Source organism: Impatiens glandulifera, chromosome 2, assembly GCF_907164915.1.
Source record: "Impatiens glandulifera chromosome 2, dImpGla2.1, whole genome shotgun sequence".
In the NCBI taxonomy this organism is placed as follows: domain Eukaryota; kingdom Viridiplantae; phylum Streptophyta; class Magnoliopsida; order Ericales; family Balsaminaceae; genus Impatiens; species Impatiens glandulifera.
Window position 1 is genome coordinate 31092392 of NC_061863.1, and position 72089 is coordinate 31164480.

General features: G+C 34.5%; 3 protein-coding genes across 7 annotated transcripts; 2 read left to right on the forward strand and 1 right to left on the reverse strand.

Moving 5' to 3' along the window:
- Positions 1-17211: 17211 nt before the first annotated feature.
- LOC124923655 (synaptotagmin-2-like) lies at positions 17212-21349 on the reverse strand. Of its 2 annotated transcripts, none has more exons than XM_047463618.1 (13): positions 21260-21349; positions 21004-21165; positions 20820-20918; positions 20668-20718; positions 20471-20594; positions 20234-20352; positions 20037-20138; positions 19527-19601; positions 18864-18940; positions 18512-18758; positions 17961-18308; positions 17722-17853; positions 17212-17536 (listed from the first exon to the last, which is right to left on the reverse strand). In XM_047463618.1, the coding sequence occupies exons 2-13, from the start codon at positions 21112-21114 to the stop codon at positions 17405-17407; spliced, it is 1617 nt and encodes a 538-aa protein (XP_047319574.1). In that variant the 5' UTR covers positions 21115-21165; positions 21260-21349; the 3' UTR covers positions 17212-17404. The 2 variants fall into 2 exon arrangements, with proteins under 2 accessions (XP_047319574.1, XP_047319573.1); XM_047463617.1 differs by having other exon boundaries at positions 21256-21321.
- A 6033-nt stretch (positions 21350-27382) lies between these two features.
- Positions 27383-30709, forward strand: LOC124923656 (flavin-containing monooxygenase FMO GS-OX-like 4). Of its 4 annotated transcripts, none has more exons than XR_007098256.1 (7): positions 27383-27984; positions 28224-28294; positions 28374-28526; positions 28725-28807; positions 29192-29573; positions 29705-29990; positions 30655-30709. XR_007098256.1 is itself a non-coding variant. In XM_047463621.1 (7 exons), the coding sequence occupies exons 1-7, from the start codon at positions 27435-27437 to the stop codon at positions 29900-29902; spliced, it is 1365 nt and encodes a 454-aa protein (XP_047319577.1). In that variant the 5' UTR covers positions 27383-27434; the 3' UTR covers positions 29903-30234. The 4 variants fall into 4 exon arrangements, 2 of the variants coding, with proteins under 2 accessions (XP_047319577.1, XP_047319576.1); XR_007098255.1 differs by lacking the exon at positions 30655-30709 and adding an exon at positions 30080-30234; XM_047463621.1 differs by lacking the exon at positions 30655-30709 and having other exon boundaries at positions 29192-29327; positions 29400-29573; positions 29705-30234.
- An 18607-nt stretch (positions 30710-49316) lies between these two features.
- On the forward strand, positions 49317-49991 carry LOC124924566 (keratin, type I cytoskeletal 9-like). Its single transcript, XM_047464585.1, has one exon. The coding sequence runs from the start codon at positions 49317-49319 to the stop codon at positions 49989-49991; it is 675 nt and encodes a 224-aa protein (XP_047320541.1).
- Positions 49992-72089: the final 22098 nt, after the last annotated feature.

Here is a 72089-nt window from a genome sequence, read left to right on the forward strand (position 1 = left end):
TTGGTAAAAATATTTGTTTCACTGAAGAAACATTCGGCATGTTCTTCAGACTCCCAACAGAAAGAATTCATGAGTTTCCTTCTTTCTCAAATGAAATTCTGTCTGAAATGATGCATGTCTTTTCAGATGAAATCTTCGAAAGGGAAATCTTTCCAGTTGAGCTTCACCGGAAGAGCAACTGTCTGAAGGTTGAGTATTCCCTACTCAACGATATCATCTCTAAATCCATCCTTGCAAAAGACTCCTCCTACATCTACTATACGAAAGTCTTTGAAATAATGGTGGCCATCACAAGGGGTGTAGCCATCAACTGGTCGAAATTCCTTTTCAACAATCTGGTCAGAATGATCTTCTCCCGGAAGAAGATCTTCGGTTATGACGTTCCTCTTTGCGCATTCCTTTGTTGTCTTCTTGATGAACCTGGTCATGGGTTTCATGCCAACTCTTCCAAAATCTTGAACAACCAGAAGGTTGTCGACTATGTTCTTCGGGTGAATAGGCTCAGGTCGAAGAAATGAAAAAAGGGATGTCTACAACTCTACTCTAACCTCAGCCCTAGAGTCTTCTATAGATTCCCTTCCCAGATGATGTTAAAAAGGGGGAAAAAGAAAGGAAGAAAGGGAAAAAGATTAGCCTTAGACATAGGGGGAAGGAAGAATCTTTTGATATTATTTTCATCTTTTGATGTTTAAGGGTTGTTGTTTTTGAAAGGTGTTGTTATATTTTCTTTTGAAAAATATTCCTGACATATAATCTGATTATGGCATATGAATAGTCTGTTGCTATCTACTGCATTACTCATATAATCTTTTATTTGTGCAAAGTTTTAACATCATCATCAAAAAAAAGGGGAAATTGTTGGGTCAAATTATTTTGACTAAGGGTCAAAGTATTCTGACTAATGGAATTTTGATGATGAGTTGGTATAAAACTTAAACTAAGTCGTCTAATTGTTTTTGGTGCAGGTGTATCGAAAACATGTTATATTTGACTAAGTCTGAATGAGGTTCATTAGACTGATTGGCTATTAGTGGCATTAAGTTAGACATGTAGTCTAACAGACATAGTTAGACGTGTAGTCTAACAAATATGTAGTTATATGTATAGTCTAACAGATACGTAGTTAGACGTGCAGTCTAACAGAGACGTAGTAAGACGTGCAATTTAACATACGTAGCTAGACATGTAGTCTAATAGATACGTAGTTAGACATGCAGTCTGATAGAGACGTAGTTAAACGTGTAGTCTAACAGACATAGTTAGATGTGCAGTCTAACAGATACGTAGTTAGACGTGCAGTCTAACAGATACGTAGTTAGACGTGCAGTCTAACAGAGACGTAGTTAGACTTGCAGTTTAACAGACGTAGTTAGACGTGCAGTCTAACAGATAAGAGTTAGACGTGCAGTCTAACTCCTTCAAATTAGTTTGAAGGGAAGCGTAGTTAGACGTGCAGTCTAACATATACGTAGTTAGATGTGCAGTCTAATTGATGTAGTTAAACATGCAGTCTAACAGAGACGTAGTTAGACGTGTTGTCTAACAGACGTAGTTAAACGTGCAGTCTAACAGATACGTAGTTAGACGTGTAATCTAACAGATACATAGTTAGACGTGCAGTCTAATAGAGACGTAGTTAGACGTGCAGTCTAATAGACATATTTAGACGTACAGTCTAAAAGATGAGAGTTAGACGTGCAGTCTAACTCCTTCAGATTAGTCTGAAGGGAAGCGTAGTTAGACGTACAGTCTAACAGATGAGAGTTAGACGTACAGTCTAACTCCTTCAGATTAGTCTGAAGGGAAGCGTAGTTAGACTTGTTTGTCTAAGTGAAAAATATCTAATGCCATGCTTAAGTAGTTGCTTGAAGCTAGCATCCAACTACCCACGATCAACTAGTTGTATGCTACACCTGCTCCACTTTTCAGTGTAGAGTAGTACGACAGCCAGTTGAAATCAATTAACTAATGCCACGTAAGCAAATATTTTTCCCACTACTTGTTTCTTGCAGGACAATCCTAGAAGAATATTCGGCGCACTACCAGATTGGTACGGCCATGTTCATGGTGCTCAGAGTCTGTTGTACATGTGTACTATGGAGGCTTTCCAATAGAAGTTCTTCACGTGAGTTATAGAAGATTCAATTGTTGGTACCTGCTCTTTATTTAATGATCTTTAAGGACAACAGAAGAACTGTTGGACACAATTGCGGAACACTGAGAAATACGCATACGAGAGATCTACTGAATTTACAATCTTAAGAACTAATTTCTTTCTTACTGTGTGTACATCAAGAGAGAGATAGAATCAAAGTATTGTCTAGATAAGTGATATTCTTCAATATACTGTAAGTTGAACAGAGTATGTTCTGTTCAATAGTGAGCTAGCCTTGCAACTGTATTTGATTCTAAGATACGTATAGTGAATCCTTCCGGTGGTTGGAAGAAGAGTAACGCAGGAGAGTTTGCTCCGAACATTCATAAACAACTATTTGTGTCATTTATATTCTGTCATCATCTCCTTCTTTGGTTCTTAGCTTCAAACCCAAGCAAACGTTTCTGCACTTGAATCATTCAAGAGTTTGCAAGGGTTTGTGTAGAATAGAAAGCGATATAAATCCCTAACATGATTTCTATCAACTCGTTTATCTGAAGTCGTCATCAATAGCAAGACTCCGTCTCTATTGGTGTTGTTTTTCCTCTCAAATTGATTCAATGAAATTTTGAATGTAAATATTGTGTAATTCATGTGATTATATTATTTGATCCAAAGATTGATAATCAATTGACCGAATTACATAAATACTTATGATGATAAAAATGTAATAATTATAAAGTCATATTTATGTGAATAATTAATCTATTTAAAGATAGATTTTATTATTTTACATGTCTTATTATTAATATTTGATCATTACAACAAAATACTATTAGCATTTAATATGATTGTCCAAAGACTTGATATTAATGTTGTGTTAAGTATTTTGAGATGGAATAAATCATAATTTGAATTTAATTGTTACTTAATACTATAGTCATGAACATGTTATTAATGTAATTTATATTTTGTTTTTATTTATTTATGAGTACAGATGTTACTATTGTATCTGCTAATGCTAATTCGATTTTGTTCCTTAATGGAAGTAATTTTAAGGATTCGAAAGAGAGAATTCTTATTATTCTCGGATGCATGAATATCGACTTTTCGTTTAGAATGGATGAACCCACTCCTACTACGGATGATAGTAACTCTCATGATAAGAGAATATATGAGAAGTGGGAATGTTCTAATCGTTTGAGTCTTATGATCATAAGGCGTGGCATACTTGAGGCTTTTAGGGGTGCGGTATTTGGTGAGATAACCAATGCCAAAGATTTCCTTGCCTAAATCGAAAAGTACTTTGAGAAAAGTGATAAAGCAGAAACTAGCACTCTTTTAAAGAGACTAATTTCAATGAAGTTTAAAGGTAAGGAAAACATAAGGGAGTACATCATGGAGATGTCTAATGTTGCTTCTAAGTTGAAAGCACTCAAACTCGAGATGTCTGAAGACTTACTCGTGAACTTGGTGCTTATATCTCTTCATGTTCAATTCAGTCAATTTAAGGTAAGTTATAACTGTCAAAGGGAGAAATGGTCTCTTAATGAGCTCATTTCATTTTGTGTACAAGAGGAAGAGAGATTGAAGCAAAACAAGATTAAAAGTACTCATTTGGCAAGCACCTCTAAAGAAAAGGATATAAAGAGGAAAAATGAAACGAAAGATAAATTTCCAGCACAAAAGAAACGAACTCAAGCTCAATCTCAAGTTAAAATTGATAAGAGTTGTTTCTTTTGTAAGAAGGATGGACGTCAAAAGAAAGAATTTTCTAAGTACCATATTTGGCGTGCTAAGGAAGGTACATTTCATAATTTAGTTTGTTCTGAAGTTCATTTAGCTTCAGTACCAAGAAACATTTGGTGGTTAGACTCTGGTGCTACTTCTAATATAAGTGTTTCATTGTAGGGTTGCCTGAATTACCGAAGACCAATTAATGTTGAAAGACGCATTTATGTGGGAGATGGGAAATCGGTTGAAGTGGAAGCAATAGGGCATTTTAGATTGTTATTAAGTATTGGTTACTATTTGGATTTAATGGATACTTTTGTTGTACTGTCATTTAGACGTAATTTGATTTATGTTGTTTGTATGGACAAATTGGGATATCATTGTTCATTTGGAAATAAAAATTTAACTTTATCTATTAATTCTAAAATTGTTAGAACCGGTTCACTTATAGCTTATGATAATCTTTATTTGCTTGAAACAATTGCTTCTTATAATGAAACCTTGAATGTGGAATCACATGTTACTAAGCGTAAAATAAATAATGAAAATTCAAGTTCCTTATGGAACAAGCGATTAGGACATATCTCTAGAAATAGAGTTGAAAGACTTGTTTTTGAAGGAATTTTGGATAAAATTGATTTTTCAGACTTTAATGTATGTATTGAATGCATTAAAGGAAAACGGACTAAAATAAAGAAATTGTGTGCAATAAGAGTAATTGACTTCTTAGAGTTGATACATACAGACATTTGTGGGTCATTTCCTACATCTTCTTGGAATGGTCAACAATACTTTGTATCATTTATATATGACTACTCAAGATATGCATACATATTTCTAATATATGAAAAATCACAAGTATTGGATGTGTTCAAATTATTTAAAGTTGAAGTTGAAAACCAACTCAATAAAAGAATAAAGAAAGTCAAATCTGACCGTGGTGGTGAATATTACGGTAGATATGATGGTTCAGGTAAACAACGTCCAAGACCTTTTGCTAGATACCTAGAGGAGTGTGGGATTGTCCCACAATACACCATGCCTGATTCACCGAGAATGAATGGTGTGGCTAAAAGACGTAATCGTACTCTTAAGGACATGGTAAGGAGTATGATTAGTCGTTTGACATTACCAGAATCCTTATGGGGAGAGGCACTAAAGACTGCAGCCTACATTTTAAAAAGAGTACCAAGTAAAGCAACTACAAAAACACCTTATGAGCTTTGGACTAGTCGTAAATCTAGTTTAAAGCATTTTCATGTTTGGGGATGTCCTGCTGAGGCAAGGCCTTATAGGCCGAATGAAAGAAAATTTGATCCCAAAACAGTTAGCAGTTATTTTATTGGGAACTCTAAATGATCAAGGGGATATAAATTTTATGATCCAAAGTTAAAAAAACAATTTTTGAGACGGGAACTGCAATATTTTTTGAGGATATTGAGTTTGAAGGGAGAAATAACTTTGTCTTTGAAAATAATTTGGATTCAACAATTCCTATTGAGGAAGACTTGATTCATATCCCAAATGATTTTGACATTGATATGGATTTTATTTCTATTGATGATCAAGTTCAAAATCAAGAGCAACAAGAAATTTTTGAACAAACTCATGAAGAACAAACTCAACAACCTCAAGATCAAGTGCTTTTAAGACGATCCACTAGAAAAAGGAGAACTGTTATATCAAATGATTATATAGTTTTTCTTTAAGAAAATGAGGATAGTGGTAGTATAATGGAAGATGACCCTATCAGCTTCCAACAAGCTATGAAGGATACTAATTCTGAAAAGTGGATTTGTGCAATGAACGAAGAGTATAAATCTATGCAAGACAATAAAGTTTGGGAACTTGTCACGTTACTAGAAGAAAAGAAACACATTGGTTGTAAATGGATTTTTAAAACCAAACGGTATTCAAAGGGTAATATTGACAAATATAAGGCTCATCAAGATAGCATTTCTCAATGGAGACATTGAAGAAACAATCTATATGGTGCAACCAGAAAACTTTGTGTCGGAAGACTCAAAGCATATGGTATGTAAATTGAGAAAATCCATGTATGGGCTCAAACAAGCTTCTCGTCAATGGTATCAAATTTTTCATCAAATTATTATCTCATTTGGTTTCGAGGTAAATGTCGTTGATGAATGTGTGTATCATAAATTTGTTTGGAGTAAACATATTTTTTGATTTTGTATGTTGATTACATACTACTTGCCACAAATAATTTAAGAATATTGTATGAAACCAGGAGTTTTTTATCAAAGAATTTTGAGATGAAAGATCTTGGCGAAGCTTCTTTTGTATTAGGAATCCAAATACATTGAGATTGTTCTCGAGGTATCCTTGGGTTATCTCAAAGAAACTATATTGATACAATGTTTAAAAAGTATGGGATGTTTGATAGTAAACCTTTAGATACCCCTGTCGCTAAAGGAGATAAATTTAGTCTCAATCAATGCCCAAAAGGAAATATTCAAATTGAAGAAATGAAATCAATTCCCTATGCTTCGGTTATTGGGAGTTTGATGTATGCTCAAGTATGTACGCGTCCTGACATTGCGTATATTGTTGGAGTTTTAGGCAAATATCTTAGTAATGCGGAATTAGATCATTGAAAAGCAGCCAAAGGATTATGAGATACTTAAAGAAAACAAGAGATTGCATGCTCATATATCAGAGGTCAAATAAGTTTGAGATCATTGGGTATTCTGATTCTGATTTTGTGAGATGCCAAGATAGTAGAAGATCGACTTCAGGCTATGTTTATCTGTTATCTGGAGGAGCTATATCCTAGAAGAGTGCTAAACAAACTCTTGTAGCTTCTTCTACCATGGCAACTGAACTCATAGAATGTTATGAGGCATCAAATCATGATTTATGGCAAAGAATTTTTTTCATAGGGCTGCGTATTATGGAAGGAATTGAAAGACCACTAAAATTGTACTGTGACAACAGATCAGCCGTATTATATTCCAATAACAACAGGATTACAACAAAGTCAAAATTTATTGACATTAAATTCCTTGTTGTTAAAGAAAGGGTACAAAATAGACAATTAAGCATAAAACATATAAGAACAAACTCCATGTTAGTAGATCCTCTTACAAAAGGCTTGGTACCCAAGGTCTTTCATGAGCACACTGCTCACATGGGTATTTTAGTATTTGAGGGTCTTTAGTTTGAGTGGGAGTTTATATTACATTGTTGTTCTATGACTGTAAAGTATTTGTGTATACACTTATGTTTTTTTCAATTGTGATAATGTTTAAGGATATTTTGTACAATAATGTTAAAAGTTTGATCTCACTTAAGTAGGACCAATTGAAAATTGACATGAAAAGATCACCATGAATGGAATTTTCATTCCTCACAATCAAGATATGATTTGTCAGTTAATTGTATTAATTTATGTGATCATTGTTGGGTATAGTTGTGAATAAATACAACGACGAGATCTTTGGTCCTATATTGATACAGTTAATTGATAAAATTGTTTATACAACATATGAATGAGATAACACAAAACTTCGGGCGCATTATGATTGTTACATTTATTTTTGTAATACGTGATCTAGTGGGAGATTGTTAGAATTTATGGGTCACTATTATAATAAATAATTGTACAAATATCATCTTTTAATTAAGTCAAAATAATGTGATCTAATGTGAAATCAAGTTTATAGGCTTATAGGGTGTATTTGTCATGAATATAAAGTGAGGATACCTAAGTGAACTTTTTAATTATATGAAAGGGCTAAATTAGAAATGTTCAAACCAAAATAACTAACATTATGATTATTTTGTAACGGTATGGTCCCCAATTGATGTACAATTCATTTTTCTCTTTGTGTCCTCATCAACAGAGAGAGAAAACAAATTTGACTTACTCATCAATTGGAAGATCCATTCCACTTCTAAAGGAAGAGAAGATTAAAGAATCTTTCAAATATAAGGAAAGAGAAGATGAGTACAGGTACGCTTTTGCTAATCGTTAATCGTAGTACTATTTTCTCACATATATTATTAGGATTTAATTCAGATAATTCTAACCGCATCAAGAGTTCAAATTCTGCGTCAATTTCCCCAAGCCAAGAAGGATACTGATAGGTTTGGCTCATGGTATCTTGACTTTGAAGAATTTTCTACATATTATTGGAGATTCTTAATGCCTATTGTCTAGCTAGTTTCTGCTCAAATGAGGAGTTTATGTTGTGATATAAGCCATGTAAGATTCGTATCAACACTCTTGATACATATTAAATCCATAGACAATGAAGTGAGCTTGTTTGTTGTGTTGGGTTAGTTTGAAAATTTATTGAGTCTTTTTTTTAAATATTTGTTTGATAAAAAAATATTTCATAATAATTTATTTTTTTTTGAGTATAAGTATACTTACACTAGGATAATTTAAAGTGACAATTATGTTGGGGATCCGAGATTTTGAGCAGTACTAAATGAATAAAACTAATATTTTTTATTTTTTTTTGTAAATACAAAGGTTTTTAAACAGTTAGTGAGGTAAAGTTAAACCTCTTTAATTTTTTTAAGTAGATGCATGACCATGCCATCTTTCTATTTAAAATATATATTTCATTAATATTTAATATTAGATCACTAAAAAATATTTGAGAATTCTTTTAGAGTTATTTTTTATTATTTAAATAAATATTAATTTATTTAAAAAATATTGAGTTTGATATTTTGAAGAGGTGAGTAGTTTTTGGTAAAAATATTTAAACTATATTAATTTATAATGATAATTTTAATTTTAATTTCTGTAAATAAATAATATTTTAGTGTTTTATTAATGAATTAGATAATTTAGGTGATGAAAGTGAATTAAATTAAGTTTGATTATGATTTAGTTTAAGAGATAAATTATTCGAACAAATTCTAAGAACAATAATTAATAGTTTTCAAAATTATAAGAGTAAAAAAGAAAACTACAATCAAACATACCACATATTTTCATTTAAAATATTTTATTATTAAGTACTATATGATCAATATATATTTTTAATAATATTTTCATTATCTTACTTACTTATATTGAAATCCTTGTTACAAATTCTAAGTTTTGAGCCATTTATGTTTTATTTGTCAATAAGAAACCTATTTCACTTCAGATGATACCAAAAAAACGTATTTTTATGTTCAATAATATTAAATTTTAGATCAACTAAAATCTCAAAAGTTACTATTCTTCGAAGTTAAAGTTGCAGTCTTCGTGGACAAACTTTATTCATACAAACAGAAATTATCACTAAATAGAAAGAAAAAAAATCTTAAATACAAACTGTGTTGATCATTCTAAGGTTTATATTAGTTTTTTTTATAAATATTGTTATATCATCAATTGACTATTTCTCACATTTTTTTATTTACGTCTAAATTAGAAGATATTATTTGAAAAATAAGATTATATCAATCTTCCTATAATTTAGATTCATAAATTCATTGATGGTTTTTGGGTTATATTTGGATTTATATTCATGGAAAGGTCACTAAGTTTAATTTATATTGAAATTATTGATACAAAAATAAACAATGTCATGAGAAACTCACTCAATTATCTTAAATTTATTCTTGTTATAATCTATAATCTATTCTTGATTGAAAATTAATGTCAAATATATTTTGATATGGCTAACTAATTCATTACAATTCTCATTATCTCATTATCTCAAGAATGAGGTGAATTGTGGGATAATAAAAAGGTTTGAAGTCTTATTAAACTACTAAATTGTGATGCACGATTGGAAATTAATGTCAAATATATTTTCATATATCTAACTAATTCATTGCATTTATCATTATGCAGTTATTCACCCAACTTGTTCATTCAATCATTTGGGTATAGGTAAGAGATTTATTAATGTTTTTTTATGCATCATTTCAAAGGTAAAGCTGGGAATTTCTATTGGAATTCTTTTGGATACTTGGACAATCTTTAGTGTCTTCGATGGCAACAAGTAAGGACGATGAACTATTAATATAGTTAAATGATTAATGAGTAATTGATAAATATTGTTGTTTTCGTAGATATGAAGAATTGTAGAAATGATTTATAGAAGAAAAAAAAAAAAAAAAAAAAAGAAGGAGGTTCTCATTTAATTATATAAATTAGATCTAATAGTGGCCACTAGCACCTCTTAATACACCCTTATATTTATTTATTTTTTATAAAATTTATTGATATTGATGATGATATGAAGTGATAAACCTTATTTTCTTTTCCAACTGTAATATAGAAAAAAAATTGTATCATTTATTAGAATTAAGTATGTGATTAATCAATTTAAATGTTTTTATATATATTCCCTGATAAAAAATATAACACATATTGAATCTTTTCAAATTTTCAAGTAAAAATAATAAGATAATGTTTAGAGGTGTATAAATTGAATTGGAATTATATTTTCACCTTATAAGAAACTAAATTGGGTCAAAATTTAATTACTTTTACATAATTATAATTTATAAATGAGATAATTTCAATTTATATAATAATAATAATAATAATAATAATATTAACAAAGGATAAAATTAAAACTTTGTGACAAAAAAAACTCTACAACTTAAGGACCAGTTATATTCTCATACAATATAAATTAAATATGAATAAAAATTTATACTATGTGTAAAATTATTCCAAACACCATATAAAAATATTATTAAAACAACTATGTGAAAAATTACCGATAATTTAAGTATAGTGAGAATATTGTACCGCAAAATATCAAAAATATCGATTTTTTCGGTATATCGAAAAAATTGGTAAAGTATGACACCAATACTGAAATTATCATTACGGTGAATGTATAAGATTTTTAAATTTTAGGTATATCGATATATATACTAAAATAATATTTATAATAATTATAAATAAACAATGTCTATTAAAATTATAAATAATTATTAATTTCCTTTTTAGAAATTAGAATAATGCTTCCATTATAAAGTTTTGAGAAAGATCAAACTTTGATTAACGAATCAATTGATTTTAGTAAATTTATTTTAATTTTCGAACATATTTGAGGTTTAATTTTCAAGTCTCTCTAATCTTAATAGTTTTATTTCAATAACTTTTTGTAAATCAAAATATAGTATTTAATATATGCAATCTTTAGATATTTTATTTTATGATATATAAAACTAATTTAATTTAACTATAAATTATTTGTTTTTATTTCAGAATAGACCTAATATAGTCTAATATATTATCAAGTTTATCTCAAATAAAAACATAACGAAAACTAAAACACAAGAGTTCATAGTCTGAAAGAGAGTAAAATAACTTCAAAACTAAAATTTCATGTTATTGTTAAACATGGAATGTATTATCAATTTATAAAAATATTTACATATACAAATGCGATTGAAAGACTATTTTAGATCTCTCGTCTCTACTTTAGTCTAACTTGAAAATTATATTTATGTTTATTCAATGTTAACGCAAGTCTTTATAAATAAATTTAGATTTTAACTTTTATTAGTCTCTAAAATATTAGATTTTTAAAATTAATATTTTAATTTAGTAATAAAAGATTTATTATTGATCTTGTACTCCCATTGATAATGGGAGACTCCGATTAAAATCTTTCTCTTAATGTTTTAACTTAGGGTTGCCTTGAGGATGTAGGTCCAAATACAAATTCAAATTTTGGGATCCTTAAAATAGTAATTTATTTTTTAATAATATAAAATGATATATAATTGGTTAATATATTATAATACGAAAATAAGATATTAAAAAGGACATAAAAAAGTTATATATATATATATATTATATAATATATATTTAATATTATAGGAGAAAAAAAGGAAAATAAGATTAATAGTAATACTATTAAATATTAAAAATGGGAGCTCTATAAAGTTGGGGCGTAGGGCTTATGCAACAGCATAGGTTGCCTTACATTTGTTAGACTCTTAATCGTGTCGTGTTGTGTCGTGTCTCAATCTTATTCGTGTCTTGACCCACTCAAAATATTATGATTCACGGACTATTTCGTGTCATGTTATTCGTGTATACGAGTTTATTCAAGTTGTGTTAACTCGTACTTAAATTCGTATTTCGTGTTATTCCGACTAGATTTTGTCATCGTGTCTTGACTCTTGATGTTAATTATTTATTTATATATATATATTAAATTATATTGTTAGTAAAAATTATAAAATATAATTATTAATTTAATTTAGAAATTTTAAATTAAATTAAGAAGTTAAATGTATTAAATTTATTTAAAAAGTTATTTAATATGTAAAATGTGTAAAAATATAAATTTTAACATATAGTTTCATAAAAATAATTTGAATGTCAATTATTTGAGATGTGTTTTAAAACATAAAAATAATTATCCAAATAAAGTTAGATAAATATAATAAATGTGAAATTTTATAATTTTTAAAATGTTAGATAATAATTTATAATTAATTATTTAATTAGGTATATGATATTTATTATATATAATGAAATGTAATAAAAAAAATTATGATAAAATAAAGTTTAGTTTTTTAAATGTTTTATTAACTTTTAAAATTTTAGAGTGATTTAAATTTTTTTAAATGATTTAGTGAAATACAAATATTAATCAATTATTGCAATAGAATAGTGGATACTTTTTCGAAAAAAATTATTAAAATTGATATGTTATTAATTTTTTATTTAATATAATTAGAAGTAGTTTGAAATTTTTTAAGTTGAAATATAATTTTATAATTATTCACTATTGCATTTTCTTGAATTAATATTAATTTTATAAATTAAAATTTTATTTTATTAATTAAATTTATTTATTTTTTTTAGATTTTTTTTTTGTTTAGTAATGTTTCTTATTAACTAGGAAAATTTTGGAGTAATTTAAGATTTTTTTAAATGATCCGATGATAAACAAATAAATATGTATTGGGAGAGATGATTTAATAATGTTAATGTAAAGATGGATATTTTGAGTAAGAAAATGAGAAAGGTGGGTAGAAATTATAAATATATATTATTATATTATTAAAATTATTATTATATATTTATTTTTTAATATATTAATAATAATTAAAATTATAAATAATTAAAAATTAAAAAATTAATAAGTAATTAATAAAAGTAATATCTAAGAGAATTATTAATAGACTCATATTTCTATTCATATAATTTATTTATTTTTATTTTTTATTTATATTTTGATTTAATTTATATTATTTTATTTTAGTCTATTTAATTTTAATTAAAAAATTATATTTATGAAATTAAATAATTTATTAATTGAATAAAAACGTAATAGGTTAAGAGAATGTTAACTTGAGTAGCTTAGGTCATGTGACTAATTGTGTTTATCTCGTTTTATGTGTATATTTGTGTTCGTGTCGTGTCTATACTTGTGTCATGTTTATACTTGTGTTGTGTCTGTGTCGACTCATAATCATGTTATGATCGTATAAATTCATAATCAAGTTGTGATCGTGTCGTCTCGTGCTTGTATCGTGTCAACACAAGACTCGAGTGAGATAATATTGTATTGCGTCGTTCCGTACAAATATCGTGTTGAATTGTGTCGGTTCGTATTTATCCAACTCATTGTTCAGCTCTAGGAGTTGTACAATCTAATTCGTTGAAAAAATAATATTTTTTCTCTTTTCTCTCTTTCCTCGCCCTTTATCATTTTTTCAACTGATGTAGTGACATATCAATCCCTCTCCAAAATTCTCTCACACTATCACTCCTCAAATGTTTTTATCCTTTTTAAAAGAAACAAACAAAATTTTTAAAATTTTTCTATCCGAGGTTCTATCTATCTCATAATTTTTTTAAAATAAAAAACTTAAAATTTGTAAATCAAAGGTTTTCTCTAAAATATATTTTATATTTTATTTATAGAAGATTATATATTTTAAGTTTCCACTAAAATGAATTCACTTTATGAATCTACCCACTTAATTGAAACCAAAAAGATATCTGATCATCTCCTTCTCGTCTTCTAATATATATATATATATATATATATATATATATATATATATATATATATATATATATATATATATATATATATATATATATATATATATATATATATATCTGATCATCATCGTGAAGAAAATGGCTCTAGGATTATTTCATTTCACAGGAAGAGTAGATAAGCAAATCACCGCAAGAAATCAACGCAAGATATGAACATCTGACCTAAAGTCCACCCAATATTAGAAGAGTTACCCCACCAGTCAATAATGCGCTGCCGGCGGGATGGATGAGTGATAGACAAGGCAGACCTGGTACAATAGGGGGACTTGTACTCCGCCTCTTTCGCCTCTTTCAGTTAATCTTGGCGGCTGTTCCCTCATGTATAATAGCCACCAGCAAAGGTTTCTCGAGTCTTAATACTTTCAGGTGAAAATATTTTATCTTTTTAAGAGCTGACAATTGATTTGATCTCTTCATGATTTTTTTTTTTTTACGGTTTCACCGGTTACTTTGTTGTAGTCCTAGTAGAGTTAGCCATCGTGCATAAATGTTCATATTCGACTCGGGTAAATCGTGTTAGACTATTAATCGTGTCGTGTTGTGTCGTGTTGTGTCGTGTCGTGTCTCAGTCTTATCTATGACGTATCATGTCTTGACCCACTCAAAATATTATGATTCACGGACACTTTCGTGTTATGTTATTCGTGTCTACGAGTTTATTCGTGTCGGGCTAACTCGTGTTTAAATTCGTGTTCGTGTTTTGTGTTATTCCGACTAAATTATGTCATCGTGTCAACACAGTTGCAATCATGTTAATTAATTATTTATTTATATATATTTAATTATATTGTAAATAAAAATTATAAAATATGATTATTAATTTATTTTAATTTAGAAAATTTAAAATAATTTAATAAGTTAATTTAATATGTAAAATGTGTAAATAAAATTTATAGTTTCATTAATAATAATTTGAATGTAGAATATGTTTTAAAACATACAAATAATTATTTGAATAAAATTAATTTATGTGTTGTTATAAAGTTACTAATTTATTTAAAATATATATATATAGTTAAGTATTATAAATGAGAAATTTTATAATTTTAAAATATTAAATAAGAATTTATACCTAATTAAAATTAGGTATATGATATTTATTATTATATATAATTAAAATTAATGTAGATTTTTTTATGATAAAATGAATTTTTTTTTAAAATGTTTTATTATCTTTTAAAATTTTAGAATGATTTAAGATTTTTTAAAATAATTTAGTGATATACACCTATTAATCAATTATTACTGTCATACTTTTTTTTAGACTTTTTTTAGGAAAAATTATTAGAATTGATATATTATTAATTTTTTATTTAATATAATTAAGAGTAGTTTGAGTATTTTTAGATAAAAATATATTTTTATAACTATTCATTATTGCATTTTTTTTAATTAATATTAATTTTATAAATTAAATTTTTTTTAATTTTTTTTTGTTAGATACAGTTTTTTATTAACTTGTAAAAATTTGTAGTGATTTAAGATATTTTAAAATATCTGATGAGTTAAATAGTAATCAAGTGATGTGGTAATGTGATAATATTAATGTAAAGGTGGATAGTTTGAGTAAGAAAATGAGAAAGAAAGTGAGAAAGGTGGTTAGAAATTATAAATATATATTATTATATTATTAAAATTAAAATTATTATCATATATTTATTATTTAATGTATTAACAATAATTGAAATTATAAATAATTAAAAAATTAAAAAAACAATTAATAAATTTAATATGGGAGAGAATTATTAATAACCTCACATTTTAATTCATTTAATTTATTTTATTTAAGTTAATATTTTTAATATTGTATTTTAATATGTTTAATTTTAATTATATATATTATATTTATGAAATTAAATAATTTATTAATTAAATAAAAATTTAATAGGTTTAGAGAATGTTAATGTGAGTAACTTAGGTCAAGTGAATAATTATGTTTATGTCGTGTTTCGTGTATATACTCGTGCTCATGTTGTGCCGATATTTGTGTCGTGTTTATACTCGTGTTGTGTCTGTGTCAACTCGTAACTGTGTTACGATCATATAAACTTGTAACTGTATCGTGATCGTGTCGTCTCTTGCTTGTATCGTGTCAACTAAAGATGGTAATTTAAAATCGCCTCGCGAAAACCGAACCGAATCGTTCCGTTTGGGACAGTTTTTTCCCCGAAACTGAACGAGGATGGGCGGGGATAGTATTTGTGTCCCCCGCCTCGACCCGCCCCGATTTCACCCCGTTTTCACCCCGAATACCATAAACATAATTAAATATATTAAATCACCAATATATTTATTTATTTATTATATTTTATAAGAGTATTAAAATTATTTCTTTATAATAATATAAAATTTTAATATATTACTATATATATATTATATTAAAAAAATTCGTTTATATAATTTTATTGTATAATATTTATTTATTTTTTTTAAATTAAAATTATTAACGGTGCCCCGCGAGATTTTCCGAAACCGAAAAAAACCGAACGGGGCGGGGATGGTATTAAAAAAATACCTCGAAATTAAAACGGGGCGAGAATGGTAATTGCATTCCCCGCCCCGAACCGCCTCATTGTCATCCCTAGTGTCAACCCAATACTCAAGTGAGATAATATCGTATCGTTTCGTTCCGTATGAATATCGTGTTGAATTATATCGGCTCGTATTTATCAAACTCAATTGCCCAGCTCTACCGATGACGAAAGTCCTGATAGTCTTGGTTTTGTTTTTCAAATATAATTAAGTGTTATTTACAAAACTGTTAGATTAAATTTAATTAAATAATAAATAATTTAATAAAATTCAAATTTATAATAAGTCAAGATAAACCGTGATTAACTGAGATTATTCCATATCTATTATTATTTTTTAAATTACTTCCTTATTGTTGAAAGTTAATTTTTTTAATAAATAAATATATAAAAACTGATTTAAGATTTAATCATTTAAAAAAAATACAAAATAACAAAAGAATTAAGATTCATAATAAGAAACTCTACCTTTCATTTTAATTATATATATAGTACATTTCATTTTAATTATATATATATTTATATATATATATATATATATATATATATTTAATGAGTTTGGATAAATGATTATATATATATATATATATATAGTTAATAAGTTTATAGATCAAAATGCACATTAAAATCAGTTTTTTTAACCCCTAAAATGAGCTTCGCCCAAGGTGGCGAAATATGAAATAGCCAATCAATCGATAGTTTGCTTGGAGTAGTGGGAAAGGGGCTCTGATCAGGGTTTGTTTGGTAATGATTTCTAGATAATCACAACTTGTTGAATGAGCTGAGTATCGCTCAATCTGAAGAGAATGAATCAAACAAACAAACAAAAATAGAAGAAACATAATACCACCATCCAAGGACACAATCTACAAGATAACGGATCACTTTGTTGAGTGCACACAACAAAAGGCATCTTCATCATCATGTTAATCAAAAGAAAGGACTCTTATACAACAATAATAGTATATAACTTATTTCACCTTGATAAACTTTTTCTTTCACTGGTACAGGTATGAAGTGTTATTAGGATGAAGTTCTCCACTGCAACTCAATCTGAATTCGGCCATTCTTTGAATCTATGAGATGATACTTCTCATTGATACGTTTATTGCTTACAACATCTGCCAGATTGATATCAACATATCCTAGAGTTTCCTGATGCACGTCATAAAACAGAAGAATATATCATGAATTCTAAATTCACCTCCAACAACTTGCAATGAAGATGGAAGAAGATGTTTTCCCAAAAAAAGAAGATGGAAGAAGATGACCACAATATGCAATCCCACCATCAACTCACACAAACCATTTTATCCAACTAAAAATCTAGGGTTCCAAACCTTGGGGTGTAGTAGTCCAATCCTTGATGAAGTACTAACAACTTCCACATGTATCCTATCATTAATGGGAGCCTCATCAAGTACAAAGTGAAATTCCTCTTCCCATCTTGGATCTCTATTTTTCTTTACATACTGCATAAATATATATATATATATCATATATATTTATTTGCCTGAAAAGTTGCTACAATGATATTCTGTAGAATACTCTTCGACCTGATTGCAATAAAAAAAATTACCTTAGTTTTCTTCTCCTCTCCTCTGAAAATGATTCGTGCGTATGGATTCGTATGATACTTTCCTTCAACATCTAGTGCCTCGTGAACTTTGATCACAAGCATGCCTCCATTAGCCGGAGTACCATCAGGTGCTTTGACTACTTCAGAAGAACCTTCATCTTTTGCCATATCCTCCTCTTTGAAAGCTTTGTAAGTGAGCTCCACCTCAAGCTGGCCCCTAGACTTGTCATTTTGGGCATCTTCAGTATTCATATTTTTCAACAGGTCAAGAGTTAAAACTGTCTTTTCCTCAGGCTTAAGTTCTCTCAATGGGACTACATTCATACCCATCTTGTCATGTTTTCCAACCTGTAACGAGGAATGACAGCTTGAGACATCCATGCACGGAGAGCAAATAGTGAAATTATTTGTGCTTGTTTGAGGCAGGTTTATTTGTTATTGTTGGATGAAAAGGTGGATTTTTTTTAAATGTAAATTAAAGGCTAATTGGTAAATGAATTGATTGATGAATGATGATGGGATAAGGGCTTCATCAAGCATTTAACATCTACCTGCTCCCAATCGTAAACAAGAATTTCCAAAGCTTGGGTATTGGGATTCTTTACAACCATATTAAATTCCTCATTCCATTCCGGGTTCAGATTCCGATGCTTCACAGTAGTTTTCTTTGATGGTAGCTTACTCTCTGTCAGCTTTAACTTACAATAAGGGTCTGAACCACCAAGCAAATCTTTCTTTCTTAGCTTCATGGCTTTCAAAACCTTCACATGGAGAATCCCCACTGGTCTTTGCATGGCTCTGTGAAATCGAAGTAACCATTCAAAGGAAACTCAAAAATCTGGTATGGCTACACAAGAAGGGAAGAGATGTAGAATATATTTTACAAAGTTAGAAAGAACTCACTGATTTGGATCCAAAATTGGTACTTCTAGTGTCCTAGGCCACAGATACATGCTTGAGACCTGGTCTTTGATAAGTTCCTGCACAAATGTGTGTACAGATAAACCAATTTGGAATAATCTAATTAATCCTTATCATAATCAATTAATCCTTATCATAATCTACTAATACTATTCAAATTTGGACCACATGTCAGCTTCGAATTGGCCTGTTCACATTAGAAATATCTTTTTTATGACCCTCCAACTTTAATCCAGGAACTTTCAATGAGAATCTAACCTGGCCTGCTGGTGGTACACCCTAAATCCAAGCCTCTTGTCATCTCAACTACCCTCGGTGTGTGCCCCATGGCTCAAAACTACATTATGCCTTTTCAATATTCTCGTTAAGTAACGATTCTAGTTTTGCATTGCTTCTAAGAAATTATTAGCTGGAATTAACTGGGGCTCATTAATGTTAATTCAGGTAAGTTATCTTTTTAGTATCAAATATTTTAAGATGTTGGCATTAGAAGCACCAATCTCAAAGTAAAAAGGCCAAAGGTATATCTAACATATAAGTGAACCATATATTTCTGCAGCACACCATCTATAAATTCATGAAAATCTAGATCAAACCAATTCCTCTTTTCCAAATGATATCGCTAACGACTAACATCTGTTCTACCTGAACAAATCTGTAGAGTCCAGGTATTGCCATGAGATCAGCTCCAAACAGCTTCAGTCCAAAGTCCACATGTGGCTGCATCAACACAAATTTGACATATGAAACTTAATTAGGGCCTTGTTCGTTTGGGGTTATTCAAATAACTATAGCCCAAAACTATCATACCACTCCTCTCTTCCATCACATCATTCAATTCATTACCCAAAATACTAAAATACCCTCTATTTTAAATTATTATTTTTTATTTCATCATTATATATTAAAACCCTTTATTTTTCATTTCCTCAAAATCATCACTCATCATTATTTTTCAAATAAGCAGGTTATTTTTGGATAACCCCAATCCTAACAACCCCTGGGTAAATATCTTTGATTATATAAAATCAACGAAATATACCATACTAGTAGAGGAGTTTTCAGATAACAAAAAAGACAGGGAAGCTAAAAAGACTCAGGAAAGGGTAAATGAATGAATCGGTCAATTTCTCACAGAAAAGAATTGAGTCGAACCTTTTCCATGAGTGACATATAGATTTTAGAAAAACAAGGAAAGTTTGGAACTAATGGCTTCAGGGTTATACGTGGCACCGTAAAAATTTGCAAATCCACCACCTGGGAATAAGAAGAGAATAGCACGTTTTTAATAAGACATAATTGCATATTAGTATGTGCATTTAGAGCATTAACAACAAAATTCCTTACAACACCTGAATTGTAGCTTTGAGGCCAAATGCTTTGACACCAAGCTTGACATTAGGATTTCCAGCCCATTTCATGGATGGTTCCATTATAAGCTCATGTTCATCAGTAACATAGACCTTCATACCTGAAAATAATGATGATATCTATGGAGTCAAGCCCAACAAAAGAAATGAGATGAATGATTGATATAAACATAGGCTCAATTATGCAAAATCAATGAAAAGAGAGAGGTTCCATTTAACCTTGAAATGTTGGAGGTAGGGAACCCAGAGTAAATGTTTCGAACTCCACAGAATTGATCTTATACTTTGGAATTTCTTCCGCAATAATTGGCTTAGCAATACTAATTGCAGTCTTACATATTGCCTATGAGAAACAAAAAGAATCTAAAGATGTGAAATGAAGGTTAGGTGCCACAATCAAAATTTAGTTCAAGTACCTTGTCCAAATACGGCCACATGTATTCAAGGAACTTGTTTAGCCAGTCAATCTTTGTAAGAACAATGACAGCAAGTAGTAATAAGAGTCAGTAATTAAATTCACTGAAATTCAAATAAAAGCAATTATTGATTGGTACAATGAAATCCATACACGATCATAGTCTGGATTTTTCACCCAAAATGGTATCTCTGGAAGAAGGTCCTGCAATGTTTTGGAATCCTGCTCAACCAAAGGCCGGATAACTGGATCCTGAGCACGAACAACAGAAATCATGATTTCCTTTATTTTTTTCAGATTCAAAATGAGATGTAAGAGACAGGGATATAGGGCAGACCTCGACGTCGGTAGGCTGGAAGTAGATGAAGAAATAGTATCCGATCATAAGTCCGGCAGAGACGCCAACACCGAACCCAGTAAAACCCATTAAGGTGCTAACGAAAGGCATCACTGAGCTGACGAAATCTACTGGGATCTGCTTATAGCTCCAATTCGAGACCTGGCAGGTAGAAATATATATAAGTAATGGAAAGTTGTCAAAGTAATCAAATGGATTGCAGCAAGTTAGAGGGTCGGGAATGAATCACACTTGCTTGATTCTTTGCCAAAGTGATGAAGAAAACTCTGCAAGACGATAACTTTGATGCTTCCGAAGATTAAACAAATTTTGAATTGAGTGATATTGTATTCAAATTTTATTTTTTATTTTTTTCTAACAACAAAAATAATAATCTTACAATAAAATAAACTGCCACTTGGCAACATCACGGTCTATGAACGTATGAAGAAAAATCACACGCATTGACAAGCTGTGAATGACTTATCTTTCACCGCTTGACCTCTTACAGCTCGTTTGTTTGAGTAAATGTTTTTTTTTTTTTTTAAATAATAAGAGTAGCGAAAACAAGACCACGAATCTAACATAACCAACCATTTGAATTCTTTTAATTTTATATTTTGTTTCTATTTTCCTCACATTCTTTCACTCTTCTCTTCGGGTCCCTCTTCGACGTCTCTTCAATTCCCTCTTAGTCTACAGCGAATCATCTACACAGAATCTGCCTTATTTATTCGGCGAAACCTCTAAATCTTATTCAGCATCTTCTTCTTCCTTCTTCGTGAGTTAGCAATTTCGGCGGCGTCTTCCTTAACTTAAAAGTTTGAAATGGCAAGTCTATTCTGCCTACTTTTTGTTTTCGTTTTTTCGTTTCTAAACCTATGTTTCTTCGTCTTTGTTTCAGGAGAAGCTTATTCCTGCATCCACCAAATCATGAAGATGAAATTCTAATATATTGTATGCTTGTTTGATATTTTGATCCCGATATAGTTTATGCTTGCTTGATATTTTGATCCTGATATAAGACCCTGAGTTGGACCAATCGGTCCGGACTAAAATGCCTTAGTCGAGGTGTTAAGGATTCTCTGTCTTTGGCTAAGATTTATCGTTCGGAGTATAAAAATCATTGGTCCGAGGTTAGCCTTGGGTTAAGTTCATCTGTCTTAGGTTTTAGGAATTCTCGACCGGGGTCGGAATTTCTCAGTCCTAGGTTATACCTTTTGGTCGGACCTCTCGGTCCCGGTGAAAGTCATCGGTCCTATGTTTGGAGGTTCTCAGTCCTAAGTATGACTTCTCGGTTCTAGGTGGAAGTCATCGATCCTAGGTTTAAAGGTTCTTAGTCCTTAGTCCTAGGTCTGACTTCTTGGTCCTGTGTGGAAGTCATCACTCCTAGGTTCTGAGGTTCTCGGTCCTAGGTGGAAGTCATCGGTCCTAGGTTTAGAGGTTCTCGGTCCTATGTATAACCTCACGGTCGGACCTCTCGATCCTAGGTGAAAGGCATCGGTCCTAGGTTCGGAGGTTCTCGGTCATAGGTCTGACCTATCGATCAGATGTAAAAATCCTCAACGGACCTCTCGGTCCTAGCTGAAGAACATCGGTTGTATTTCTCGTTCATCGATGAAGAACATCGGTCGGACCTAGGTTAAGTTTTTCGGTCGGACCTCTCGATCATAGGCTAACAAGCCTCGGTCCTCAAGAACATCAAAATTGCAGGTTTTGCAATTTTGATGGGGGCTTGGATTTTTCGATCCAAGGACTTGGGTAGCTTCAAAAACCTCTAAAGAATATTTAGATCATCATCCCAAGGTATCAATCGACATTGACGATGATCAATTTGTTCATAACAGTTTGTAGCCAAAAATCGGGTTTTTAGTTTTAAAGGTTTTTTAGGTGAAATGAGCTAGCCAATAGCTTCCTTATACCTCATATGCTTAATTGGTACTAAAACAAGAACACTGGTTGTTCATTTGGACCAATTAAAGACTCAAAAACTCCAATTATTTTGAATATTTTGATTTTGATCAAACATGATCGAGATGGATCAAACATGATCCAAATAAGTACCTAACATCATTATAATCATGTTGGGAAGCTTTATGAGATGTGATCCATGAGAATTAACCCCAAAACAACATACATTTTTTTAATTTTTTAATTCAAATTTGGATTTTTCTGTTTATGGTTGATTGATTGATTCTAACCTAAACAGATAGCTTAAAAATGATCTTAAGATTAATTTTCAATCCTAAAATTCAACAATCAGACATCATACAAACTTGAAAACTAAAATATAAAAATTTCAAATTCAAACTAGAGGAAAATGAATTAATGGATGATTGGAAGTTTATCAAGGATTGAAGAACACTCCTTAGACCTTAAGGATACTTTTGGGATGCTTGGATCCAATCTTTAGAGCCTTATACATAATTTTTGAAAATCTAGAACCTTTGAGCTTTCATGGAGGATTTTCGAAATTCATTGATTCTAGGTTTGAGATGTTGTCTCTTGGTTTCAGATTTGTTTAGACTTTAGAGAGGCTATTTATATTCTCCCGAAGTCGGTTGAATGACTCAAGTGGATTGAATTAACCAAAAGACATTAATAGTGTTTTTAGTGTTCTTCATCCCACTTGCTGGAATAGGTAGTAATGCCTCAAAAATCCATTTACTCTCACATATATATCCAAATTAAGACACTTTAAAAATTAAGCATCATTATATATATAGATTAGTTAGTTAAAAAGTTCAACTTATATTTTTAAAATGTCCCGCGTTCATTAAATTTGGTGTTAAATTTAAAATATAAAGTGTTATTAGCCTAGTTGGTTAAAGGGTTGTACTTGTTTTGTTAGGTTGCAAGTTTGAACCATACATATAGCATTTTTAATTTTATTTTTAACAGTTTTAAGTTTATGAGCGGGTCAACCCACAATCCGACCCAAATATCCATTTACTCTCACATAAATATCCAAATTAATCACAGTTCTCAACCCGGTAATCCGGACACTTTAAAAATTAAGCATCATTATATATATATATATATTAGTTAGTTAAAAAGTTGAACTCATATTTTTAAAATATCACGCGTTTATCAAATTTGGTGTTGAAATATCCAAATTAATCACAGTTCTCGACCCGGCAATCCAAACACTTTACAAATTAAGCATCATTATATATATATATATATAGATTAGTTAGTTAAAAAGTTGAACTCATTTTTTTAAATGTCCCGCGTTACTCAAATTTGGTGTTGAATTTAAAATGTAAAGTGTTATTAGCCTAGTTGGTTAAAGGATTATACTTGTTTTGTTAGGTTGCAAGTTTGAACCATACTTATAACATTTTTAACTTTATTTTTAACCGTTTTAAGTTTATGGGCGGGTCAACCCACAATCCGACCAAGTATCCATTTACTCTCACATATATATCCAAATTAACCACAGCTCTCGACTCGGCAATCCGAACACTTTAAAAATTAAGCATCATTATATATATAGATTAGTTAGTTAAAAAGTTCAACTTATATTTTTAAAATGTCTCGCGTTCATCAAATTTGGTGTTGAATTTAAAATATAAAGTGTTATTAGTCTAGTTGGTTAAATGGTTGTACTTGTTTTGTTAGGTTGCAAGTTCGAATCATATCTATAGTATTTTTAATTTTATTTTTAACCGTTTTAAGTTTATAAGCGGGTCAACCCTCAATCCGACCCAAGTGTCCATTTACTCTCACATATATATTCAAATTAACCATAGTTCTCGACCCGGCAATCCGGACACTTTTAAAATTAAGCATCATTATATATATAGATAAGTATCCTTCAATTATTTTTAATTTTTTAAGCTAAGAGTTAATTCATTGAGAGTGAAAATAGAATAACGAGAGATAGATAAGAGAAAACATGCTATATTCTATCCACCCACTCTAATCATTATAATTAACTTGAAAATAATGTAAACAACCAAATATAGTACTTTCAAGGAAAAATGTTTAATTTCTAATTTTAATCATCCACTCTAATATTTTTTTTTTGCTAAAGAATGAAATGGAATTTTGAAAAGGAATAACATAATTTTGATTAACTTGAAAAAATAAAATAATTTATATTTTATTTATTTTTAAAAAAATTAATAAAGTGATTTTAAGTAATTTCCTCGGTCTCGGTCTCTCCCTTTCCACTTTTTTATTTTACTGGTCTGTTTTCAACAACCATATTTTAAATTTTCATTATTATGTTCTAATTTTTGTAGAGATAATATGTGATGCATGAGTTGATTGAAAATAAAAAAATATTTATTTCATTGACACGTCATATTTTACCGGGAAATTTGACGAAATGACCCTAAAGATTGAGATATTTGCATCCGTGGTCACCCGCTAATTTATATTGCTTTGATGACCAATTTATTTTTTTTGGACGAAAATACCCTTATCGTGTAACGCAAAAGAATTTCGCGTTTCGCGAATTGGAAAAGTTTTTATATAAATACTCAATTTTTTTCACTTTTTCATTTCCTTTCTCTCTTTTCTCTCTCTACTCGTTGTTCTCTCTTAGAGGCGGGGGCAGTTGGAGCGGCGGAACAAATCATACAGATCGATACCGTTATAATATCATGTGTTCATCATACAGATCAATATGTTCTTGTTTCCATCATCTTCATTTCAAAATCCTAAATTGATTTATATTCTTTTTTTCATCATCTTCATTTCAAAACCCTAAAACGATTTATTTTATTATTATTTCCATTATCTTCATTTCAAACCCTAAATCGATTTATGTTTTTATTTGCATTATCTTAATGTGAAACCCTAAAATCAATTTATGTTTTTATTATTCATATTGGTTCATATTTTGTTCATTTTTTTTTTCATATTGGTTTCATATTTGATGAGACTTCACGTTTCGCGAAGGGCTTTACGTTTCGCGAAGGGCTTCACATTTCGCGAAGGACTTCATGTTTCGCGAAGGGTCTTCACGTTTCGCGATAGGCCTTCACGTGAAGCGTTTCATTTGATGCTCATATAAATTCATATAAGCATTTATGCCTCATAAATTTTCCCCTGATACATTACTAATTCAAATTAGTTGTCTACTCGAATTAATATTGGATCATTCCTTTGAAAATATTTCAATGGTTTATTGCCTCATAAAATCTTATTTGTATATGCCTCCACCATCCAAATGTTTCTCAGTTTATCTTGCAAGGGAAATAACTTCACCAGTTCATGTGAAGGTATTACAAGAACGAGGTGAAAGTACATCTCGTCATGGACGAGCTACATTTTTAGTGTTACTATTTCAAGTATTCTATGAATTGGAAAGCAAAAGCTACTCATCAATGTTAGATTTGGATGTCCAATCTTAAAAGTGATTGACTATATACTTCAACTCTTGGGGGAGGATAAGATGAAATGCCATATATTTTCGCTAAGTTATCATGTATGACCCAAGGACCACTTCGATATGTAGATTCTCTAATGAATGACTTGAGAATATCTCTGGTAAAAGGCAGCTTTCTTCTTATTAAAACTTCTTCATTAACAATGTCATTAACAATGTCATTAACAATGTCATTAACAACTGTCTTTTTATCTTTATCCAGCCATTTTACTTCATATTCAACTTTTCCATCTACATCAAGAACTTTCAATATTTTGCACGGATATACCCGGTTGTTCGTCTTTCCCAACAACTCGATGCCTTCTAATAAAGACAATATTATAGCAAATTTTGAGGAAAGAATCATAAAGGGGGGAAGAATATCAATAATCCATGAATATCTCTTTGGTGAACCTAACTTGATACACAAACTCCTAGGGCTTTAGATCATTGGGCGTTTCAACCAAAGGAAACAGTTTCACTTAAAAGGCCGGGAAGGCCCTTCGCGAAACGGGAAGGCGTTTCGAATTTTCCCTAAAGTGGAACCGAATCAGAGCATTATTAACTGCAAATATCATCATCGACAAGATGAACAATAAGATAAATAATAAGAAAATCTCATGGTTTAGGGTTTGAAGATTAATATAATGAATATAAGAACATAAATCGATTCAATCACTTGATATTAGAACGGATTTTCGTCATAAGAGAGAGAAGAGAGAGAAGAGAGAGAAAAGAGAGAAAGAAAAATGACTAAATGAAAAAAATTTAAATATTTATATAAAAAAATCAGTCGTAAAGTCCAAGTTAGACGATTTTTATTAAGAAATGATCACGGATATAAATAAGTTATTCTTTTCATCAAATTTCACTATTTTACCAACAAAATCCAAATATATCATTACTTCGAGTAAATATTAATACAAGATATTTTTATTTTTTTTATTTTTTATTTTCTGGCTAGAAATAATACAAGAATTAGAAAGAGCTCTACATCGAGAAATCAGAAAACTACAAATCAAAATCCAATTCCTACCCCCTTCCATTGGATTCGATGAATATCGAACTACCACCGATACCCTCCTTGTTCTCCCGAAACGTCGCCGTGATTGGCGCCGGCGCTGCCGGACTGGTCGCCGCCCGCGAGCTTCGGCTAGAGGGGCATAAAGTCGTCATCTTCGAGAGGGAAATTCGGGTTGGTGGCACCTGGGTATATAATCCGGCAACTGAATCCGACCCTATTGGAGTTGACCCCTCTCGTGCCGTCGTCAGCAGCAGCCTTTACAAGTCGCTACGAACAAATCTTCCTCGAGAAGTGATGGGTTATCGAGCTTACCCTTTTGTTGCTAGCAATAAACCATCACGGGATTCGAGGAGATACCCCGGTCACCGAGAAGTGCTCGATTACTTGACGGATTTCGCCACCGAATTCGGAATCAGTGATCTGGTTCGGTTCGGCACCGAGGTGTCGTACGTTGGGCAAGTTGAAGATGGGAAGTGGAATGTGAAATCGAGGACGGGTAGAGAGAATATGGATGAGATATATGATGCTGTGGTTATCTGCAATGGCCATTACACAGAGCCCCGATCAGCTGATATTACAGGTAATTATTTTCCATGATCGAACTAAAATGTAAAATTAATGTTTTCGACTTCTTTCTTAATAGAAATTTGAACAATCAACAGAGAAAAGAATTGTTGGGTAATCTATTTATTTATTGTAAGAGGTTTAACTTGTAGACTATTAGTATCTGTTCCTACAATTTATGGATTTGTACTTGTTAATGGGCATGAAGATGAAAAATCAAAGAGTTGAGATTGACATTATTTTGCTGCTTTTTAGGCATCGAGGCATGGCCAGGAAAGCAGATTCACAGCCACAATTACCGTGTTCCTGAACCGTATAGAGGTCAAGTATGTTTAATCTGATTCTATAATAATTTGGATCCAAGAAAGGAAGAAAGTTCACTTGTTTGTTTCTTACTTAAACCAGGTTGTAGTTCTAATTGGCAGTGCTGCAAGTGCTGTGGATATCTCTAGAGATATTGCAGGAGTTGCTAAAGAAGTCCACATTGCTTGTCGATCTCTTGGCAATGAGAATCCAGGAAAGATTGCTGCTCACGATAACATGTGGCTTCATCCTATGGTAATGATTCATTTTATGGGACAATGAAAACATTTCTACTTCTGTTTCCGTGATTCTGTAGACTCATTTAGCTCAATGGTAAAGCGCAAGAACTCATGTTCATTATTCAGTTACTGTTTCTGCCTGATATATAGAAAAAAAAATAGCTCAATGCTAGAAAGAAAAATACAGCCCATATGAACGCCGCAATTTCTGCAGATTAAAAGCGTACATGAAGATGGTTTTGTGGTATTTGAAGATGGGACTAGAGTTCTTGCCGACATTATTCTGCATTGTACGGGGTGAGTTTCCACCTCCTGTTTATTCTTTGTTTAACTGGAAATCCACAATCCAACAACTAAGCATGAAAAAATAGGTTTGTATGTCAATTGCATGGACCTTTTTCAAAACAGGATAAATGAAGTCTACTCTAGGTAAGCAGATTGGGGTTTGAAGAAATCACGCGATATCATGGGAGTCTTTGTCTAAAAGTCAATTAAAGTTAAAAAAGCACTAGAAGTTGCCAAAGTCATGAGGCCAGATCGAGTTGAATTGTGATATTGTTGCAATCAGTTGGACCTCTAACAAGATGAGACACATATTTATAAGAGCCGATAAGAAACTTGGTTTTGTTAAAAAAAGGTCCATGCAATTGAAATTGGTATATTTTCCTTGTATTCATTCAGGTACAAGTTCCATTTTCCCTTCCTTCATACTAATGGGAAGGTGACAGTAGATGATAACCGTGTCGGACCACTATATAAGCATGTTTTTCCGCCAAGTTTGGCCCCATGGCTCTCTTACGTCGGCTTGCCATGGAAGGTGGCACCATTTCTCTACATTTGCCATGATCTTTTTGATGATATAACTTCTAATTTAATTGTGTGCTTCCAGGTTGTGCCTTTACCTCAGTTTGAGTTACAGAGCAAGTGGATATCTGGTGTTTTGTCTGGTCGAATTCTACTTCCTGCAAATGAGGAGATGATGGCTGACATTGAAGCTTTTTATAGAGGGATGGAAGAGTCTGGCATTCCAAAGCGATACACACATAACATGGCTAATTCTCAGGTTATGCATTTTTGTCGGAATTAGTTAGAATCTAACATGCATTCATTGCCTTGATGCGTAATAAATAAAATGGGCCAATTATGGTAAAGTTATATTCCTCTTTAAATGTTGAAAATTTTGGGTGCTTGTAGTTTGAATATAATGATTGGGTGGCCAAGCAATGTGGATGCCCACCATCTGAGGAATGGAGAAAACAGATGTATGCTTTGGCTAGCAAAAACAAGAATAACCGTCCAGAGTCATATCGCAATGAATGGGATGATGATCACTTGATTCCACTCGCACACGAGGACTTCATCATGTATGGGGTATTTGCTCATAATTCTTAGAGCTGTTTCTTGATAGCTGTGACTCGGCTGTTCGAGATTGGAGGCAAATGATTTCAAAATGGAATGGAAGACAGCCAGATTGTTGGAGGTAGTAATGATATCACTTATCTATTTCAACTTATAGCCCAACTTGTTCCACATTCTTAGGAACTAATGCATTCCTTTGTTTCTATCTAGGCTTACATGGTTATAACTTTGATTTTGTAAAGGACATAAAGAAATTTGTGAGTAGAAAATCCTTGCTCTTTGTGTTTGTTATATGTAGACGAACGAGATACTATAGAGAATACATAATAATAGGGAATTCAAAGTTCTATATTTATCTTGTTTATAAAGTTTAACTGACATCTGTCACACCAGAACTCTGTATAAATTCTTCAGATTTATACTGGATATGGATGTGAGATGCTCATCTGTTGACACTTATAAATGCATCATCTTAATTGTACAATGTCATATAGGACATCCTTATATATGTTTGATTTTAGGTTCAGTAGTCATTTTGTTCACTGGTATGTACTGGTATGTACGTGCACTAAAGAGACACATTAAATGACATGAAACATTGACAAGTGTATAGGATTATGATATTTACCACTCAATCAGTTTGCAGTCTCAGTATCAACTATGGTTAGAGGAAATAAATGTGCTATAACTTCAAACTTATGTTCAAAGGATAAATCTAAAGGATGAGACATCTTGGGTTTCCTATTTAACCATTTCTCAAATGGAGGTACCTCAACTATTTTCAGGAGGACATCATTGAATAAGTAGATCAATTTCATAAGTTCATGACCGACGGACCCAGGAATTAACATTGAGGTGGGCGTAAATTTTGTCAAAAGTGTACGTTATATTATAATATTTATATAAGTTGTGTTATACCCGATTTTAAAAACATAAAATTTATTTATAATAATATATATATTAATATTAGTTAAATCTAGTTTAATACGGAAATTTGACGAAATGACCCTAATAATTGTTCTATTTGCATCCGTGGTCACTCGATAATTTTAATTGATCTGGTGACCACTTTATTTTTTTTGAACGAAAATACCATTTTCGTGTAACGCGAAGGGACTTCGCGAAGTGATTTTTTTTTTATATAAATATTCAATTTTTTTTCATTTCCTTAATTTCCTTTCTCTCTCTATTTTTTGTTCTCTCTTTGACGATGGCGGCGGAACACATTATACAGATCGATCAAATCCCCCGTTTTAATATCATGTGTTCATCATACAGATTTATGTTCTTATATCTTTATTTCAAACTCTAAATCGATTTATGTTCTTTTATCTTAATTTCAAAACCCTAAATATGTTAATGTTCTTATTTCCTTTATCTTCATTTCAAACCCTAAATCGATTTAACCTGTTTTTATTGTTCATATTGGTTCATATTTTGTTAATCTTATTGTTCATATTGGTTTTTCAATTAACTTGTTCTTATTGTTCATCTGGGTTCATATTGATTGTTCATCTATTCGATGATGATATTTGCAAATGATACTCTGAATCAGTTCCGTTTTAGGGAAGATTCGTGTGATCTCACGAAATGGCACGGTGGTCACGCAAAGCGGCACGGTCGTCATGCAAAGGTCCATTGCGTTACGCGAAGCGACACGGTCGGCAAGCAAAGCGACACGGTCGACAAGCAAAGCGGCACTGTCGGCACCAAACGGCACGGTCGTCATGCGAAGGCCAATCACGTTATGCGAAACGACACGCAAAGCGGCACGGTCGTCATGCGAAGGCCCATCGCGTTACGCGAAGCGGCATGGTCGTCACACGAAGCGGCACGATCGTCACGCGCGGCACCGAGTTGTACTTAGATTTGTGTAAAACATCAAATTTGATTCATATTGTTTTTCAGCTGAATGAAGAATGATTTTCTTTGTTTTGTTTGATTAAAGAATCTGTCATTTCCTCATATTCAGTTCCATTTGTCTTTCTTACATTATCAGTTAAGTTCCTAACTATGGTTGAGACATTTGCTAGAGTTTACTTAGTATTTAAAAACCTTAATTTGGATAGGTTTAGGGTTATGCTGAATATTATGAACAAACATTATATCCTCAACTCTATCCATCTTTTCTCTACTATGTTTTCGTCTTAGTCTATAGGTGTAAATCTCATTTTTGAATTAAGAATGTATAACTTACAGTAATTAAAGTTATTTGGAAACATCACGACCTTATAAATTGCTCAAAAAACAATGGTCACAAAGAACAAAATTTAAGATAATCCAACGATAATTATCCACTAAAACCAGTGAAAAAGATACAACAGAAACAAGTGTATTATTAATCATCTTAAACAGTTGCCTTTCTAGACAATCTTAGAATATCAAAAGATGCAAAGAACATTGAACAACGAAACTTCCAATAAAATCTAAGTCAGAAGGTGAAACAAAATCCGAGTTAGATGGGCCTTTGCGTAATGCAATGGACTTTCGCATGATGACCGTGCCGCTTCGCATAACGCGATGTTCCTTCGCGTGACGACTACGCCGCTTCGCGTGCCGACCGTGGCGCTTCGCGTGCCGACTTCGCGACTTCGCGTGCCGACCGAGCCGCTTCACGTAACGCGATGGGCCTTCGTATGACGACCGTGCTGCTTCGCATGACCACCGTGCCGTTTCGCGAGATCACACGAATCTTCCCTGAAACGGAACCGATTCAGAGCATAATCTGCAAATAGCATCATCGAAGAGATGAACAACCAATATGAACTAGATGAACAATAAGAACAAGCTAATGGAAAAACCAATATGAACAAGCTAATGGAAAAACCAATATGAACAATAAGATGAACAAAATATGAACCAATATGAACAATAAGAACATGTTAAATTGATTTAGGGTTTGAAATGAAGATAATTGAAATAAGAGCATGAACATATTTAGGGTTTTGAAATGAAGATAAAAGAACATAAATCTATTTAGGGTTAGGGTTTGAAATGAAGATATAAGAACATAAATCTGTATATCTCAAAAAATAATTATTTATTTTATATACCGCGCAATAAACTCGTTTATGGAATTTATACAACAATAGGCTCGAAATTTATTAATATATATATATATATAAATTATAAAATTGGGTTGTGAATAATAATGTCTACACACATGGAAACAAAATTGCTCCACTTCTAAAAAATGATTCAAAATGGAAGATGACATGAAACTCGAGTTTGAGAAAAATAAAAGTCAATGTAGTCATAAGGTTAAGACATTGATATCGATAATACATGTTCACTTAGACTATTTTTATATTGTCCAAAGTCAAGAACACGAGTGTATTGATTTTGTTAGATATATATATTCCACTTACAAAAGAGAAATAAAGTTTACCTCATGATTGAGATATTGAAATCATCACTTATTGTTAACTTATACTCTCGTTCTGATTGCTAAAAGCAAGAGCGTAAGTGTATTGATTCTATTATATATATGAGGTTGCCACATAAAATAATAATAATACTCAAAGTGGATGAGATATTGAAATCACCACTTGATATCATGGAGACTCGCGTCTTGATTATCCAAGAACAATGCGAGTGTACCGGTATTACCATATAGTACCCCTAGTATAATAAGAGCTCTCTAACCAAGAATAATGAAGAGTATCTCCAATTAAACAAAGTACAAGTGAAGCGGAATAAAATTCTGAAATGTGGCGCAAAGTAAAAACTTGATTTAAGACATTAAAAATAAGGTTTCAGCAGAAAAAATTCTTTTACAAAAAAAAATTTCAAAATAGTCGCGAGAACACGAATTCGAGTGTTTTATTGATGCCCTTTGCATCGAAATGAAATTATATAGAAAATCAGCACGGACATGTTTCTAAAACTCCATTGTTATTTCCAAACTTTGTTGAAGAGGAGCAATCTATAAACATCTATTTTTGACACCCTAAATTTATAAATTTAATATTATGAGCCAAATAATTATTTAATAAACATATTCTTATATTGGCTCATTGCATTAGATTACAATAAATAATTAATTTGGAGACGATATTGTATCAAACAGACTCCAAAATAATTAAATTTTGGACAATTAAATAAATTAATATCATGTTTTAATATATCTATTTGATAAATAAATAAATAAGAAACAAAGAAAATAAAACAAAATAACCAAACAAATCATCATCTTTGTTTAATTAATTTGTAGTTCATATTTATTTTGTAGGTAAAGTGAAGAAGAAAATGAGAAAAATGGAGATAATTATCAAACAAGCACCAGTCTCTTTCGTATCTACTTTATAAAGGTTATGTAAGGAGGTGATTACTTTCGACGGTTCGTATGCTTGCCTCACAAGAATCTAGATGCAAATGAGGGAGGATCGAAAGGAAGAAAGCTTTATTATAGAGGGATCTTGAGAATATATTTGTTGGGTCAAATTATTTTGACTAAGTGTCAAAGTAGTTTGACTATTGGAATTTTGATGATGAATGTATATAAAACTCAATCTATGCCGTCTAATCGTTTTTGATGATGAATATATATCCCCACATTCTCTAGAGAAAACTATATCGTGTGGAAGAAGAGAGTTCGTGCTCATCTCTCTTCTCTTCATGACGATATGTGGAGTGTCATCACAGATGGTCCTATCAAGATCGATAAGGAGAAATCTGAATGGACCAGTGAAGACAAGAGGAAGAACAACCTCAACAACATGGCCCTAGATGTTCTGTATAGATCTCTCGATGATAGCATGTTCAACTACATCATCGAGTGTGATACTGCTAAAGAGGTCTGGGACAGACTCACCCAACTGTGTGAGAGCAATGAGAAAACCAAGGAAAACAAGATCATGGTTGCCACTCAACAGTTTGACAGTTTCAAGATGTGTCCCGGTGAAACAATGAACGAGTTCAACACCAGATTCAACCAGATTGTCTCCTCCTAATTTATCCTTGGCAAGACCTATATCAACAGGGAGCTTGCTATTAAGGTCGTGCGTGCTCTTCCGAGGGAATGGGACATAAAGACGATGGGTATGAGGGAATCCAAAGACCCCAACAAGATCTCGCTCTTCGACCTGTTCACTGATCTCAAGGCCTACGATTTCGAGCTGAACTATAGGATTGAAGAAGATCAATCCACATCTATTATCATTGCCAAAGCGTTGGTGACTGCTCTTCCTCTAACTCAAGCTCTTCAAATTCCAATGATAATAAGAAATCCAAATCCAAAGCTAATGTTAAATGTTATAACTGTGGAATTGCATGTCATTACCAATCGGAATGACGGAAGCCTAAGCGTGAAGATAAGAAGGATGAAGAAAAAGAGCTGAAGGCTCTTATGGCAGGAGACGGTAAGAACAAAAGAAACCACCGTGATTCTTACTTCTCATCCAGTGATAGTGATGAAGAAGAAGTGGCTTGCTTCATGGCAAGAGAAGATGACAAAGAGACTCAAGAAACTGAAGTATTTGACTTTTCTTCTAAAAAGTTTTCAAGGGAACAACTGGTAGCTGCACTAGATGACATGGTCATAAAGTACAGAAAGCTAGCAGAATCCCTAAATGAAACAAAATCGCCACCTAAAGTATCTCAACCGATCTTATCTCAAACTGAAGATTCAAATGTCTTTGAAAAGAAAGTAGTAGATATCTCATCCGAGAATGACATGTTCAAAGAACATATTCAAACTCTTTCTGTTGAAAATAAGAGGCTAAACTATGTTGTCAGTGCATGGACAAGGTCTGGAGAAGTTGTCAAATATTAGATCAACATGTTCAAACCTGCTGGATCTAGATCTGGTTAGGATTTGATGGCAATGACCCAAACCGGTCTTGCAAAAGGTCAAACTCATTAAATGACAAGCTTAAGCCAATAAGCTTTGTTAAAGGGAGTTTAACTGATATTGAATTTGTTCCCATTCATGAGGAAGTAGTTTTTAAAAATGAAATAACTTATGTTCCGCGGACTGTCAGCTGGCTGAAAAATAAGTTGTAAACAACCAACAGGCCTGGCAACCTAAAACCTGACTCAAAGTCAAGGAGTTTTAAAAGAAAGTCTTTTTCAAAAGCTAAGGGATCAGTGGCTAGCAGGAAGGCATCTGCTAAGTCAAAATCATACGCATTAATCACAACACAAACTGGGAAATCCATTAGAATATCTCAGATATGGATTCTAAGGGACTAATTGATCGAGGAACCAATTAAATATGGGTACCAAAGTTTGTAAATAGTTTCTTGTGTAGGTGATGCAGGAGGGCTGCAGGAAGGAAGCATGGAGAATACTCTTTTGAGTATACATATTAGAAGATCAACAATGACCTCTACCATTCCAAAAGACTAAATGTTTTTTATGTGTTAAAATTATTTTTGATCCTAAGGACCTCAAAACATTTGTTTATTCACTTTGTGCATGCACAAAATGAGAGGGAGAAATGTTTTTGAAAATAAAGATACACTAAGACGAAAGGCCTTAATTGGTCTATTAGACGAGGTCGTCTAAAAGAAAAAGCGTGTACTTAGACGTATTTTTGCTCACACTCTATGCATCTAAGTCTATGTATCTTGGTTTATAACCTGCGCGGTTAGACATACACGTATAATAGACGTTAGACGTTTTTACGACAAGAGCAAGTGGATGCTCACGTCTAACCAAACACACGTCTAATACGTGTTGTTCATGCGTAATTAGACGTACACGTGTAATAGATGTTAGACGTATATAAGACACGTGATTAGACGCTTGCGTCTAATAAATCCATGCGTCTAATAGACGTTTAGATTTCATAGATGGGTGCAGTAAGAAAAACATCTAACTACGTGTGTATTAGACCGATCAAGGACAACTGTCCCACGTGAGGAGATATCTATTTTTCCCGCTCAAACATAAAAACAATCATCTCCGAATAACATGAAGACACGTGTGTTTCAAAGTTAAGAGAGATTGACTAATATACCTTCAATATAATGATGACTCTTTGGAAAGGACGTCTAATATTAATTGATGGCCCATACCCCTAGGAAAAACGACAATTATCTTATATGACTCTTGGTAGTCTATATAAGGATAGTATTGCATGAGATTAAAAACTTTTTCTCACTCAAGCTTTCTAAGAATCCTAGATTTCTTTGATCTTCTCTCTCAAAAACCTTTGCTCTTTGTGTGACTGTTCGTATTCTTCTAAAAAATGGGAAACATGAGAATCACGCTTGGTCATTGTACTCTGCAGGTTGATTTTCCTTCCGTTTACACATTCGATCAGTAAGATGTGGTCGAAATGTTCAGATCCCTTGAATATTTCGGTCTGGGAAAGTGTTGGGTCAAATTATTTTGACTAAGTGTTGAAATAGTTTGACTATTGGAATTTTGATGATGAATGGATAATCTATGCGTCTAACTGTTTTTGATGCAAGTGTATCGAAATCAGATTACATTAGACTTGGTCCTAATGAGGTTCATTAGACCGATTTGGCTTTAGATGCACAGAGTTAGACGTGCAGTCTAACTGGTTGAGTTAGACGTGCAGTCTAACTAGCAGAGTTAGACGTGCAGTCTAACTGGTTGAGTTAGACGTGCAGTCTAACTAGCGGAGTTAGACATGCAGTCTAATTGGTTGAGTTAGACGAGCAGTCTAACTAGCGGAGTTAAATGTGTAGTCTAAATGGCTGAGTTAGACGTGCAGTCTAACTAGTTGAGTTAGACGTACAGTCTAACTAGCGGAGTTAGACGTGCAGTCTAACTGATTAAGTTAGACGTGCAGTCTAACACACGTAATTAGACGTGGAGTCTAATGGAAAGAAAAAGTTAGACGTGCAGTCTAACTCCTTCAGACTAGTCTGAAGTAGAACCGTAATTAGACGTTGAGTTTAATGAAATGTGAAAGTTAGACGTGCAATCTAACTAATGAAAGTTAGACGTGCAATCTAATTGGTGAAAGTTAGACGTGTAGTCTAACTCATTCAGATTAGTCTGAAGTGATTGTAATTAGATGTGAAGTCTAATCCCATTAGACCAGGTGGTCTAATAGATTCTGTTATTAGATGGGGACGTCTGATTTCATTAGACGAGGTCGTCTAATTGAAATACGTCTAATGCCATGCTTAAGAAGTTGCTTGAAGCTAGCACCCGCCTACCCACGTGCTCCTGCTCCACTTTCTAGTGAAGATCAGTATGACAGCCAGCTGCAACCAATCAACTAATGCCACGTAAGCAAATATCCTTCACATTACTTGTTTTGCAGGTACATCTCTGAAGAATATTCGGTGCACTACCTGTTGTGTACGGCCACGATCCTTGTATTCAGATTCTGATGTGTACTATGGAGGCATTCCAATGGAATCTCGCCATGTGTCATTATGAAGATTCGACCGTTGGTACCCGTTCCCTATTTAAAGAATCTAAAGGACAACGGACAATCTCTCGATCTCTCGCTCGCATTTTAAGAAGAATCTATGGAATTACTGAGAAATCAAGCTCTTGAATATTCAAACTGTTAGCTGCTTTCTTGATTTACTGTGTGTTAATCAAGAGAGAGTTAAGATCAAAGCACTGTTTTAGCCGAGTGATATTCATCATATTGTAAGTTGAACAGAGTCTGTTCTGTTAAATAGTGAGCTATTCGTGCAAACTGTATTTGATTCAAAGCATATTATAGTGAATCCTTCCGGTGGTTGGAAGAAGGGGTGAAGTAGGAGAGTTTGCTCCGAACATTCATAAACAAACTGTTGTGTTGTTCCTTTCTGTCATCTTCTCATTCTTGATCATAAGTTTCAAACCTAAGTAAACATTTCCGCACTTGATTCTGTTTCAAGTGTTTACAAGGGTTTGCACAAAATAGAAAGTGAATTAAATCCCTAACAAGATTTCTTTCAAACCATTTTTCCCAAGCCTTCATCAATCGCTAGACCCCCGTCTCTATTGATTAAGCCGATCCTATCAATTGGTATCAGAGCTCTGTTTCTATTCTCAAGCTTTTAAAACCTGGATCATGTCTATCATCAATGAGATCCCAATTCTATCAAGAGACAACTGTGAATATTGGATGATGAGAATGCAAGCTCACTTGGCTGCTCTTGATTGTGATATGTGGAGCGTCATTACTAATGGCCCCATAAAGATTTCGAAGCCAAGAAATGAATGGACTACTGAAGACAAGATGACCAACAACCTGGATAATGTAGCCAGGAATATTCTGTATCAATCGATCAACATGAACGTATTCTATGAAATCAAGTCTTGTTCCTCTGCTAAAGAAATTATGGATAAGCTAACTCAGATCTTTGGTAGAAAAGTTCAAGCAAAGAAGGTTCAGAACGTTTTCATGTGTGTTGAAAACAAATCCAAATGGGCTGATAGCGATTCAGAGGAGTCTCCTGTTGAAAGAGAGACTGAAGCTGTTACATGTTTGATGGCAGACGACCAATCCAAGGTAAATGCTGTCTTTACTCCAGAATTTACAAACGAAGAGTTAACTAATGCACTCAATGAAATGGCCTTTGAGTACAAAAAGTTATTAGATTCATTTTATGAGATGAAAGTGAAATATGAGTCCAACACTTCTACCCCTCATAAAGCTTCTGAAACAAATGTTTTTGAAAATAAAGAAGTAGAGATTTTATCAGAAAATGAAATGCTCAAAGAACAAATTCAAACCTTTTCTGCTGAAAACAAAAGACTAAACTATGTAGTTAGTGCTTGGACAAGGTCTGGAGATGCTGTCAAACATCAGATCAGTATGTTAAAACCTGCTGGATCTAGATCCGGTGTAGGATTTAATAGCAATGACCCTAACCTGTCATGCAAAAAGTCAAACTCAGTAAATGACAAGCTTAAGCCAATAAGTTTTGTTAAAGGGAGTGTGACTGATAGTGAATCTGATCCTATTCACGAAGAAGTAGCTTTTAAGAATGAAATTATTTATGTTCCGCTGACTGTTAGCTGACTGAAAAATAAGTTAGAAGCATCTAGCAAATCTGGCAATCTAAAACCTGACTCAAAGTCAAGGAGTTTTAATAGAAAGTCGTCTTCAAAAGTTAAAGGGATCAATGGCTAGCAGGAAGGCGTCTACTATGTCAAAATCATACGCACTTATCACAACACAAAATGTGAAATCCATCAGAATAACTCAAATATGGATTCCTAAGGGACTGATTGACCGATGACCCAATTAAAAGTGGGTACCAAAAGATTGCAAATATTCCTTTATGTAGGTACAAATAAACAATGGGCTGGAGGAATCTGTATGGTATCTTGATAGCGGCTGTTCCAGGCATATGACTGGAAACAGACGGCTTCTTACTGATATAGCAAATTGCTCTGGACCTAAGATTACCTTTGGTGACAACAAGAAGGGTAAGACCATGGGTAAGGGTAAGATTATCCATGGTAACCTAACCATTAATGACGTGTTACTTGTAGACAATCTATGCTATAACTTGATTAGTATCAGTCAGTTATGTGATAATAGTTTGTCAGTTGATTTTTAAACTCATGCATGTCTAGTTAAGGACCAAAATGGAAATACTTTGTTAACTGGTAGTAGAGTAGGAAACTCATACAAAATGAATTGGCAAAAAGAATCTTCTAATCCTATGTGCATGATTGCCAAGAATGACCAAAAATGGTTATGGCATAAAAGATTGAACCATTTGAATTTCAAATCCATTAACAACATTTGTTCAAACAACTTACTTATTGGATTACCTAAATTGCAGTTTGCTAAGGACAAGGTATGTCCTGCTTGCCAGTTAGGCAAACAGGGCAGATCATCGTTCAAAAGTAAAGGGAAATCTCAATCCAGCCGTTGCCTAGAACTGTTATATATGGATTTATTTGGTCCAATTCCGGTAAAGTGTCTAGGAGGAATGAGATTTGCCCTAATTGTTATTGATGATTTTTCTCGATTTACATGGGTTGCATTTTTGCCATCAAAGGATAAAAATGCTGAAAACCTAATTAGAATATTTAAAAGAATTCAGAATCAGAAATCTTTGAATATTGCATGCATTAGAAGTGACTAGGGAACTGAGTTCACTAACAGATACCTAACATCTTACCTCGAGGAGACCGGAATTAGGCACGAGTTGTCTAGTGCTAGAACTCCATAGCAAAACGGCATTGCTGAGAGAAGAGTGAGGACTTTGAAGGAAGCAGCGAGATCCATGCTAGCTGAATCAGACGTGCCTTAAAGGTTCTGGGCAGAAGCCATAAGCACTGCTTGCTATACATAAAATCGGTCAATAATCAATAAACATTTTGATAAAACTCCCTATGAACTGTATTATGGGAGAATTCCTACAGTTTCTTATTTTAAGATATTCGGGTGTAAATGTTTTATTCATAACAATGGAAAGGTTTATCTGACCACTTTTGATGCTAAAGCAGATGAGGGATTCAAGTTGGGATAGTCTTTAGTAAGCAAGGCTTACAGAGTATACAACAAAAGAGCACAAACCGTTGAGGAATCCCTCCATGTAGTTTTTGATGAGCATGTTGAGAGCAAATCCATTGACCCCATCGATCTTGCTGACAGACTAAAAGCGACAAGTCTTGAGTCTGTGAGTGAAGAAGAAGCTCTAGATAAAAGGATTGCGTTGTCTGATCCAGTGGCTGATCCGATTGAGGTTCAACCAGACGTACAAACTCCTGTTCAACAAGATGTTGAGAGTTTAGACGTCGCGGAGTCACCCGTTCAGATGACCAATCCCCTTGGATCCAACTTCAGATGGAATAGAAATCATCCACCAGAATTGATCATCGGAAATCCCTTCTCTCCTCGAAGGACAAGACGTCAATTGATGGATGAAATGGCCAACTCTGCATTTATTTCTCAGATTGAACCCAAGAAAATTGGTGAAGCCGTAGTTGATCCAGATTGGATCAATGCCATGCAGGAGGAGTTAAATTAATTTGTGAGAAATAAATGTGGCATCTAACTCCTAGACTAACTGATAAGTTAGTCATATGAACAAGATGGGTCTTTAGAAACAAGCTTAGTGAAGATGGTCTGGTCATTAGAAACAAAGCTCGTTTAGTTGCTCAAGGATACAGACATGAGGAAGGTATCGACTTTGATGAGTCTTTTCCACCAGTAGCAAGACTTGAGGCAATTAGAATCTTCCTAGCATATGCATCATTTAAGAACTTTAAGGTCTTTCAAATGGATGTGAAAAATGCATTTTTAAATGGCAAATTGAGTGAAGAATTGTATGTTGAGCAACCCCTGGATTTGTAGATCATGTGTTACCTAATCATGTTTATAAGCTTAATAAAGCATTGTATGGTCTGAAACAAGCTCCTAGAGCTTGGTATGACACTTTAACTGAATTTTTGTTTGATCATGATTTTGTTATTGGAACTGTGGATAAAACGTGTTTAGATTCACTAAAGATTCTCACATTCTACTTGTTCAAATATATGTTGATGATATTATTTTTGGTTCAACTAACCCCAAATTGTGTGAGAAATTTTCTAAGCTGATGCATGACAGATTTGAAATGAGCATGATGGGAGAATTAACGTTCTTCCTTGGGCTTCAAGTCCGTTAGTTGAAAAAATGGACCCTCATCAATGAGGCCAAATATGCCAAAGAACTGCTAAAGAAGTTTGGAATGGAGAACTGCTCTACCGCAGCCACTCCAATGAGCTCCTCTAGTAAATTGGATAATGATGAAGGAGGCCAAAGTGTTGCTGTAACAACATATAGGGGACTTATCGGATCCTTGCTATATGTGACTACTAGTAGGCCAGACATTTAGTTTGCCATTGGAGTTTGTGGAAGATTTCAGGCTAATCCTAAACTTTCTCACTTTACTACTGCTAAACATATTATTAAATATTTAAAGGGAACTCAAAATGTGGGACTGTGGTATCCGAAGGATTCCAGTTTAAATTTGACCAGTTTCTTAGATGCAGATTATGCAGGGTGCAAAATTGACAGAAAAAGCACGAGTGGAACTTGCCAGTTCCTTGGAGATCGTCTCATCTCATGGTTCAGGAAGAAGCAAACGTTAGTTGCCACGTCTATAGAAGAAGCAGAGTACCTCGCAGTTGGCAGTTGTTGCTCTCAGCTTTTGTGGATTCAACAACAACTCAGGGATTATGGGATCGAGGCTGAAGAATCTCCAATTTTCTACGACAACACCAGTGCTATCGCAATCACCTATAATCCAGTTCTCCATTCTCGGACAAAGCATATCGAAATCAGGCATCATTTTATCCGAGAACACGTCAATCAGAAGCAGATTCATCTTAAATATGTTCCTACAGATCAACAAACGACAGATATCTTCACGAAGCTCTACCCGAAGCTAAGTTTTCTCATTTTAGAAACATTTTAGGTCTTGTTGATCTTGATTGATATAATTACTTGCATAAATTGAGGGGGAACGTATTGTTCAAAATGTAACTGAACAGACATGAAGACAGAGGTCTTAATACGTCCTAAGGATTAGAAGTTTGAGAAACATAACTACTTAGACGTACGTCTACTCTAACAGTTTAATCTTCCTTTGGAATATCTGTCTTGGTTCTTTAACCTACATGGTTAGACGTATACGTCTAATAGACGTTAGACATTTTTTTACGTTTAAGAGCAAGTGGATGCTCACGTCTAACTAGACACACGTGCAACACATGTTGTTCTTGCATAATTAGACGTATACGTCTAATAGACGGATTTTTAAGTAGAAGTTGAAAATGTGAAAAGTAGAATGAACGTCTAACTACTTGTTTAATTGGACCTTTCATCTTCTGGCTAGTTGGACAATTGTCATTTGATTATGTATCTGTTCATGTACTTATTCCCGCCAAAAATTAAATCAGTCACTTCTCAAAAGGATTGAAGACACGTGTCTTTCAATACGTAAAGAATGACTAAAATTTCTGACGACTTTATCTTGTACGTTTAGTATTAACTGTGCGTTTTCATGATTAATATTAAATGCAATGTTCCTTGGGAATAGATTTCTGAATTTTTGACGGTCGATATGATCATTAGATATTCTCTACATGTTATTCTTTGATATTTAATGAGTGGATTTACTCATATGGCTGAGTACTTCCATATCCGTGTCTCTCTCTCTAGAATTCGAATCGACCAGTTCTTGCTCATCCAGTCAAAATGACTTCTTTCTCTCCGAAATCGTTACAAGTGGATTTCCAATCTGTATCCACTTTACAAGATCCTAGAATGGTCAAAATGTTCGAATCGCTGAAAGCCTTCAGGCTGCAGAAATTCCTTACCCCTCAATGCGTTTATCACGAACAAATCATTCGCGAGTTCTTTAAAACAGCTGGTTTCTATCAAGACAAAATTATTGCCGGGGTTGTCCAGGGCAGGATGATCTGTATATCCGAAAGCTCTTTCGGCATGTTCTTCCAACTCCCTACCGAAGGAATCCATGAGTTCCAACCTTCCTCTTATGAAATCATGTTCAAGATGATGAATGTCTTTTCAGATTCCCCTCTCATGGATATTCACGGAAAAAGCAGTCTCCTTAAAGTTGAGTACGCATTACTCAGCGATATCATTTCCAAACCTCTCCTTTCCAAAGAATCATCCTACAAGTTTTGTACGAAGGTTTTTGAGATAATGGTGGTTATCACAATGAGTGTACCCATCAACTGGACAAGCTTTCTCTTCGGAAACTTTGTCAGAATGATTTGTGCCTGGAAAACGATCTTTAGTTTTGACGGTCCTCTTGGCGCTTTCCTATGCTTCCTTCTTGATGATCCTGGTAACGAGTATCATCTAACTTCCAAAACTCTGAACAACTAGAAGGTTGTTGATTATATTCTCAAGGTAAAGATGCTAAAATCGAAGAAAAGGAAAAGAGATGTCTCCAACACTTCTCTAACCGCAGTCTTAGAGATTCCTTAGATTGAAGAGTCTCCTTTCTAGATGATGATTAAGAAGAAGAAGAGGAAGAAATGATCCTTTGATGTTATTTTGTTTTATTTTGAACTTATTTATGTTACTTTTGGAAAATGTTTTGCATGTTTCTCTTGAGAACATTCCTGATTATTTGATTAATCTGACAATTGTATTTTGTGTCAATGGATTTAATTTATATGGTATGTTACTATGTAAACAGGGATTTTATATGATGGATACGTTAATTTGTTATCTATGCAGGACTTCAATCTCATCATCAAAAAGGGGGAAATTGTTGGGTCAAATTATTTTGACTAAGTGTTGAAATAGTTTGACTATTGGAATTTTGATGATGAATGGATAATCTATGCGTCTAACTATTTTTGATGCAGGTGTATCGAAATCAGATTATATTAGACTTGGTCCTAATGAGGTTCATTAGACCGATTTTGCTTTAAATGCACGAAGTTATAGGTGCAGTCTAACTAGTTGAGTTATAGGTGCAGTCTAACTAGAGGAGTTAGACGTGCAGTCTAACTAGCGGAGTTAGATGTGCAGTCTAACTGGTTGAGTTAGACGAGCAGTCTAACTAGATGAGTTAGACGTGTAGTCTTACTGGTTGAGTCAGAAGTGCAGTCTATCTAGCGGAGTTAGACGTGCAGTCTAACTGGTTGAGTTAGACATGCAGTCTAACTAGCGGAGTTAGGCGTATAGTCTAACTAATTAAGTTAGACGTGCAATCTAACACACGTAATTAGACGTGGAGTCTAATGGAAAGAGAAAGTTAGACGTGCAGTCCAACTCCTTCAGACTAGTCTGAAGTAGAACCGTAATTAGACGTTGAGTCTAATGGAATGTGAAAGTTAGACGTGCAGTCTAATTGGTAAAAGTTAGACGTGCAATCTAATTAGTGAAAGTTAGACGTGCAGTCTAACTCCTTCAGATTAGTCTGAAGTGATTGTAATTAGACGTGAACTCTAATCCCATTAGACCAGGTGGTCTAATGAATTCTGTTATTAGACAGGGACGTATGATTTCATTAGACGAGGTCGTCTAATTGAAATACGTCTAATGCCATGCTTAAGCAGTTGCTTGAAGCTAGCACCCGCCTATCCACGTTCTCTAGCTGTACGCTACTCCTGCTCCACTTTCTAGTGAAGATCAGTACGACAACCAACTACAACCAATCAATTAATGCCACGTAAGCGAATATCCTTCACATTACTTGTTTTGCAGGTACATCTTTGAAGAATATTCGGCGCACTACCTGTTGTGTACGACCACGATCCTTGTATTCAGAGTCTGCTGTGTACTATGGAGGCGTTCCAATGGAAGCTCACCACGTGTCATTATGAAGATTCGACCGTTGGTACCCGTTCCCTACTTAAATAATCTAAAGGACAACGAACAATCTCTCGATCTCTCGCTCGCATTCTAAGAAGAATCTCTGGAATTACTGAGAAATCGAGCTCTTGAATATTCAAACTGTTAGCTTCTTTCCTGATTTACTGTGTGTTAATCAAGAGAGAGTTAGAATCAAAGCACTGTTTTAGATGAGTGATATTCATCATATTGTAAGTTGAACAGAGTCTGTTCTGTTTAACAGTGAGCTATTCGTGCAAACTGTATTTGATTCAAAGCATATTATAGTGAATCCTTCCGGTGGTTGGAAGAAGGGGTGACGTAGGAGAGTTTGCACCGAACATCCATAAACAAACTACTGTGTTGTTCCTTTCTGTCATCTTCTCATTCTTGATCCTAAGCTTCAAACCTAAGTAAACATTTACGCACTTGATTTTGTTTCAAGTGTTTACAAGGGTTTGCGTAGAATAGAAAGTGAATTAAATCCCTAATAAGATTTCTTTCAAACCGTTTTTCTTAAGCCTTCATCAATCGCCAGACCCCCGTCTCTATTGATTAAGCCGATCCTATCAGAAAGTATCTTGGAGGGCCGTTCATCTTCCACGAAAAAGAAGTGAGGGAGTTCTTCAAATTTGCAATAATGGTGGACGAATCTATTGTAGTAACCATGAATGGAACCGAAATCTCCTTCAACGAAGCAGTCTATGCAGAGTTCTTTGAACTTCCATCAGAAGGGAACACTTCTAACTTGCATTTGCCATCGGAGGTGACAAAAGAAATGAAGAAGGTCTTCTCAGCCGACGGCTCGACGATTTGACTCAACGGGAGTAAGAAGGCTCTCAATCCACAATTCATTCTGCTAAATGACGTTGTGGCTAAAGCTCTTCAGGGGAAGGCGGGGTCCTTCCACTTATATAGTCAAGATCGATTTGACTACATGTCTGCTATTTCAAAAGAGATTCAGGTCAACTGGGCTTCTACGTTGTACCAGAATCTGTGTTTTACAATCAATCAGGAGAACAAGGAGAGCATAAACTATGCTGCTCAGCTAAGTCGATTATTGGAGCATTTGGAGTTCCCGATGGAGGATTCAGAACCAATCAACTCGACCAGGGTGTATACTGTCTTCACACTTGCTAACACCCTCGTCAGAATGAAGAACAACAAGGAGTCTTTTTCGGGAGCTTCAAGCCAACAGACAATAGGAAGGTCTGTTACTTGGTCCAAACAACCAACAACTTCTATCCTGTCTATAGGAGCCAAACGATCCAAAACTGTCAACGATTCTGAGGCTAATTCTACCAGCCTTATGAGCTCCTCGAAGAAGGATTCTGGAATAGTTGATTCTAGAGTCAGGAAAGGTCCAATCGAACTTGCCATCATTCTCATGTTTCCCTTGTCTCCGACTACGAGTCAGTTGCGAAAATCTTCAAGGTCCTCTGTTTCGAGAGGAGAAAAATCAAAGGCGCCCCGCGCGTCAAAATCGGTGAAAGCGTCATCGAAGGTAACCTCTCCCCAATCCCTGGCCGAAGTGCCCAAATTCAATGTTCTTGGGATGGAACAAGATAAGTCTGATTTTATTCGTGTTGAGGAATTTCTGCCGGGCCGACTGTTGAGCCAGTTGGTCCAAACACTGAAAATTTTGACAAGGTTGCGTCTCTTGTTCATCAACCTGATCTTGTAGCAGCGGGTGCTACAAAGTCTATTGAACCAGAACAAGGTGATGCTCTTACCTCTACTACTGATGGTGAATCTGAGAAGGCTACTTCTATGTTAATAGAACTGCCTCACGTTCCAAATATTGTCCCAATGGAGTCTTTGGTGATTGGCAAGATTGTTCCAGCTGAACCTACGCCAGGACTCTTCGTCAAACCCATGTCTGCCCATGAAATCATGCGTTCCACAAGAAAATTCGCTGGAATCGTTTTCAGGGAACCAAGACCCTCTCCAAAGCCCATCGAAGTGATTGGAAAATGGAAGGATGTTGTTATTAATCATGATGAGGAAGTTTCTGAGGCAACGTGTATTGTTGACCTTATGATGAATCAGACCAAGGCAGCTGCTGCTGAAAAGATAGAGATCTTCGATACTTGGGTTCTAAATAGAAATTCTATCAAGTACACCGGGGTCATCAAAGGCCAAGGCATAACCAGTCAATGGTTAAAGCTCGTCAAAAATGAGAAGAGAGTCTTGAAGTGGGCCAAGACTTTAGAAGTATATGAAGCTCTTATGAGAAAAGAGCTAGTTGAAGCAAACCTGAGAGGAAGAGCTCTCTTTCCTATTCTTCAGGCCAGAAGAGCCAACTTCAACCCTCTAGAGAAGAGTGCTAAAGTTGAATAGAAAGCCTTGAAAAGGTTGGACAAGATCATGGAGAATTACATTTCGGTTGTTACCCGTTATGTTTATGGAGCAAATTACTCAGGAGCTAGTCCTTTTGAAAGCTCTTCAGATGAAGATGAGATCATGGACCTGTCAGAAGACTGCAATTTTGGAGAAGATGAGCAAGCTGCTGCTCTTTTGATTGAAATGGGAAGTTTTTCAGCAGAAGAAAAACGTCTAATGACTCAACTTGTAATGGAGAAAGCTATGGAACCCAGTTAAACAAATTTATCTATCGAAGAAGAAAGAGTTGAAGAGCCGATTCAAGCTCTTATTGCTCAAGAAAAGGAAGTGATTGAAGAGCCTGTTCAAGCTCCTATTTCCCGTAAAGAAGAAGTGTTGAAGTCTCCTGTTCTTAAAACAAAGGCATCGCAAGAGAAAGAGGCTGAAGTTAGTCAGCCTGTTGTTGCCAGATTTGAGGGGGAACCCTCAAGAGACAAAGAATCAGAGAAAAGTTCCTCATCTGAGGGGGAACAATTTAAAGATAGATCTTCAAAGCCTACACCGTTTCCTGATATCAATGCTGCAAATATTCATGAAAATATTCTAAACCCGTTTCATGATTCAGGAAAACTGTATGATATAGTTCACAAGGCCCGTGAAGACGTTTTGGAAGAAGAAGAAAAATTTGAGAGTGAATCAGAGAAGGATGAACCTGAGTAGTCGATGCAAGTTCATACCCAAATCAGTCCTCTTCATACCATTCAAGAAGATTCGCAAGAAATATCTTCCAATGAAGGATCTTCGGCTAAAAGTACAAAGCTCATAAATTCCATGACTGCTTTGATGGAAACTCTTTAGAAGAATGTGGCAGAAATGAATTCTAACATGGTGAAAATCATGAAGACTCAGAAAGAGGACAAGAAGGAATTCGCTGATCTTCTTAAATCCCATAAAGAAATGGAGATGACTCTGAAGAAAAACACGTATGAAGTTCATATGATCAACAAGACATATTCCAAATTTGAAAAGAACCTCTTCAAGCGCCAATCTGATTTGCATGACGCTGAAAGAGCAATCAATGTTGATCTTCAACGAGAGGTTATGGAAGGAATAGGATTGATTCAAAATCAGATGATTGAAGTTCAAGGAAACATGAGAAGAGAAGATGTTGAAAGATTAGAGTATGCTGATTCTGTTGCAGGGAAGTTTCAGGCAGAAGAAGATGCCAATGCAGTTGCTGAGAAAGAAAAGAATTTGATTTCTCAAGGTGAAGGCGATAGAGATAGAAGAGGTGATGGTGTTTCAACCGGCACCACATCCAAGCGAAAGCAAACCAGTGATGATAGTGGCAGACCGACTAAAAGAGGCGAAGGTCACAACGGTGATCGCGGTGGCAGAAGCACTAGTGGCACTCGTGGTGGCCGAAGTGATGGAGCCGCTCATGGTGGTAGAAGTGACGGAACTGGTCGTGGCGGTCACCCTCTTCCTCTATTTCAAAATCTTTTGATTGGTGAAGGGATGAGCTATGAAGGATCTTCTTTACGATCGACCCTCTCATAAAAAGGGAAGAACAATAATCTCATTTCTCCTCCCCTATTAGTTTATGAACACTATTTATTGAATTATATTTCTGAATATTGGTTTTGGAAAATGTTTGTGTAAAATGGATGAACAAGTTTAAATCTGCATTTTATATGATGGGTGTCTAATTTTTTACATATGAAAAGTTTTAACATCATCATCAAAAAGGGGGAAATTGTTGGGTCAAAATTTTTTGACTAAGTGTCAAAGTAGTTTGGCTATTGGAATTTTGATGATGAATGTACATAAAACTCAATCTATGTCGTCTAATCGTTTTTGGTGCAGGTGTATCGAAAATAGGCTATATTAGACTAAGTCTTAATGAGGTTCATTAGACTGATTGGGCATTAGATGCATTGAGTTACACGGAGTTAGACGTGTAGTCTAACAGACGTAGTTAGATGTCTAGTATAACAGACGTAGTTAGACACGTAGTCTAACAGACGGAGTTAGACGTGCAGTCTAATAGACGGAGTTAAACGTGCAGTCTAACAGACGGAGTTAGACGTGCAATCTAACAGACGTAGTTAGACGTGCAGTCTAACACACATAGTTAGACATGAAGTCTAACTAATGAGAGTTATACGTACAGTCTAACTCCTTTAGATTAGTCTGAAGAGATGTATAGTTAGACGTGCAGTCTAACTAATGAGAGTTAGACGTACAATCTAACTCCTTCAAATTAGTTTGAAGAGATGTATAGTTAGACGTGCAGTATAACTAATGGAAGTTAGACGTGCAGTCTAACTCCTTCAGATTAGTCTGAAGGGATGTGTTATTAGACGTGTTGTCTAATCCCATTAGACCAGGTGGTCTAATGGATCCTGCTATTAGACAGGGGCGTCTAATTTCATTAGACGAGGTCGTCTAAGTGAAATATGTCTAATTCTATGCTTAAGTAGTTGCTTGAAGCTAGCACCCGTCTACCCACGATCAACTAACTGTACGCTACTCATGCTCCACTTTCTAGTGAAGATCAGTACGACATCCAGTTGCAACCAATTGATCAATTCCACGTAAGCAAATATTATTCCCACTACTCGTTTTTGTAGGAATATCCTAGAAGAATATTTGGCGCACTACCAGATTGGTACAGCTATGATCCTAATGCTCAGAGTCTGTTGTGTACTTTGGAGGCGTTCCAATGGAAGATCGCCACGTGTCATTATGAAAGTTTTGACCACTGGTACCTGCTCATTATTTAAAGATTCTGAAGGACAACGGAAGAACTTCCAGAGAATAAGAGAATTTGCTGAACACTGCTGGAATTATAGAGTATTGAATCTAAGCATTCAAACTGTCATATTGAGCGAGCTGCTTTTTTGTTTTTACTGAGTGTTCAATCAAGAGAGAGTTGAATCAAAGCATTGTTTTAGCTGAGTGATATTCTTCATCATATTGTAAGTTGAACAAAGTTTGTTCTATTCAACAGTGAGCTATTCGTGCAACTGTATTTGATTCGAAAGTATAGGGAATCCTTCTGGTGGTTGGAAGAAGGGGTGACGTAGGAGAGTTAACTCCGAACATCCATAAACAAACTGTTGTGTCTTTTCATTCTGTCTTCTTCTCATTCTTGGTTCTTAGCTTCAAACCTAAGCAAATGTTTCCGCACTTGAATCGTTCAAGCGTTTGCAAGGGTTTGTGTAGAATAGAAAGTGATTTAAATCCTTAATAAGATTTCTATCAAATTGTTTGTCCTAAGTCGTCATCAATAACCAGACCCCCGTCTCTATCGATTACGCCGATCCTATCAAGATCAAAAAAGGAACAGAAGATAGGGACGACGAACGACCGAATGGCCGAGCTATGGAGATAGAGGAGAAAAAACTAACCAACGAATAAGGTTTAAATCATTTGGTAACTTTTATTGTAATAAGGTTGATCCATTCTTCGGATCTACAATATAATTATGGTCTCGAATCCTTTGTTGTCGTTTATTTCATTTCTTGGTTTACAATCTATTGTGTTGTCTTATTTTTTTGGAATTGAAGGAGAACTAGTATGACACCCCACACTTATAGCCCCCACTTAGTTCAACGCTCTTCCACATGGAATCAAACTCGTGACCTTTTGGTCTCTTAGGCCGACTCTTACCACTGAGTTACCTTAGTGTGGTTGTTAGTCTTATTTCACAACTCATTTAGTTGCTAAATAGGGGATTACGAAGCGATTATAAATATATATATGTTTGTTTGGGATTATGTTTTGTTGTTAGTTGTAAGACACATTAAAACATAAAATTAAGAGGTATTTGTCTCTCTAATTATATTTTTAAAGTTGTTTACATTACCGTTCATAATTTCATTATGCTTGTTCAAATTTATTGGTCAAATATCTCCCTATATTACTCTCGCTTGGGAAATCTAACATATTTTTCAACCGGAACGAGTTATCAAATCAAAATATTTTAATGGATGATTGTCATGTTGTTCTTCATTTGTGGTTGAAAGTTTATGAAGAATAGAGGTAGGGGTCGACACAAATGATTAGACACCCTTCATATTGAAATAAAGCTAGTTTTGACTGAAATTAAACCCTTGACCAGCCAATAGATTTATTATTAGGACTACAAATGACTTAAGCCACTTGTGATTCACGCGAGTTGCTCGGTCAAAGCTTGACTTATAAAATTTTCGAACTCACTAGAGGTAGCGAGTTATATCTTGAACGTTTGTTGGCTAAGCATTAAAAATCTACACGTCAATTTATAAAATTAAAATAATTATTCTTATTTATTTTCATATAAATAAAATGAAAATAATTAACCCCAACGCCAAAACCTAATTAAAATAATTCATTTGATTAATTATTGTGATAATTAAATCCTAATTAATTAAGGAAATGACCAAAACAAAAAATAAAATTATTTGAGATAAATGTTGTACTCATTTTATCTTAAAATAAATAATTTAGAATCAAATGAGGTACCCATTTCATCCCACCAATATTTGTCATATTATGTGTATTTAAATAGATCAAAATTAAAGTTGAAAGGGTGAAAGAAAAATCAATTTCAAACAAAACCTTTAAGCTTTAAAAAAATAATTGCAATCGGTTGTAGCCAAAATCCGAAGATAAAGCTACAATCGCGACGACGCCCATTGGATTAGTGTTGGATTTTCATCCAACGCTTTAGACGCGCCCGTGTAGCCCGCTGCAACGGAGGGAACGCGCACCCGCACAACACACAATCAACTAACACGAACGTTAACTTCGTCCATCAAAACATAACGAAATTCCTGTGCCTTGACGGATGACTGATTGAACGCCCCGCGATTGCAAAACGCGTACGAAACGATGTCATTTTGGCCGCCACCGTCTTCTTCGTCACGACGCTGGAGGGACAAGGATAATGTATCATCCTTTGATTTTCCAAAAGTTATACTTTTTCCAAAGTCAACCAAATCGGCTAATTCAAAATCTGAAATGATTACCCTACTTCGGTGATCATTTCTACTATATTAATGGGGTTGAATCATCCCTATTCCGGCAAGTGGGATGAAGAACAGTCAAAACGCCATTAATGGCTTTTGTTTGATTCGATCCACTTGACTCCTCTAACTAACTTCGAGAGGCTATAAATAGCCTTCCTAAACAAATCTAATGCCATCTCAAGCCTCAAATCATAAATTATAGTTGATCTGCCAATAAAGCTTTTTCGAAATTTCGTATAAGGCTCTAAAACTTGGATCGAGGCATCCCAAAAACTTCCCTAATGTCTAAAGAATGTTCTATCATCCTTGGTATGCTTTCAATCATCCTGCAATTCATACTTCTAATTTGAAATTTCAATTTATATATTTCAGTTTTCATAAGCTTGTATGTTGTCTGATTTTTGAATTTGATGATTGGAAATCAATCTTATGATCATTTATGAGCTTTCTGTGCAAGCTAGAACCAATCAATCGGTCTTAAAAAGAAAAATCCAAATTCGAATTTAATAAATAAAAAAATGGATTTACTGTTTTTGGGCTAATCCTTGAGGATCACAGCCTAGAAAGTTTCCCAACTATTTAGATCATGTTTGATCCATTCCGATCATTTTTTTATTAAAATCAAAATTTTCAAAATAATAGAAATTTTTGAGTTCTTGTTTTGGTATTTATCAAGTCTATTAGGTATAAGGATTCTATTGACTATCTCCTTTCACCTCAAAACAACTTTAAAACTAAAAATCTGATTTTGGGCTACCGACTATTTTAAACAAATTGATCATCATCTAGGTCGATTGATAGATTGGGATGATATTCTAAATATTCATGGGAGTTTTGTGAAGCTACCTAGGCCCTTGGATTGAAGAATTCAAACTTTCATATAATTTGAAAAATCAACAAGATGCTCTTGAGGACTAGTAGGTCCAACCTTCACCGATGAACGATATGTCCGACCAATGTTATTGAATTATAATAGAGGACTTTTACATCCGACTGAGAGTTTAGACCTAGGGCCAAGAACTCCCAAAGCTAGGATCGATGACCTTCACCTAGGACTGAGAGGTCAAACCTATGACCGAAGAATCTCGACCTAGACCGAGAACTCCCAAACCTAGGACATATAACCTTCCCCAATGATCGAGAGGCCAATCCTAAGACCAAAGAATCTCGATCTCGACCAATGACCTCTACCCCTGATTGAGAGGTAAAACCTAGGGCCGAGGAATCTCGACCTCAATCGAGAATCCTTAAACCTAGGACCGATGAACTTATCCCAAGGCTAACCCTGGACCAGTAGTTTTTACACCTCGACCAATAATCCTAGCTAAGGACTGAGAGTCTTTAGCCCCTCGACCGAGGTTTCTTAGCTTGGACCGATGGGTCGGACCAAGGGTCCTAGACTCCGACCGATGAAAATGAACCCAAGACCTAGGAGTCCTAAGACTATTTGGTTCCCATTTTCAAAATCCAAAATAATTTTTATAATTTTGGAACCTCAAATAATTTTCTAAAAATCCCAAAAAATTAGAAAATGTTTTCAAAATATTTTGGGATATTTCCACAAACAATATTTTGACAAAGACTTGTTTGGGATTAATGTTTAAACCCTAATACATTTAAAATGACTTATGTTTTCTAGGTAATTCCCTCCCTAAGTTATCAACAACAACAAATACCAACATTTAAATAATTGTTTTTACAATTCTTTAAATAACATACAAACCTTATGCATGCTTAGGACCAAAAGGATAATCGAAAAAAATTAAATATTATACAACCGATTTTCAAAAGACAAATTTATAAGTAGATACCATTTTTAAAATGGGTACGTAGGATGAAGTGCGAAACTCTTTTCCCGAGTATCACTAAACTACGAACTAACATAAACAATTACAAATGCGTTTGTATACGTATGCCATTTTTATTGATTTTCAAAAATTAATTGGCGACTCTATTTCAAAATAAATAATCTGTTAAATTAATTATGTTTAAAAATAATGTTTTATTTTTAAAAAAATGAATTACATGCAAATAGTCTCAAGCTTTTCACGGAAACCATATAAAGGGTTTTTTTTGGGGGTTATCACTTGTTGACGACTCTACTAGGGATTAAATGTTTAACTCAAAAACATAAATTTGGCTTCTGAAACGTTTGTATCACACTTTCAAATTAATAGGCATGTCTTGAAAGTTATAACACTTAATATACGCATAGGTTTTATCCTTAAAAATGCCTTTACATGTAAGAGGTATTTCACCCTTCACTTGCTTGCAAATAAGTACACGACCGGGATCAGTACTTCTACACCTATGTGTACAAATTATCAATGAGGAATGATAACTTGTTACAAAACAAGTGATGTTACAAGAGGAAAAACTAGAATACACGGGATCGACCCCACCCTATGACTATAAGTCGTCCGCTAAGACATAAACATTGTGGAGGTGGGGGAAATTCTAAATTGAGTTGATATTCCCAATTTATGGCGGCGGTTTTCTCCCTCCATTATTGGTGAATGATACTCTCTTATGATTCCCCTTAGAATAAAATACATGGATACTATCACCAACTCGGTTGTTTGCCGTGCATAGACAACCAAAACCTCGTCACTACAATCCTTACGTGACTACTATATATGTATTATATATGCATGTATAGTCTATGTAAACATCTCAAACATTTTTCCTTGTGTTAAAAACAAATGCATTTTTGTGTTTCTTTTGAATTTCCAATCACAGACGATGTCCATGCCGACGAATGTCGAGCTGATCCCATGGATAAAAAAGTTTCCACAAAAACGAGTGAAACCATGAGATTTATGTATTGACCCCATCATGAGGTTCACAAATTTAAAATAAACCATACCTTCATGATGCAAATACAAAGAAGGTGGGTCCATATAGGATGGGTTTAATATATGGGAGAAAGGCTCATGTGCCCAACCATAGAAGAATTACGAGTTATCCTGATGATGGACATAAAAACATTTAGAACTTAAAACCACGTGTAGAATCAATGTCCTTGAGGAAGTTCTTGTAAGAGGAATATAATTATACTAAGACAACATTCAAAACAATCCTTAAAAATAATGCCGTCGACTTCCAGAAATAGAATAATATGGAAATAAGGAATGTAGAAGTTCCCCTAACTATGGGTTCCTCCCTGATAACGATGACAGTCTTGTTGGCCCATTTCTACATGGCTCCGGAAAATGACATGCCATTCTCCAAAATCATTGAGGCAGCATATCACATGCGTATGGGAAACAAAGACCCCTCATGTATCATTTTGGCTGAAATGCTGATAGATTTAAACACGTTCTTAACCTCAAATGTGTGCAGAAGAGGCTCACTTCTGATTCTTTACATTTAGTTTCTCGACAAACTAGGACGCCTGCTACCAGTATTTCCTAGAGACATCTTGTTCCCTTCTTTCCTCTAGACCCCTCGTAGAGAATGATGACAAAGTTAGAGATTTTCTCCCATGGTATCCCATCAAGAAGATGACATACATGATGGATGATGAACCCCTGATAATTCTTATGGGCTTAGAATGGGTTACCTCCTACAACACTCGCGACCTCTATAAAAAGTTTGGTCGTGACATTATGCCCCGTATACAGGAAATGCCATCGCTATAGACAAGCCCATCGATCACTAGGCCTATGTAGGATATCTCGAGAAATGGCACAACGCCTCTCAGATGGATATTCTAAATGAGCAAAAGAACTATATGACCGTCATTCTTGTAGAATACGAGATGGTGAAGAAAAATGAAGAGGGGGGAAGTTTCTAGTGTGGGAATAGGCTACAGTTAGACCTAAAAGCCTATAACCTCTGTCAAAACTTTTTCCGTTTTAAACTCTCTCTATAAAATATCAACAACATAACTTTGTTTGTTTGTAACAAAATTAACGAGTATGTTTATATAACAACTCTATGTTTTCTTTTTTAATCAAAAAGGAAATGTTCACTCTATATGATTTATTTTATGTGCATATGCATTATGTAGTACTCTATTACAACTGCAAATCTTCACCTCTTTCTTTTCGTAACAGTCCATGACTACGACTAGAGATACGGTTCCTAGAAATAGAGACCCAAAAGTCGGACATTTTATATGCCACCAAATAGCCGAAGAGCTCCGATCTCTATGACCAAATTTAGAGAAATGAAGGCAGCTTTGCAACATTTAACGGAACAACTCGCGTTGATCACAACTTCTTTAACTAATTAGCAAATTTCGACTACATCCCAAAACATATATTCTTCCTATCGATTTCTCACCCAACATATTCCAGTTATGTTCACCCAATTAACCTCGTCCTACTAGTCAACAAGGGCAAGAGGAAGTCTCTCTCTATGAAGACTCTAGAGAGGATATCGATCTAACTACACGGGCACAACAAGAGGAGGTATTAAAACCCTTGGGATCACATGAAAAAAATTACAGCGGTTGATCAACCACCTCTAACAGAATATGAAAGCTGGATGGCTCAAGTTCAAGCCATGCATGCATAAATGCAATCCTAACTAAATAAGATAGCTAAGGGTAAAAGCACTGAAAAGAACACTATGAATGGAAAGACATTATGAAAGTTTTCATTCCGTTAGGATTTAAGCTTCCAACCTTATCCAAGTAAAAATGAAAAAGCGACACATCAGTCTTTTTCAAAATATACACTTCTTCTATGAACCCATTACGACTTGAAGAACCAGCTATTTTCCACTTATTCTGATAGTACATCGATGGCGTTTCTCTACGTTGGTATCACCAACAAAAGATAGTATATTTACAGAGCCCAAAAGAACTTGCTACAACGATCATAGATAAGAGGTTGAATAACATCAAACGAGGAGAAAATGAAAAAATTCTCCATATTTATCAAAAGATAGAAAGTTGTCGCCGAGAAAATCTATTCCCTCCCAAGCAAACAACGACAAATTGATATGATCTTGGAAAGTGTTAACTGTTGATATTCTATTGGTTTTTTTGCCACGACCTTCCAAAATATGAAGAAACTTCTAAAAACCGACAATAACCTCGATGATTCTATAAAGAAAGAATGGAAAGAGGGAAAAGCAGTCAAAGCTACCTCATCTCTAAGTCGTTTCCCGAGAAAAGAAAACACAAACGTACACAAGGTAACCATTGTATGGCAGGAGTATTCGCCTCAAAATACAAGCCCATGTAAGCCTCCACAGCCTACTGAAGATCATTCAGGAAAAAATCTTATCAAGCTCCTCTACCCATGAACGGACAGATCATTCTTGGGAAAGTATGAGAATTCTTGGTGTAACTACGACCTAACAAAGGGCCACGCTACCGACAGTTGTAGCGCCCTTAAACATTTGTTTGAGAACTTGATTGATTAGAGTGCGATTGCCAAGATGGAAATAACAAATAACCCACTATCGGATCATCAAGTCAACATGATCACCACCGACAAAGCATCCTTTAACCCTGACGCGTTACTGGGCATGATCACGCTAAACTAGAGATCAACATGTTGACCTCTGGCCCAAAAAGAAGTCCAAAACCTGTTCTGGTAAAACTTCTAAACGGTGGAAGTCAAAAACGACTTTCTACATCTACGCCCGATAGATATCGCGACAACAGGGAAGACGATCCTAAAGCTCTTAATCTAGGAGATAGCCTTCTAAGTCAACTAAAAATGATAAATGCTAATATTTTCATCTAGGAAATTCAGATGTAGTCTATCGAGCACAGGAAAGAAGTCTTCAATGAAGATTTGCCAATGTCCCTACTAACACACCCCAAAAGAACTAATAGGGATGATATCCACTAGTTCACAACATAATATTGTCGACTTCAAAGACAAGAATCTTCCATCAACCGAATCAAACCATGATAAAACCCTCTACATTTCAATGCAAATTGAGGGAAAGACTTATGTAATGGTATTGATAGACAATGGATCTGCTCTCAACATATGTCATTGGTAGACTATTAAGAAAATAGGTGTATCACGAGACAAAATCATACCATCTAACATGTGTTAGAGGCTTTGAAAGCTCTCGCCGCAAGACAATGGGTTGACTCAAGTGTACTGTCTAAGTGGCTGACATATCCTTTCAAGTTGAATTTTGCATCATCAATATGCAACCTTCCAATAACCTTATCAAAGGAAGACCATAGTTGTATCAAGTCAAGGCTTTATCCTCTACACTACACTACACTGAAAGCTCAGGTTCATTTTTAACGACCAAGTTATAACAATCAACGGTGAACTAACACCTTGACAATCATTGGGTCTACCCATATTGATACCCCTAAGGTTAAATTAAGCGGGTTTGATATATATCCAATCCTCTCAAAAGGTACAGACTCATCTAAACACCCTATCTTTAGTACTTTTAGCCTCTCTTCCATTAGAATAATGCACAGAATGAGATATTTCCCTAGCATGGGCTTAGACTCAAACGCCAATGGCATTCCATCATTCCCGCAACCGTGTTTTAACATGGATCGTCATGGTCTAGGATACATCCCTACATAATTTGAAGAAATCTACAAGGGAAGGATATCCAAACGAAGCATAGATGTTCCACCAACCATGAAGGGACAACTCATCCACGAAGGACAAAGCACCATATGCTTTGACTTCCCTGAACCCTTTACCAATCCAAATTTACTAAGAAATTTTCTAGGTCTCGAAATCTTTTTAGATTGTTCTCATAATCCTAACCCTTCTGTTTGGATGATTAGAAAAAGAACAAAATATTGATGCGATGCCCTGGAAAACTTGGCTCTGACTCCCAAGCAGGTTGAACCAACTTAGGAAGACAACTCTTCCGGTCTTCAAGGAATTGATTCACTTTCATTTGTCGATACTATGATCGATGAAAGTAGAACTCTTTCTCCTCTCATCTGTAGAGAAATGTTAAATACTTTACATTGTAAGAAATCTAAGAACAATGATCATGTTAGATCAACTTTTCTTATATGTAATAAACCCCTCGATATAAGACAAGAAGTATACTTCGAATCTATGAGTAAAAATGATCTTTCCGTTTTCTCTAACTTAAACTTCGAAACCAAACACTTTTTATAAACTCAGAATGAGATTGTCTCTACAGAGGAAAAAACAATAAAAAACAATCTAAACACGACCATCAATCCTTAGATCGTACTAATTGGCCTAAATTTAAACCTATGAGAGCGTTTGGAGATAGTTAAGCTACTAAAAGCCAACACAGACGTCTTCTCCTAGTCATACAAGGACATGCTAGACATTGATCCAAAGATCACATGACATAACATTCCTCTATATTTTGACCCTAAGCTAGTAAATCAAAAGTTCAGACAGATGAAAGAGGAAGTCGTGAACAAAATCCAAGAATAAGTCCGAAAGCAACTCGAAGACGAATTTCTCGAGATAATGGAATATCCTACATGGATAGCTAATGTAGTTCCCATTCTGAAGAAAGACAGGAAAATATCGGGATATGAATAAGGCCAGCCCTAATGATCACTTCCCATTACCAAACATCAACATATTGGTCGACCATGCTACCGGTCATAAACTGTTATCATTCATGGACGAATTTTCAGGATACAACTAAATCCTTATGGCCCTACAAGATAAGGAAAAGACCACATTTATAATAGAGGTAAGAACTTCTATTATAGAGTAATTCCATTCGGTCTTGAGAATGCAGGAGCTACCTATCAAAGGGTAGACACCATGAACCTTCATGACATAATCCACAAGAAAGTAGAAGTATATGTTGACGACATGATCTTCAAATCGAAGGATCGAGAAGGACATGTCCAAAACCTCGAGAAATTCCTACAATGAATAAGGAAATATCATCAACAATTTAACCCGAAGAAATGTACCTTCGTAGTCACAACTGGTAAAATGCTCGGCTTCTTAATCACATAGAGGGGTATCGAAGTCGATCCGTTTAAGATAGAAGCAATCACGACTATATTTCAAGGATTTTTGGGAAAAATCAAATACATTAGTTGTTTCATCAGTAAGCTTACTATGACATGCAATCTGTTTTTTAAACTGCTAAAGAAAGACCAATAGTTTGTATGTGATGAAAACTCTCAACAAGATTTTGATAGAATTAAGGATTATTTAAAATCCTCACCCATACTCATGCCGCCTAAAGACAATATTCCTCTCTTCCTATAACAGACATAGCCATGGAAAGCCTGTTCGCTCAAGAAAACGAGGACAAACTTAAAACAACTTTATACTAAATTAATAAAAGGATGACTGTATTTGAATTTAATTACACTCAAGTTGAGAAAATTTGTTGGGCCTTAGCATGGGTCACCAAAAGGTTGAGATACTACATGCAAACCCACATCATCAAGTTGGTATCAAGACTAAATCCGGTTCACTTCTTGTTCAACGAACTCTTTTTTCACTTAGGCTAGCTAAATGGATGATGATGTTATCTGAATACGACATAGCCTATACGGTACAAAAGTCTATCAAGGGAAGCATTATTGCGGACTTCCTTGCTGACTAACCCATCATTGTTGAGTTAAAAAACGAACTCGAATTCTACGACAAAGGAATTATGAGTATAACATCAAACACAGGGAAATTGATGTTTGAGAGAGCTTCCGGAAAGTAGGGTTATGGAATTGGGATTATGTTAGTCGACCCGAAAGGGACGTATAACTCAATATCTATTAAACTTTAATATCTCGTGTTAGGATAGGCTACGACAATGACAGGAGGGTTGAATATTAGGTAACTAAACTTTCACTTTCTATTCATTTTTAATCCCGTTAGAGATTAAGATCTGTTTTTTTATTCTTCACAAATCTTTGCAAGCTCTTGAATGGATTCAAGTGCGGAAATATTTGCTGGATTTGAAGCGATAGATAAATGAGTGTAAGATTGCAGAAATGAAATAACACAAGGAGTTTTTATAGATGTTCGGAGATAAAACTCCTATGTCACCCCTTCTTCTACTTCCAGAAGGTTTTTCAATAGAAGGCTTTAATTCGTATAGACACTACACAAATCTAGTCAGATACATAGGTCGTAAAAGCTGGCTGTTTCTGAAATCTTAGCTAACACTCTGTTGAATAGACAACCTCTGTTCAACTTACAATTCTGAAATTTCTCTCAGAAAGAACAATAAACAATTGCTCAACTTCACTTAGTGAATCACACAATGATATTGGAGAGTAAACACACAAAGCTTAGAAATTCAGAATTCGTAGTGCGAATTAGTTGGAACCGAGAGTCAGAGAGCCGAGAGATTCTCCGTTGTACTTTGATCACCTTTTATATTGATTTGTAGCAACGGTCGAATCTTCCTATTGGATACGTGTTAGCTATCCATTGGATGTATTCCAGGTGTACAGGAACATACATAAGAATATATTCGTTGGATAATGAGTACCGAGTTGTACTACCGAATATTCGGTAGACCGTGGTGTACGAGAAGGTACAACGCGGGCGAAAGGAATATTGGAGTACATGGCAGTTTAGCATATTAAGTTGAATGGGCAGACGATTGATAATAGACGCTGATGATGAGTTGAGTATATAGAAGGACGCTTCTTTAGATGGCTGCTGAGGAAAAGTGTTTATTCGCGCCCTTCTTTAGACTACTGCTGAAGCAAAGCATCTATTAGCGCTTCTTCAGACCAGAGCATCTGATGAAGCAAGCACGTATGCTAGCGCTTCTTTAAACCAGATCGTCTGATTAAGTAGAACGGCTGCTAGCGCTTCTTCAGACTTGTACGCTTGATGAAGCAGAACGACTGCTAGCGCTTCTACAGACTAGACGTCTGATGAAGCAGCACGACTATTAGCGCTTCTTCAGACAAACACGTCTGTTGAAGCAAGATGTCTTCTAGAGCTTCTTTAGACGTACATGTGCAAAGACAATTTACACAACTTCATTTTGTTCACAAACACATCATTAAAACTATGTCGTATTGAACTTAATTCACATAAGTTAATTTTAGTGAATTAAAACATTTTTCCACAATTAATTATTTCTCAATGCGTTCAACATCTATAGTGCTGATATTCTTGGAGATTGTAAGGAGTTGAAGATCAAAGGTGAAAGGATCGGTGACACTAATAGAGACAGGGGTCTAACTATTGATGACAACTTAGTATAAAAATGGTTTGATAGAAATCTTGTTAGGGATTTGTATCACTTTCTATTCTTCACAAACCCTTAAAAACTCTTGAACGATTCAAGTGCGGAAACGTTTGCTCAGGTTTGAAGCTAATAACCGATTAAACCATTGGAGTGCCTCCATAGTACAGAGGTACAGTAGACACCGAGCACCATGAACGTGGCCGTACCAATCTGATAGTGCACCAAATATTTTTCTAGGATTGTCCTGAAAAAAAAAGTAGTGGAAGAATATTGTCTTACGTGGCATGAATTCGTTGGATGTAACTAGCTGTCGTACTAATCTGCACGGATAAGTGAAGCAGGAGTAGCGTACAACTAGTTGATCGTTGGTAGACGGATACTAGCTTCAAGCAACTACTGAAGCAAGGCATTAGACGTGCTCCAATTAGAATGACAAATCTAATGAAGTTAGACGCCCCCATCTAATAGCAGGATCCATTAGACCACCAAGTCTAATGGAGTTAGACGACACATCTAACTACGTGTCCCTTTAGACTAATATGAAGGAGTTAGACTGCACGTCTAACTTTCATCTGTTAGACTGCACGTCTAACTATGTATCTGTTAGACTGCACGTCTAACTACGTATCTGTTAGACTGCACTTCTAACTAAGTCTCTATTAGACTGCACGTCTAACTACGTATCTGTTAGACTGCACGTCTAACTACGTCTCTGTTAGACTACACATCTAACTACGTATCTGTTAAACTGCACGTCTAACAACGTATTTATTAGACTGCACATCTAACTACATATATGTTAGACTGCACATCTATCTACGTATCTGTTAGACTGTACGTCGAACTACGTCTCTATTAGACTGTACGTCTAACTACGTCTCTGTTAGACTGCACGTCTAACTACGTATCTGTTAGACTACACGTCTAACTACGTCTCTGTTAGACTGCACGTCTAACTACGTATCTGTTAGACTGCATGTCTAACTACATATCTATTAGATTGCACGTCTAACTACATATCTGTTAGACTGCACGTCTAACTACATATCTGTTAGACTGATCGTCTAACTACGTCTCTATTAGACTGCATGTCTAACTACGTCTCTGTTAAACTGCACGTCTAACTACATATCTGTTAGACTACACGTCTAACTACGTCTTTGTTAGACTGCACGTCTAACTACGTATCTGTTAGACTGCATGTCTAACTCAATGCGTCTAATAGTCAGTAAGTCTAATAAATCTCATTTAGACTAAGTCTAACTTAGAACGTTTGAATGCACCTGTAAAAAAACAATTAGGCAGCTTAGTTTCCTTCTTATTCAAGTTTTACACAAACTCATCATCAAAATTTCGTTAGTCAAAATGTTTTGATCCTTAGTCAAAATAATTTGACCCAACAATTTCCCCCTTTTTATGATGATGTTAAAACTTTGCACAATTAAAAGATTAGAATATTCAATAATGCAGTAGATAGAAATAAACTGTTCATATTTCATAGCAAATAATAACTTGAATTCAAACATCAAGAACATTTTTCAAAAGAATATACAGAAAACATTTCAAAAACATCACGTTTTTCTTCCCAAAAACATCAAAAGATTTTCCCTTCCCCCTAAGTCTAAGGCTAATATTTTTCTCTTTCTTTCCCCCTTTTTAACATCATTCGGGGAGGGAATCTACGGCCGATTCTAGAGCTAAGGTTAAAGCCGAGTTAGAGGCTTCTCTGTTTCGTTTCTTTGACCTAAGCCTACCCACTCGAAGAACTTATTCGAGAACCCTTGGACCGTTCAAGACTTTAGATGGATTGACCTGAAACCCATGACCAGGTTCAGTAAGGAGACAACAAAGGAGTGCACTAAGGGGAGCATCGTATCCGAAGATATTCTTTCGAGAGGAAATCATTTTAACCAGATTGTTGAAAAGGAATTTCGACCAGTTTATGGCTACACCTCCTGTGATTTCCACCATTATTTCAAAGTCTTTCGTACATTAGATGTAGGAAGAGTCCTTCGCAAGAATGGATTTGGAGATAATGACGTTGAGTAGGGAAAACTCAACCTTCAGATAATTACTCTTTCCGTGAGACTCAACTAGAAGGAGTTGCCCTTCGAAGACTTGATCTGAGAAGACGAGCGTCATTTCAGACAGAATTTTATTGGAAGAAGAAGGAAACTCATGGATCCCTTCGGTTGGAAGTTTGAAGAACATACCGAATGTTTCTTCAGAGAAACATATATTCTTGCCAAGTACATTCGCACGAATGTATTGGTTGTGATGAAAAATAGAAGTTTCAAATAATTCACGAACTGCTTGTTCGTGAAAGATGTAGTGAGGACGAAGAAATTTTTTAAGCCCAGAAGCTTTTAAGGATTCAAATATTAGAACCATTTCTGGAATCATTAGAATTGAAACAGACTTAAAGTCTATTTGTAGAGATTTGTGAGAGAGAGAAGTCATTTTAGCAAGATGAACACATGAGCTTGGCGATTCGAATTCTAGAGAGAAAATCAAGGATTCAGGAGTACTCAACCATTTGAGTGACCCATTTATTAAATACAAGAGAGCTAACGTGTGACATTTAAAATCATGATTATACCAACCGTCAAAAATTTCAGAAACCTATTCCCAAGGGACACAACTATCAATTAATATTAATCATACAAATGCACTATTAATGTTAGACGTATAGAGGGAAGTCAGAAATATTAGTCACTCTTTAAACATTGAAATATACTTGTCTTCAATCTATTTGTGAAGTGACTAGTTTATTTTTGGCGGGAAAAGTACATAGACATATACAGTGGTAGAGGACAGTTGTACTGATAACCAGAAGATGAAAAGTCTAAGTACACAAGTAGTTAGACGTTTTAACTACTTTCCACATTCTTCACTTCTAATTGGGAAATGCATCTATTAGACGTTAACGTCTAATCACGCTTGTCTTATACACGGTCTATTAGACTTAGAACGTCTAATTACGCATAAACACCACGTGCTAGACGTGTGTTCGGTTAGACGTGAGCTTCTAATTGCTCTTGTCTTATAAACGTCTAACGTCTATTAGACGCATACGTCTAACCACACAGGTTAATTGACCAAGACATAAATCCCCAAAAGAAGATAAAAATTGCTTGAGCAGACATATGTCTAAGTAGTTATGCTTCTTAAATTTCTAATCTAATGGACGTATTGAGACCTCTGTCTTCTTGTCTTTTCAGTTACATTTGAACAATATGTTCCCTCTCAGTTCATGCACATAATAAAATCAATCAAGATCAACAAGTCCTAAAATATTTCTAAAGTGAGAAAACTTAATCTCGGGTAGAGGCTTCGTGAATATGTCTACAGTTTGTTGATCTGTTAGAATGTATTCTAGACGAATCTACTTCTGATTGACATGCTGTCGGATGAAATGATGTATGATTTCGATGTGTTTTGTCCGAGAGTGCAATACTAGATTATAGGTGATTGCGATAGCACTTGTGTTGTCGCAAAAAATTGAAGATTCTTCAGCCTCAATCCCATAATCCCTAAGTTGTTGTTGAACCCACAAGAACTAAGAACAATAACTACCAACAGCAAGGTACTCTACTTCAGCTGTAGACGTAGCAACCGGCGTCTGCTTCTTGCTGAACCATGAGATAAGATGATCTCCAAGGAATTGGCAAGTTCCACTAGTGCTCTTTCTATCAATTTTGCACCCTACATAATCTGTATCTGAGAAACTAGTTAAATTGAAACTAGAATCTTCCGATACCACAGTCCCACATTTTGAGTTCCCTTCAAATATTTTAGAATGCGTTTAGTAGCAGTAAAGTGAGAGAGTTTAAGATTAGCCTGGAATCTTTCACAGACACTAACAGTAAATTGGATGTCTGGCCTGCTGGCAGTGAGGTAGAACAGAGATCCAATGAGACCTCTATATGCTGTGATGTCAATACTTTGACCACCATCATCTTTATATAGCTTAATGGAGGAGCTCATTGGAGTAGCAGCAGCAGAGCAGTTCTCCATCCCGAACTTCTTCAGTAACTCTTTAGTGTACTTGGGTTGATTGATGAAGGTTCCTTTCTCCAGCTGACGAACTTGAAGACCGAGGAAGAAAGATAATTCTCCCATCATGCTCATTTCAAACCTGTCCTGTATCAGTTTGGCAATTTTCTCACACAATTTGGGGTTAGTTGATCCAAATATAATATCATAAATATATATTTGAACAAGCAGAATGTGAGAATCTTTAGTAAATCTAAACAGTGTTTTATCAAAAGTTCCAATAAAGAAATCAGGATCAAACAGAAATTTAGTCAAAGTATCATACCACGCTCTAGGAGCTTGTTTCAAACCATATAAAGCTTTGTCAAGTTTAAAAACATGATTTGGTAAAGCATGATCTACAAAACCAGGTGGTTGCTCAACATAGACATCTTCATTTAATTTACCATTTAAAAATGCACTTTTCACGTCCATTTGAAAAACTTTATAATTCTTAAATGATGCATAAGCTAGGAAGATTCTAATTGCCTCAAGTCTTGCTACATGTGCAAAAGACTCATCAAAGTCGATGCCTTCCTCCTGTCTATATCCTTGAGCAAATAAACGGGCTTTGTTTCTAATAACTAGGCCATCTTCATTAAGCTTGTTTCTAAAGACCCATCTTGTTCCAATGACTGACTGATCAATCGCTCTAGGAGTTAGATGCCACACTTTATTTCTCACAAATTGGTTTAACTCCTCTTGTATAGCATTGATCCAATCTGGATCAACCACTGATTCACCAATTTTCTTGGGTTCAATTTGAGAAATAAAAGAAGAGTTGGCCATTTCATTCATCAATTGACGACTTGTTCTACGAGGAGATTTAGGATTTCCGATGATCAATTCTGGTGGATGATTCTTGTTCCATCTGAAGTTGGATCTTAAAGGATTGATCATCTGACCAGGTGACTCCGCGACGTCCGAACTCTCAATAGTTTGTTGAATAGGAGTTTGTACGTCTGGTTGGATTTCAACCGGATTAGCCACAGGATCAGACAACGAAATCCGTTTATCTAGAGCTTCATCCTCACTTATAGACTCGAGACTCGTCGCTTCTAATCTTTTAGCGAGGTCAATGGGATCGATGTAGTTACTTTCAATAGATTCATCAAAAACGACATGAACAGATTCCTCAACAGTTTGAGTTCTATTGTTATATACTCTGTAAGCCTTTCTTATTGAGAAATATCCTAGCATGAATCCAATAAATTCTTTAGCATCAAAAGTGGTCAAGTAAACCTTTCCATTGTTATGGATAAAACATTTACACCCGAATACTTTAAAGTACGAAACTGTAGTAATTTGTCTGTAATACAGTTCATAGGGAGTTTTATCAAAACATTTGTTAATTATTGACCGATTTTGTGTGTAGCAAGTTGTGTTAATTGCTTCTACCCAGAACATCTGAGGAACGTCTGATTTAGCTAGCATAAAAATCGCTGCTTCCTTCAGAGTCCTCACTCTTCTCTCTGCAATTCCATTCTGCTGTGGAGTTCTGGCACTAGACAACTCGTGCCTAATCCTAGTCTCCTCGAGATAAGAGGAAGGACGTCTGTTTGTGAACTCAGTTCCTTGATCACTTCTAATACAAACAGTATTAAAAATTTCTAATTCTGAATTCTTTTAAAGATTCTAATCAAATTTTTAGCAGTTTTATCATTTGATTGTAAAAATGCTACCCATGTAAATCGTGTGAAATCATCAATAACAATTAGGGTGAATCTCATTCCTCATAGGCTCTTTACAGGAATTGGACCAAATAGGTCCATGTGTAACAGTTCTAAGCAGCGACTGTATTAAGATTTCCCTTTACTTTTGAACGATGATCTGCCCTGTTTGCCTAACTGGCAAGCAGAACATACCTTGTCCTTAGAAAACTGTAGTTTAGGCAAACCAAATACTAAATTATTCGAACAAGTGTTGTTGATGGTTTAAAAATTTAGATGGTTTAACCTTTTATGCCATAACCATTTCTAGTCATTCTTGGCAATCATGCACATAGGATCAGATGCTTTATTTTGCCAGTTCATTTTATAGGAATTTCCTAATCTACTTCCAGTTAATAAAGTATTACCATGTTGATCCTCAACAAGGCATGCATGAGTTTGAAAATCAATTGATAAATCGTTATCACATAATTGACTAATACTAATCAAGTTATAGCACATATTGTCAACAAGTAACACATCATTAATGGTTAGATTACCATGGATAATCTTACCCTTACCCATGGTCTTACCCTTCTTATTGTCACCAATAGTGATCTTAGGACCTGAGCAATCTGCTATATCAATAAGAAGTCATCTGTTTCCTGTCATATGTCTGGAACAACCTCTATCTAGATACCAGACAGATTCCTCCAGTCCATCACTCACATGTACCTACACAAAATAATATTTACAATCGTTTGGTACCCACATTCACTTGGGTCCTCGGTCCACCAGTCCCTTAGGAATCCATATTTGAGTTATTTTGATGGATTTCCTATTTTGTGTTGATTAATGCGTATGATTTTGACATTGCCGACGCCTTCCTGCTAGCCTCTAATCCCTTAACTTTTGAAGATAATTTTCTCTTAGAAATCCTTGACTTCTTGCCAAGTTTTAGATTGCTAGACTTGCTGGATAATTCTAACTTATTTTTCAGCCAGCTAACAGTTGGAGGAACATAAGTTATTTCATTCTTCAAAGTTAATTCTCTACGAATTGGATCAGGTTCAATGTCAGTAGACTCCCTTTGACAAAACTTATTGGCTTAAGTTTGTCAGTTGCTGAGTTTGACTTCTTGCAGGACTGGTTTGAGTCATTGCTATCAAATCCTAAACCATATTTAGATCCAGCAGGCTTTAACAGACTAATCTGATATTTGACAGCTTCTCCAAACCTTATCCAAGCACTAACAATATAGTTTAACCGTTTGTTTTTAGAAGAAAGAGTTTGAATTTGTTCCTTGAGCATCTCATTTTCAGATGGGATCTCGACTACTTTCTTTTCTAAAACATTTGATTCAGAAATTTTATGTGAAGAAACGATGTTTGTCTCATACTTTGCTTTTATTTCATAAAATGAATCTGATAACTTCTTGTACTCAATGGCCATGTCATGGAGTGCAACAGTTAACTCTTCGTTAGTAAATTCTTGTGGGGAAAAATCATTTACCTTAGGTTGATAATCTACCATCAAGCATGTGACGGTTTTAGTATTCTTTTCAACAGGAAAATCCTCTAAATCGCTTTCGGCGCATTTGGATTTATTTTCAACACACATTAAAACATTCTGATCTTTCTGTTTCTTCTTAGTTTGAACGTTATGGCCATATATCTGAATCAGCTTCTCCCAGATTTCTTTAGTAGAGAAGCAGGATTTGATCTCGTAGAATATGTTCATGTTGATCGATTGATACAGGATATTTTTGGCCACATTGTCCAGATTGTTGGTCATCTTATCTTCAGTTATCCACTGACATCTTGGCTTCACAATTTTTATGGGACCATCGGTAATGACATTCCACATATCACAATCAAGAGAAGCTAAGTGAGCTTGCATTCTCATCATCCAATAATCGCATTTATCTTTCGAAAGGAGAGGGATCTTGTTGATGATAGACATTATTCAAGTTCTTAAAGCTTGAGAATAGAAAACAGGGCTCTAATACCAATTGAAAGGATCGGTGGCACCAATAGAGACATGGGTCTAACTATTGATGACAACTTAGTACAAAAATGGTTTGATAGAAATATTGTTAGGGATTTGTATTATTTTCTATTCTTCACAAACCCTTGCAAACTCTTGAACGATTCAAGTGCGGAAACGTTTGCTCAGGTTTGAAGCTAAGAACCGATGAAGGAGAAGATGACAGAATGTAAATGACACAAAAATTCATTATACTTTTCTTAGAATCAAATACATTTGCAAATAGCTCACTATTGAATAGAACAGACTCTATTCAACTTACAGTATATTGAAGAATATGACTCAGCTAGACAATACTTTGATTCTCTCTCTCTCTCTTGATGTACAAACACAATAAGCAATAAAGCAATTCGTAAGATTGTAAGTTCAGTAGTTCGTTCGTGTATCAACTTTTGTGTCACTACTTGTCCATTGTCCTTGAAGATCTTTAAATAGAGAACAGATACCAACAGTCGAATCTTCTACAATGACACGTGGTGAATAGACATTGAGCACCATGAACGTAGCCGTACCAATCTGGTAGTGCACCGAATATTCTTCTAGGATTGTCCTACAAAAATAAGTAGTGGGAAGAATATTTGCTTACGTGGCATTAATTCATTGGATGTAACTGGATTTCATACTGATTTGCACGGATAAGTGGAGCAGGAGTAGCGTACAACTAATTGATCGTGGGTAGACAGATGCTAGCTTCAAGCAACTGCTGAAGCAAGACATTAAACGTGCTCCAATTAGACTGACAAGTCTAATGAAGTTAGACGTCCCCGTCTAATAGCAGGATCCATTAGACTACCGAGTCT

Excerpts from the sequence above, each read along its gene's own strand:
- LOC124923655 (XM_047463618.1), bottom strand. The coding sequence starts at position 21,114 with ATGCCTTTCGTTAGCACCTTAATGGGTTTTACTGGGTTCGGTGTTGGC. Across the intron at positions 20,353-20,470 it reads CCTACCTCCAACATTTCAAG|GTATGAAGGTCTATGTTACT; the intron begins GTTAAATGGAAC and ends CATTATTTTCAG. Across the intron at positions 17,537-17,721 it reads TTGGACTACTACACCCCAAG|GAAACTCTAGGATATGTTGA; the intron begins GTTTGGAACCCT and ends GACGTGCATCAG.
- LOC124923656 (XM_047463620.1), top strand. The coding sequence starts at position 27,435 with ATGAATATCGAACTACCACCGATACCCTCCTTGTTCTCCCGAAACGTC. Across the intron at positions 28,295-28,373 it reads CTGAACCGTATAGAGGTCAA|GTTGTAGTTCTAATTGGCAG; the intron begins GTATGTTTAATC and ends TACTTAAACCAG. Across the intron at positions 28,808-29,191 it reads ATTATTCTGCATTGTACGGG|GTACAAGTTCCATTTTCCCT; the intron begins GTGAGTTTCCAC and ends GTATTCATTCAG.
- LOC124924566 (XM_047464585.1), top strand. The coding sequence starts at position 49,317 with ATGGTGAAAATCATGAAGACTCAGAAAGAGGACAAGAAGGAATTCGCT.